This window comes from Rhinolophus sinicus, linkage group LG07 (assembly GCF_036562045.2).
Source record: "Rhinolophus sinicus isolate RSC01 linkage group LG07, ASM3656204v1, whole genome shotgun sequence".
Taxonomy (NCBI): Eukaryota; Metazoa; Chordata; class Mammalia; order Chiroptera; family Rhinolophidae; genus Rhinolophus; species Rhinolophus sinicus.
In genome coordinates, this window is record NC_133757.1 from 73,234,562 (window position 1) to 73,301,972 (window position 67,411).

Genomic DNA, 67,411 nt, shown 5'->3' on the forward strand with positions numbered 1-67,411 from the left:
TTCTGGCCCAACCACTTACTAGCTGCGTGGCCTTGAGCAAATGGCTAAGCACCTCTGGGCCTCAGTTTCCCCATCTGTAAAATGGGAGCGTTATTAATGACTACTTTGTAGGGTGAGGTTGAGTACTTCCCCCCCCCCCAGTTTTACTGAGATAGCATTGACACATAATGCAGTGTAGGTTTAAGGTGTACAACATGATGGTGTGATACATGTATATATTGTGAAATGATTACCACAAAAGATTAGTTAACACTTCTATCACCTCATATAATTACCTTTTTGTGTATGTGTGGTGAGAACATTTGAGACCTACTCTCTGAACAACTTTCAAGTATACAGTACAGTATTATTAACTATAATCACCGTGCTGTACATTACATCCTCAGAACTTACCCATCTTCTAACCGGAAGTTTGCTCCCTTTGACCAACATCTCCCCATTCTGCTGGTTGCCAGGGGCTGGGTGGTGGGAAATGGGTGAGGGTGGTGAAAAGGTACAAACATCCAGTTATAAGATGAAAAAATGCTGGGAATCTAATGTACAGCATGGTGTTTATAGTTAATGATACTGTAGTGTGTGTTTAAAAGTTGCTCCAGAGTAGATTTTTAAAAGTTCTAATCACACACTAAAAAAACTGTAACTATGTGAGGGGATGGATGTGCTAACTAACCTTATTGTGATCATTTCACAATATATACATATATCAAATCACTATGCTGTACACCTTAAACTTACATAACGTTATATGTTAATTATTTACCAGTAAATGTTGGTCGGGGAGATAGATTCCACATATACGTGAGATCATACAGGATGTCTCTTTCTCCATCTTATTTCATTAAGCAAGTACTTTGTGTGAATCTATGCAGACAATATAGATGGGGCAAGGCACATAATAAATGCTTCATAAATGTCGCTTTTGTAAATCATTATTTTCCCAGAATTTCCCCAGCCAACAGCAGGGATTCAGACTCTGAGTGGTCTCAAAAGTGAACTATGGTCACCCAAGCTGGAGGGCCCCCCCTTCCTGTCCTGTCACCTGAATGCTCCAGCCCCAGGGACCCCGTCTCTGGCCCCACTGGAGCAGAACCTTCCCACTCACAGGGCAATTTCCTCACCCCAGACGCTTTTACGCAATGTTCTTGGCAGTAGCTGTTGGTTAACTTGTGTTTTAAGATTTTGAGCAACTTTACAAAAAGAAAAAAGGAAAGAAAAGGACGCTTGCCCTGCTTCCTCAATGTCTAGGTTCATCGGGGACACTGGCACCTCCTCCCTTCTTCACTTTTCTCACTTCCTTGAGCTTTCCTTTCCTCATCAAGTCACAGTCACTTCCTTTTCTGCCCTGGGGCCACGAAATTCCCCCTCCCCCAGACTCATGGCACTTCTTACTCTGCCCCCTTCCTCTGCCAGGGTCCCTCCCAGGTTACAGTTTTCGCTGTCCCCCCACCTGGCCCAGTGGGCAACTCCCATGTGCCCAGGACCCTCACATTTTTCAAGTCGAGCAAGTTCATGACCACAGACCTTACTATCCGTTACCCAGGTGAGATATTATTCTAGAAGAAGCCCCTTGCATAGCACGGGTGGAGAATTATGGCCCTGTAACACGTTCCCGACCTCAATAACATGGGTGCTCACTTCGTCCCAGGGGTCCCCCAGACTGTCCAAAGCACTGATGTTAGCCTGAAGAATCCCTTTTTTTCGTTTTGTGGGGTCCTCCTTCTTGGCACACACAGAACCACTGCTCAGCCCAGGGCTGGCCCCCATTCGAGTGTTAAATAATCATATTATTATGTCCATAATGTATTATTACAGTCTATCTTTACATTATATTAATCTATGATGATGATGATGATAGCTAGTGGTTCCTGGTTGCCCCCTAAGTGTTTATAATGTGACTACCAGTGACTCTGAGGTCTGTCCCTACCCCAGGCTTCCCTGATGAGCGCATGAGCTCAGTTGCCTCCTGGGTATCTTGAAGACAACACATAAGAAAATGTATCAGGTTACTGGCTGAGGGGCAGTTCTTTTGAGAAGGACCTCAGCTAATTCCAGCAGAAAGAATGGTAAGTTTGGAAACAAAATTCAAGAGAGAATGGATCCAAGTGGCGAGAACCAGTGGCTGCTAACACTTTTATGTGGAGAGTTGGTGGGGACCAGAGGACACCCTTTCATTGATCGGAATGGGGGGTTCCAAGTCAACCGGTAAAAGAATGCGTATAGTCAGGCAAGTTAAGAAAGATTTTATTGTAAGACAAAAGTTTATCGGGCTGAGCAAAAGATGGCTACAGCCCGGGCTGCACGTCTAAAGGAGACTTGCAGCCCCGAAGGAGGGGGTGAGGAGGGTTTTATAAGGGCTGTGCTGACAGGGGAGCATTGTTTGAACAGAAAACGCTGACTGCCTGCAAGCCAGTAGCTGTTTTGTGGCGTTTTCTGTTATCGCAAGTTTGGCTCTGTCTGCAGGTGCAGGCCAACCGACATTTTGTTTTCTTGCAGACATGGCTCTGTCTTTAAGTCAGGGTCTCTGAGACCTAACATTCAGAGACCTAACAGGGGGAATGTCGAGGAACAAGCTATATGAGGTTACAAAGAAGCAACCAGTCAAATCCAGAATAGGGGCCATTCCCAGGATGAGAAGAGGACCCCAAAGAAAACACACCAAGTAGTGATAAATGCCCCCAAGGAAGCAAAGCAGAGGCCTTTCCAAGGTGGTGACATTGCAGCTAAGATGGAAAGGAGGGAGGGATGCGAAACTTTTGGAGAACAGTCTTGCAAGATGAAAACAGCAGGTGCAAAGGCCCCATGGCAGGAACAGTCCAGTGTTGCTGGAGCAGCTGTGGCTGACTGATCCAGGATTGGAGTGGGGAGGGAGGGTCTCACAGGACACAGAGAGGAGGAGGTTGGATTTTATTCTCATAGGAGGGTTTTGAAGACTCTAGATCATGTGTGTGGAGGGCTTGGCATGATGCCTGGGACGCTGTCAGGGCCTGATACTGCCGTCTGCTGTGGCCCACAGGGGCCCATGCATATTTGTAGAATCAAAATGTCCTTAGGTTAGAAACATTACATCATCTGGGTATAAATAAGGGACACAAGTAGAGGTGGTTTAAGTAACAAAGTTTTGTTGTGGCTGAGTACTGAGTAACCCCTGACCTACTTTCTGGACGTTTCTAATTGGGGTCACCCAAGCTCCAGTTACAGACGCGAAAGATCAAAGAAAGCGGAAAATTGAGCCACAGCGCCCGCTGGTGCTCACAAGCGGGTCTGGCAGGAAAACAGCCAATGCCTAGGGAGGCGTTTCGTTTTACTCTAAAACCGTCTCCCTCCCAATTCCTCTGTCTCCCGCCAGATAAATCGCTTTCCTGCCGAAGCCCGTCGGGGAGACGTGCATGGAGGTTGGGCCTTCTCAGGAGTCCGCGCCGACCCACTTTCTCTCCCGTCCTCCGCCACCCACGCGACAACCTTGCTCGTCCATTTTTCTGCTCTGGTGGGAGTCTCAGACAGATCCTAGAATTGCTGAATCAGAGTTTTGTACTTCTCCAAGGCCCCACCCATAAACTGTGTGCACGATTTTTTCTAGGAAAGTCGTCCTTAGATTTCCCTGAATTCTCAAAAGAATAGGTGACCTCCGAATCAGGGTCAAGTCCCCAATGAGCAGGGAAGGAGGGCCCTGGATGTCCTGTCTCTGCCAACACCCTCCTGGTCCCAGCCTTGTATGGGCTCCATGCCCAGAGGTGACAGAATGGAAACAAACGTCATTCCACCGGGGGTGGGGGTGGGGAAGCACCATACCCAGCGTACCCCCCCTCCCCAGGCACCCGAATCTTCACCATGGCCTTCAACGCCCTGTGTGGCTCTCGTATCTTGTCCCTCAATACCCTTCCCCTCTGGCTTCATTCCACTTTCCTGCGTTTGCCTCCAAGGTCCCCTCCCCTCCTCATTTTCATTCCCAACTCAAACTTCACCTCCTAAGGAAAGCCTTCCCCGACAGGTGGATTAGGGTGTCCTCTGGGCTGCTAGTCTCCTCTGCCGTCAATCCGCCTGGCTGCGCGTTTGTGCCCCAGAGACAAGGATTCTCGTCTGTCTTATTAGTGCTATGGGATTCACATCTCATCTTAGCTGAGTGTTGTGGGCTGAACTGTGTCCCCCTAGAATTCTTATGTTGAAGCCCAAACCCCGAGTACCTCAGAATGTGACTGTATCTGGAGACAGCGCCTTTAAAAGAGACAATTAAGTCCAAATGAAGTCATTAGGGTGGGCCCTAATCCAATGACTGGTGTCCTTACAAGAGGGGATTAGGACAGACACACACAGAGGGCAGACCACGTGAGGACATGGGGAGAAGTCGGCCATCTGCAAGCCAGAGACAGAGGCTTCAGGAGAAACCAACCCTGCCAACACCTTGACCTTGTAATTCCACCCTCCAAAACTGTGAGAAAATAAATTTCTGTTGTTTAAGTCATCTAGAATATGGTACTTTGTTATGGCAGCCCTAGCAAATATACCCAGTAAAGGCTCTGGTAAGTCTTGCAGTTAGGAGCCCCTGGAAACACCCTGGGGGTGGGGAAGAGAAAGAGCGGTGGGAACCCGGCATGGTCTCTGTGTGCTGGTGCTCATATAAATGCAGTCTGATCCTGGGAGCTGGAGATCCCCAGCCTATGGGGCTGCAAGCTCCATCAGGACAGTTCCTGGGGGCTTACAGGACCTGTCCTACTTGTTAATACTACTAAGAATCCCATTGGAGCAGCCAAGGTAACTCTAGTGACAATGGAGGAATAGCAGCTGTCACCCATCAGCTTTCTGCCACCATCTCTTATTTCCTCTACTAATCAATCTTGGAGCCAGTATTCAAACCAGAGCCCAAGTTCTTAATCTCCACTTGGGCTTCAGATGCCCCCTGGCAGGGCAATAGGGTGTGGTGGAATGTGGGGGGAGTGATGTGGGCACTGGCCCCAGACAGAAAGGAGGAGTTTATTTTTCTGGAAAGGGAGCTGGGCAGGTCAGGGTGGGGGTGGGAGGGTCAAGGCAGGGAAACGTTCTCTAGCTTCTGGTCCAGCATCTTGAGGTCGTCCAGGAAGCGGGTTGGAGTGAGGATGTGTGAGGAGCCTGGGCAGGAGAGGAGGGTTGGGGAGATGAGGTCGCTGCCTCGGCTCCTGACATCCCATCCCCCAGCCAGGGTCCTCGGGAGACCAGGCCTTGACTCTGAGTACCTCTTAGAAACACAGGGGTCCAGGCCTCAGGTGACCCCTTCCCTGGGATCCAAAGCTCCAGCTACAATGAAACCCAGGTGTTCAGCTACCTCTCCTCACCCAGGGCTCTCAGACACTAGCCATGCAGAGGTTCCAGCCTTTGGGGACCGAGGAGTCTAGCTCCCAGCCCCACCCCAGCCCAGGGACCCCAGTCCTGGCTACTCACCGATGAGTACCTCCCACTTGCCGTCAGTGGCCCTGGTTACTTCATAGGCAGCCCTCATCTCTGACATGGCCACGCCGCCCACGACGTAGATGATGAGCCGGGGCCCTGCCCGGGCCTCCACACCAGCCTTGTTCTTGTGCCAGTGGCCGAAGCGGGCACTGTGTATGTTGGGGGGGGCGGACAGGTCAGTAAAGGTAGGAGATGCCCCTGCCACCACTCTCACCTAACATGGGCCTGGGCGCCAGTAGGGGGGTCCCTAGTGCCCTCACCTGACAGCAGCCTGGGAGCTGGGCATGGGGGCGGGATCAGACACGAAGGGCCATAGCTTGCGGTCCAGCCGGTCCTCCACGGCATCCTGAGGCGAGAGGGGAAGGCTAAGGAGAAAAGCTCCAGGCGGTGGGGCCCAGGCTCTGGAAGCCCCTCACTGGTGTTTCAGGAGCCGAGATCCTGGCAGACAAGAGCCACCATCTGCATCTCCAGACCCTGGGGGACCCAGGAGTCTGAGCCCATAGCCCCTCGGGGACCCAGGAGTCTGAGCCCCTAGTCCCTCGGGGACCCAGGAGTCTGAGCCCGTAGCCCCTCGGGGACCCAGGAGTCTGAGCCCCTAACCCCTCGGGAATCCAGGAGTCCAGGCATCCAGGGTCCATGGGGGTGAAGGAATCAAGGTCACTGGGCCCCTAAGTGGGTGGAAATGCCAGGACGCCACAGGGACACCAGGCAGGAAGCCAGAAGCCTGGCCCCTGGTCTAGTCTTTTTTGCTTTTGGGTCCCAGGGCCCGGCATGGGGAGGGAGAAGGGGAAAAATGGGGGCTTTCCCAGGGACAAGGGAAGAGAATAGAGGGGGATAGAGGGGACCAGTGGGTGGAGAGGAAATGAGGCTCCTCCACGAGGGGCCCCTCTGCTGCCTCAATTCCTCAGGTGTGGGTTTGGGGTGCCCCCCTGATAGAGCAGACCGGATGCCAGCAATGAGGGATTTTCCATTAAGCCCTGAGGCTTAGCACCGTGAGCATGAAGGGCGCTGAGTTGCTGCCTGGATCAGGGCAGGGCGTGGTGGTGGCAGGAGAGGTCAGGCCCCTGCCCCTCCCCTCCCCGTGTCCACCCCCACCCGTGGTACCTCCATCACATCCTTGATGACTGGGGTCCAGCGAGACAGTTGATAGGTGGGCTCCAAGCGCTCCCTCCGCTCTAGCCGGCTGGAGGTCCCAGGACCCTACAGGCAGGGCATGGTGGGCCGGTGGGGGAATTGGGGAGAAGGAGGTGGGTCATAGATGGGGTTGGGGGCTCATCTGGCTTGGGGAGAGGTTGTACAAAAAGATAGAGAAATGGAACAGAGAACTAGAGAGAGAGGAGAAAAGGAGAGAATGAGAGAAGGAAGAAACAGGCAATGAGACAAAGAGGGCAAAAAGAAAGACAAGGACAAAGAGAAAACAATGCGGACAGAGACTGGAGGACACAGAGAAATGGGGGAACCGAGAGGTGGGAGCCAGGGAGATAAACAGGACCAGGAGAGAGATGAGAGGCACCGCCCAGGGATGGAGACTGGGTCAGGGGAAGTGGGATATGTCAGGCCAGAGAGAGACAGGAATGGCTAAGCGGAAAGCTGAAACAGGAAGCTGCGTGTCCTGGGTGCACAGGGGGGTCCTCTGAGATGTCCAGGAGCCCAGGGTCAACTGTGTGCCCTGACCCCAATGCTGGCAACGCTGCTGTCCACCCCGGGACTCAGACCACATACCTCATGTTGCACCACCAGGACCTGGGCTCTGACTACACCTCACCCCCCTAGCTTATCATGTGACCGAGAGCTGGGGACAGCCCTGGTGCTCCCTGGTCCCCAGACCAATCACCACATAGCATTCTGTTCCCCCAAAACCACACCATACCCTGTGGATGCCAGCTCTGTGAGGTGACCTCCGCCTCCCAAGGCCCAGGCTGACTCCAGGCACCGCCCCTCCCCACACCGACACTGGCCCAGGCTCTGATCCCAGCATACCCCAGGGTTGGTGACAGTGGCCCCAAGCTGCTCCAGGTTCCGGATGAGGCTGCTGTGGGCCTGCACGTTGGCATGCTGGATCAGCTTGGCCAGGTTCTCCTCACTCACACCTGGCCAGGGTGGGCATGGGTGGGCTTATGTGGGTGGGATTCTCATGGGGGGGGGTCTGGGAGGGTGGGAGGCAGAAGGTGGCCATGTGGGTTCCTGGGTTAAGGGATGGTGTGTGAGGAGGTCCCAGGGCCTGCAGTGGGGAAGTCCTCAGGACCAGGAAAGGAAGTCACAGGAGGGAGTCCTGATGTTAGAATTCAGGATGGGAAGGGAACCCTGAGAATGTAGTCTGGGGGTCCTCTGGAATTATTTGAGGGACCAAGTTTGGATGAGTCACAGATTTGGGGGCTTCTCTTATGTCAATGGAGCCCTCATGTCAAAGAATCAATGAGGGGTCCCCAAGGTCAATGGCGGGGTATCTGTGAGGTCTGGCATGCCTGGTGAGCTGGGGCATCTCAAGGACAGGGGGACTGTGGGGTTGGGTAAGTCCCAGGATTACTGGAGACCTTGGTGACTCAGGATATGCTAAGGCTCCCACTGCCCCCCACCTACCATTCCGTAGAAGGATGTAGAGCAACAGGACCCGAATCTTGTCATAGGCGGGCACTGCTGCGTCCAGCAGCACAGGCACAATCAGCTTCATGGCATCCTTGATCTTCTCGCCCTCTGCGTCAGAGCCCATGGCCAAGTCCTACAGGGATTGGGGGTCAGCTGTCCTGTCAGCCACTGGCGGCAGGAGGAGGAACTGGGCAGGGACATCCCCAGGGTCCTCAGCAAGACATTTGTGGCCTGGCTTCATCCTAGTACCAGGTCTCTCTGAAGATTCCACCCGTCACTGACAAGCCCCACCCCTCACATTGGTCCACCCCACCACTGGCCCCACCTCTCACACGGGCCCCACCTCTCACACAGGCCCCACCTCACCAAGGCTCCGCCCCTCACCCCCTCCCAGCCTCTTCTCCAAAGTCCCTGCCCCTCACACAGGCCACACCCTGTCCTGGGCCTCTCCAGTACCTGCTCGACACTGCACAGCTTCTCCACGGAACCCTTGAAGTGCTTCATGCAGTCGTCAGCTAAATGCAGGTGTGTAGAATACTGTGGAGTAGGGGGTGGGAGTTGGGGGTAACAGAGACTGACTCAAGGAAAAGATAGGGTGGCAAGTGGGAGTGTGGGGGAGCAGGTTCTCCACCCCTGCTCACCTTGTTCAGCTCCTTCTGGTACTGCGGCATCTTTTTCAGGATGTGGGACAGGTCTTTGATGTTGGCCTGGGGACAGGGCAGGTGTGAGGTCCCCACTCCAGGCTTGGGATCCAGGTTGAGGCCTGGATGGGAGGCGTTTTCCTCCCAAGCTGCCCATCTGACGCAGGCCGGCCCCTACCTTATCCGTGGTCAGCCTCTTGCTCTCACAGAATGTCTTCAGAAGCTCCGTGACCTTCCTGGTGGTGAGGGTGGGTAGGGATGAGGTTGGCTGGGGGCTGCTGCCAAGACTATAGTTTGAGGGCAGTGTGGGGGTTGCAGGTTTGGGGGACAGAAGTTGGGGGGATGAATGTACGTGCACCAGGCTGTGTGCAAGCCTACACACAGAGGAGTAGGCCGAGGGGGCGTGGCTTGTAGAGGGGCACACTCATCGAGGGTGCAAGGCCCACATGGAGGGGTAATGGTGGTGGGAGTGATTCAGGTGGGGACCAGAGTGCAGAAGGGCCCACACCCCTGGCGCCCTGCCACATGCACATACTTGGACACGTCTGCAATGTGCATGTGCCGAAGTTCCACCCACAGGTCATCATCCTCGTCCAACAGCACGGCTTTCTCACGGGCCTCGCTCAGCCCAGTGGTCTCATACCTGCAGGAAGAAGAGACGTGAAGGTCAGGGGCACTAGCTGAGGCCCAGGGACCCAGATCTGTGTTGACTGGGGGAGGGAGGTTCTGGGGCCCACCTACCTGTACGTGTCCTGCTGGATATCCAGCAGGTCATAAGCCATGGCCTGAAATGTGAGCTCGTGCAGCAATGGGGACACGGGGTCAGCCGCCCGATCCATGATCAGCAGCTGTGAGCGGGTTTTCTCAGGGCCCTGGGGATGGTGGGGGTGGGCAAGGATGAGGACATTGACCCTGACCCCGGCTGGGGCCTCGTCCCACCTCCCCAGTTAGCCACTGACCTCGCCCAGACTGGGAGTGTCTGCCTTGAAGGCGTTCAGCTTGGCGAGGACTGCATGGGCCAGCTGGGCCGTGTCCTCTGGGCCCCTGGGGGGTAGGGGGTAGGCAGACACAGGGGCCTCAGGGCCTGGGGTTGGAGAGGGCCAAGCACAGACTGGGGGTCAAGGATGGGGTTAGGGACGGGAGTCAGGTAGCAGGTGAGGACTAGGGGTGGGGTCAGAAGAGGTTGAAGGTGGGATACAGGATGGGGCAGCATCAGGGTAGGGTCCCCACTTGCGGTAGCGGATGGCTGGGTACTCCTGCAGTGTGGCGCACAGTGTGGCAATCTGCTGGGCCAGCGCCTCAAGCTGCCGTGCCCGCTCGCCTGCCCGGAAGGGGCAGTAGAGGTTGTAGGTGCTATGGGGAGCATCGAGGGAGAACACCTAGAAGGACGCAAGTGCTGGAACCATGGCTGTAGGTGTGCACCTGCCAAACTCCAGATGCCAGCACCTGCCACTCCCTGGGGCCTCCCTTGGAGCCCGCTTTGCCATCCAGGAAGCAGGGTGGGGCATCCCCAACCCATGCCTAGGGAGGTGGAAATACCCAAGCCCCTTCCCCTTGGGTAGGACAACTCAGAGGTATGCTCTACACTGCCCCCTGAAGTTGCCCAATCGACCGAGCTGCAGGTGCCCACAGTGGTAAGAGCTCATTCTGCTCCGTGTTGGCTCCTTTCCTTTAGGATTCGCTATCCCCTTTACTTGTGTCAGAGCCTATTTCTGAGGGAACCTGGGTCATTTGGTCACAGACCCCCACTCCCTGCCCAGGACTAGGCTGGGCTGTACCTGCGCCTCGTAGGGGAGGAAGGCAAGGTGGATCTCTTTCAGCGTCTTGACCACCTTTGCCAGACGGGAGCGGCCCAGCTCACTGAACAGGGGCTCAGGGCAGGCTGGGGGGGACAAGAGGGGGCATCAGGCCAGAGCCAACCCCACTCCCCCTGGCCCAACCACCACGCCGCTAGCTCTTCTCACTCACTGTCGGTGAAGAAGATGTGTGCTGCTTTGTAGGTGAAGGTCGGGGTCCCCCGGAAGTCTGCAATCAGGGCCTGCACCGACTGGGGAATGGGGATCATTCTCCAGGCCTGGCCCGGCACCCCCTGGCCCGTCTGTCCTCTGCCCTGGCCTCCCAGCCGCTGCCTGTGACCCCACACACGTGCAGACATGCAAAGGCAGGCACACATGCATGCTCACACACGCGCTCACGTAGGCACCTTCTCTGTGGGGCTCAACAAATAAATGGCTTCCAGGCTGGGGATGGGTTCTCGCCGCTTGTTGATGTCCTCGACAACTAGTAAGAACAGAGGAAGGACATGTGAAGGTGGCATTGGGACCAGGGCACATGGCAAGTCTCAGACATGGCAGGATTCTGAACATTCAGGGTCACACAGTCACAACCCTGGGGGCCTCCCATAGAAAGCTATGCATTCTGGGGGCCCACAATGAGTTCACCCTGAGGGTTCTATACAGGGTTCCACACACAGGGGTTGCAAGCTGGGGAGGCTGACCCCTTAGGGGGCTGCAGCCAGGAGTCCTGTGTGGGAGATCTGCCCATCACGGTCTCCCACACTCAGGTTGCCCATTTGGGGAACATATTTGGGAGGGTGACACGCTCCAAGCTGTCTATGCAAAGAGCTGCATACTTGGGATTTCTGGACAATTTGAGGAGATGCCATACGCAGGGGCTGCACCCCAGGGGTCCCACGTTCAGGAGATCCCACCCTCAGGTTCCATCTGGGGAGCACGAGGTGGGGGTGTCCACTCACTGGTGATGCCCTCAGCCAGGATGTCGGACATCTTGCAGCAGGACGACAAAATGCGCATGCTTGGGTGGTCCATGATGAGCACCTGTCCACATGGACAGACAGATGGACCAATAGACAAGTGGGTAGGAGAGGCCATAGCTGTCCCGGGGTTGAGGCTGGTGTGGTGGGCAGGACCGACGACTTCAAGAGCTGGCTGGATGGGAGGTAGGACCCAGGACTCTACCCCCACCCGATCCCACCCCTGTGGACAGAAGCCTCCTGGGGGAGTTTGAGGGGGTTCCACATTCAGGGCCCTCCACATGGGTTTGGACAAAGCATTCTGCTTCCCCCCTACCTTCCACTCCCCATCCTTTTTAACACTCCGAATAACTCCGCTCAGAATTTCTGTATGGAAGGAAGGGGTAGGCTCAGGACGCTGGGTCCCCTGGCCCCACCACACCCCAAATCTTCTGGATCCCTGGCTAGACATACATCTTACATAAATCTTCTGGATCCCTGGCTAGACATACATGCTGTTTACTCCTCCCCCTCCCCATTCTGTGACATAGCTCCTGGTATCACCCCCAATTCATAGATAGGGAAACTGAGGCTCAGAGAGGGCAAGTGACTAGACCAAGGACCCTAAGTGCCCAAGTGAACAAGTGCCTGGGGTATAAGTAGCCGCTGGATAAATATGCTTAAAATGAACAATAACTGTAAAGCCAGGGCTCCATACTGGTCTTTTTGCCTCCGAGACTTGGCTTTCCCCTGGTTCCCTGCTCTGAAACATGCCTGGCTGTGGTCATTCCATCACCCAACCTCCAACCTCAATTTCCTCATCTTAAAAACGGAATCAGTCTCCCCATTAACCTCTATGTAGGTGGCTCCTTTTTAGTTGGGGTTCTGGGAGTTTGAGCCACACTCTGTCCTGCCCTGCCCCGCAGAGGGGAGTTGGGAGAACGGACGAGGTGGCCACGCCCTGCCAGTGTCATGTCCACTGTTATCAGGACCGCCAGGGCGGAAGGAGCAGCTGAGGCCGGAACTACCCGAGGTGCCGGAGGGGGCGATCTCCACCCATCCCCCAAGAACCCAGCCCGTGCGGCCTGGACGTCTGGGTCTCATGCTGCATGGGACTCTTACAGGCCGAGCAGAGGAAAGCGTCACCCACTCCTGGACCTGAACAGAGGCTTGGACACGCCCCCTGAGCATTCACACCACCTGGGGTCGCTGATCAGCGTACCCAGCCCGGCCCGTCCGCAGCATGGGGCCCCAAAAATCCAGCTCCCCGCGGCTCTCTGAGCCGGGGTCTGGGCGTCCAGCTGTGCCCTCCCCACGTCCCGCCGGCACCTTAGCGGACCCAGGAATCGGGCCTCGGCACCTGCCGACGCCACACGTAGCCTGATACCCTTGGGTCCCTGGAGTCCAGTCTACCAACTTTGTTCCGCTCCGGCACGGGAGAGCCGGGACGTCCAGCTGGAACCAAGTCCCCCGTCCGCCCCCTCGAGGGTCAGGTGCTCGACGCCCAGGTCGGTCCCCAACTCCCCGCCGCCAGGGCCCCCGAGTCCTTGTGTCCCTGGCCCCCGCCCCCCAGGGGACGCAGAAGCCGAGCCCGGCCTGGGGCGACACTCACTTTCCCCCACCACCGCCTTCAGCCCCGAGGGCGCCATCTTCCCCAAGGGGCGCCGCCGCCGCTTCCGGGTCTGTCCCAAGGTGGGGGCGTGGCCCCGCGCGTCATCCACGTGGACCCCGCCCCGTGGGACCTGGCCCCGCCTTCTGCTCACCTGGCCCTGCTCCGCTGTCGGTTCTCGGAGAGGAAGGTGGGTCCCTCGTAGAGTGGACAGGCGGATGTGTCCAAGCAAAAGGCTTGGAATCGCTGAAGGGGCCCACCCCGACGACACGCTCACAGACGAGAGCTCAGACACTTCCCCTGCTTGTGTGCAGCGAGAAAGTGGGATCGCAGAGCAGTAATAACCCCTTAATCTTTCTCCGTGGCTGAGGGATGCTCCGTGCCCACACAGGGCCGCGGGGCCACAAACCCATGACCCATTTACCTTTTGTACCCCATAGTTTAGCAGCAACAACAGCAGCAAGCTCTGGCCACATTTGATAAGCTCAGGTGTTGGTCTGGAGATAGAAATGGAGCCAAGCCATCCCTCACTCAAACCTCCCAGACACCCTGACGGAGTGCGGTATAGACTATGAAACGGCGGCTCAGCGGGACCCCTGTCCGAGGCCGCATGATGAGTAGGCCTATTGGGATTTGAACCAGGGTCTGCCACAGGGGAACGCTGCTCACAGCCTGGTGCTCACGGGCTGCACACACACCCTCGCAGGTGACAGTCATGTTTATAGGCTGGTACACACGTGGGTTGAGTGGTATGCTCAACCGCTGGCACACTCATACACACCTCGATTCACACTGAACTTGAAATTTTAGGGCCTGCTCCTGCTGTGTGCCAGCAAAGGGCTGACACTGTCACAGGCAGGGCACCCATACAATGGGTGCCAGCAGCACGCATACAAATGAGGTCCCGAATTTAAAGCGTGATGCACGTGTGCAAAGGCAGAGTCCTGAACTGGTTCCTTCATTTAGTGTTTATTAAGAATTGGCCAGGTGCCATGCCCTTTGCCGCTTACATGGGACAGGCATGAAACAGACAACAGAAGGTCTGCCACCTGGCACTTACAGTTGACTTCAGGAGGGAGGGGATAGAAAATATTCAATTCTGCCCTAAAGGGAATAAACAGTGATACCGGTATGATAGCAAATGTCCCGTTGGCGGTGCTTTGTTGGGGTGGCACCAGAGGAACTCTCTGAGGGGGGTGGCCTTTGGACTTGACCCTGAATGACATGAAGGAGCAGCCATGCAGCAACCCAGGCAGAGAAGAGCAGGAGATGAGGCTGGAGTTAGCGGTGGGAGTGAAGTGATGCTGGAGAAAGGGGCCAGGCAGGAGGCCGGACTTCTGTGGGACAAGGTAGGATTAACCCAGCCCGATCTGCATGCAATTGAAGGGTTTCTGGAATGCGAAACACTATGTGATAAAATTAGGACAGTCCCAGGCAAACCAGGAGGGCTGGACACCCTAGATGACAGTTTGGGTTTTTCTTTCTTCCTTTCTCTTTTTTCTCTTTCCTTCTTCCTTCCTTCTTTTTCTTTCACAGCTTTATTGCGATATAATTCGCCCACTGAGTGTACAATTCGATGGCTTTTGGCATATTCAGAGTTAAGTATCCATCACCAGTCCATTCTAGAACATTTCCATTACCCCCAAGGTGTTTAGGTTTTCTCCTGAGGACAATGAGGACCAAAGGAGAGTTCTGAGCAGTGAAAGGAGGGGACTCCTGCAACTAAGGAGGGAGCTAGGAAACTATGAGGAAGCTGGGACACCTTTGGCTTCTCGACCGGTCCCCTGGGCGTCTCTTTGTAGGGCCTGACACCCTCCATTATACTGAGTGAGGGTGATCAGGCTTTTGCTCTCTTATGGCTGAATGGTGTCCTGCCTACCCCTTGAAAAAAAAGCATGCTGAAGTCCTAACCCCCAGGACCTCAGAATTTGGATATAGGGTCGTTGTAGACATAGTACTGCAGTAGCATAGGTCCCTAAGGCAATATGACTAGTGTCCATGTCTCATGACTGACATGTGAAGATAACGGCACCAGGGGAATGTCATGTGATGACAGAGGCAGAGATTAGAGTACTGTAGCTAGAAGTCAAGGAACACTAAGGTTTGCCAGCAACCATTAGAAGCTGGGAGAGGCATGGAAGAATCCACCCCTCCACCCCACAGTTTTCAGGAGCACAGCCCTGCCAACACCTGGATTTCAGACTTCTGGCCTCCAGAACTGTGTGATAGTAAGTGTGTGTTGCTCTAAGCCACCCAGTTTGTTAAGGCAGCCGCAGGAAACTAATACATCCCTGGCAGAGGAGGACATCACATAGGCATTGAGGACTTGGGGCCATGGAGAGGGTGTGAACACGGGTCCTGGATTGAGGAGGGCTGCCCAGGAAGAGGACCAAGCTTTGCACTCAGGCAGTGTGGCCCATTTATTCCGAGAAGGATCTTTAACTGGTTTCCAGAAAGACATCTTGGGGGAGGGGATGGGGTGTCAGTGGGTTCCTCCCAGTGGCATCCTTTCCCAGGGCACTGAGGGAAAGCCATAGCTGCGCAGGGGCGGGGTGGGGCTTTCCTCCTTGCCTCCCTCCCCAGGAGTCAGCCTCTAGTCCCCAGGTGAAGCTGAGGGGACAGATCGGAGGAGACCGCTCAACTTGGTATTGGCGGTGGGGAGATAGATCCCAGCCCTTGCCTTGGGGCCTATGGGGGGCAGCCAGACCCAGGGACAGTGAGTAGGGGGATGGCCAGGAGATAGAGATGGCACTAGGCTGGCTAGTGGTGCCTCAGGGGTCTTGGGGTCCAGCTTCCCCTTCCCCTACCATCTGCAGAAGGCAACTGCACTGCCTTCCGGTATGGTGAGACAGTCCTGTATTTCTTCCTGCTGGTGGGCTTGCAGACCCCACCAGAGCTGCCCTGTTGGCTTCTCCTCTCCCAATCGGGACCAGCCAGCCTCTGCTCCCCACTGTGGGACACTGCTCCGACCTGCTGCTGCACCCCACCTGAGAGTTCTTGGGGGCCAGTGAGTCCTGCAGGATCAGCAAGGTCCCCACCCAGATCACCATGGGGACTCTATCCCCATGGCAACCCCAGCATCACACGGGCAAAAACAATTATCTGGATCATCTTTATGGGGCTTAAGCTTCGGTGGGAGCAGATGGGGTGTGAGCCGGGGATTTGGGGCTGGGTATCCACTCTCCCCACATCCCCGTCTTTTAAAAAGCCTTCTCTGGCACAGGTCTGGGCCAGAGGCCAGCAGAGAAGTGGACAGCGCCAGGGAACAGGGACAAGAATGGACCGGGAAGAGAAGGTAGATGGGAGTTTAACCCCCCGTGTCAAGGTAAGCAGGCCCCACCCCTACTCACCCCCAACTCCTCAAGAGCTGTGAATGACAAAACTAGTTTGTAGGGCACCTAATTAGTGATTGAGTCTCCCGGGACCCCTGACCTAGTTTGCTGCTCAAGGAGGTGCTGGTGGGAATGAGGGTCTGAGTGCCTATCCAGGCCCCGGGGCAGAGGTCAACGCTTTCAGATGGTCTGGGTGAGCTGGGGGGACGTTGGGGCTTGGGGGCAGCCTCTGGTGTGTTTCCGTAGCTGGTGTCCCAGCCCCCAGGCTACCCTGCAGGCAGGCCCCAATCTAGGACTGCGGGACACCAGCAGCCTCTCCCTTGAGGTGGCACCACGTGAAGTGGCTCTGCTGGCTGAGCCCCGGGGGCAGGGGCTGGGAAGGAGACTTGTGTCTCATTTAGAGCAGCTCTGCAGAGCAGCACATCAGCGGGGACTATGGTGAGAGCCGAGGTGGAGGGGAGGGCAGGGTGGTAGTTGGTGAGGGGTCCCCCAACTGAGGGGCCAGCTGGACCGGGTATGTCTGTCCCTCAGGCGGGCTCCCCAGACCAAGAGGGCTTCTTCAACCTGCTGAGCCATGTGCAGGGCGACCGGATGGAGGAGCAGCGCTGCTCACTGCAGGCAGGGCCAGGAACAACCTCCGAGAGCCGTGAGTGGGCAGTAAGGGGAGTGGGGGGAGCTGTGCTTTCTGGGGGTTGCGACAGGGCAGAGTGTAGGGGTACAGGGCAAGTGACCATCTGGGGGGCCTGTGGGCAAGAGTCTGTCTGAGAGAGTAAGCCAGCAACTGGGGACACAGAGGCCTGTGGGTCTGGGGGCAAGGGGTGTGGGGGAAAGAAGAGCATGCTTCCTGGAGAATGTGAATGGAGGGAAGGGGTGGGCCGCGAGCTTCAGCTGGGCTGTGTTCCCTGGACTCTGTGTGTGTTCATCCCCACCTGTCTCTACTCCACACAGAGAGTGGCCCTGCGCCGGAGATGGACAGTCTCATGGACATGCTGGCCAGCACCCAGGGCCGCCGCATGGATGACCAGCGTGTGACAGTCAGTGCCCTGCCTGGCTTCCAGCCTGTGGGTCCCAAGGTAGATGATGTTCTGCGGGGGCTGAGGAGACACCAAGCAGGCTGAGCCCCCTAACCCTGCCTCCCACCCCCAGACCAGAGTGAATGGCCCCCCCACCTCTGTCCATCATGTGTCCCCTTGTGATGAATGCCTGGGAGAGCCACCCTGTGTCCCTGTCAGTCACAAGGCCCTGGCCAATCCAATACCTGACTTCAGACAGAAGGATGAAGGCCCACACAGAGCCAAGAGGTGCCCAAGGTCATGCAGGGGCCATGTTAATGTCAGAGCCATGGTTGGAACTCATGGCTCCTGCCCCCATGTATGACGGTTTCAGGGAGGCCAGAGAGAATAGAACACCCCTCCTGGGAAGATACCCCCAGGGCGAAGGGCCCATGAACTCATGCACAGGACACATGCATCCATACACTCATGTGTATCTATGTCACATGTAATCATGCAGATTGGGTTCTGATCAAACCCCAGTGTGATCCCCAGGACCCCACCTCACACCCAAATACCACTCTAAGTGTCGAGTAACTAAGGTATGTAGAAGCTTGGGGGGGGTGGGGGCAGATGGTGGGAGCTGGGACACTGGTTCCAAACTGCACCCTCCTCCATTGTTTGTGTCACCTCTGGCCTGGAGGTGTAATTAGCACAGGGCTTCCAGTGTAATTGTGCTCCTCCGCTCTCAGTTCCCTTCTGCCCTTGGTCCCTACCTCTGGCTGACCTCTCTTCATCCACAGGATGGAATGCAGAAACGAGCCGGGACCCTCAGCCCCCAACCCCTCCTCACCCCTCAGGACCCGACTGCTCTCAGCTTCCGTCGGAACAGCAGCCCCCAACCCCAGACACAAGCCCCCTGAGAGCCTGAGCTGTCCTGGGCCCCACTCGGCCCCCTGAAAGCAGACAATAAAACACTTTCACGAGCAACAAAAACTGAGTGTGTGTTATTTTATGGATGGAGGGCCTGGGACTTGGAGGCTTCAGGAGCTTTGCTGGGCACTGCGAAGGAGTTTCTCCTCCCGCTGCTTCCGTATCCTCTCTTTAAATTCTTCTAGCTCTTGGCGCTGAGGGTGAGGAAGGGGTGGGATGGGAAGGAAGGAGGGGGGCACATACCTCAGGGCCTGGTTCCTTCCCCCACCACTCTGCCCCTACTCCCCAGGCCACAGCTTCACAGTTCAGTGTCTACACTGGAAGCCCTGTGCCAATTACAAGGGTCCAAGTGGGATCAGCTTCATCCTTCAGGGAGAGGACAATAAGGAAACCACGTGCTCCTCCGCTCTCAGCTCCCTTTTTATGACCCAGAGGTAACATTTTCATTTGAATCCATCATGGCCAAAGGGACCCAGGCCCCTCCGTCCCTCTGGTGGAAGGAGGAGTATGTCACTTACCTGGTCCTCCTTCTCAGGTGGCCACAGCTCCCTCTGTGGGGACAAAGTCACAGATGAGCCAAGAGCCTCCAGAGCCCCACACCCGGCAGTTCAGCTCATAGGAGGCAGATATTGGTTCCCAGCAGGTTAGTACCCCATACCCTCCCCCATCCCCTGCAATGAACCCTTGAACACTCTCCCTGCGCCCACCTTGCGCTGTATGACGGCGTCCTCAAACCACTCGGCCTGATTGGCAATCCAGAACATAGCCACAGGGAAGGTGAGATAGAGTGTCATCTGGAAGGTGGGGAAATGGGAGAGCAGAGCCAGCGATAACCACCCCCCTCCGAAGTGCTGAAGTTGCTCAGAGCCTGGAGGACCATCCTCTGGCAGAGCCCAGAGGCATCTCCTCAGGGACCCCAAGAAGCCTGGGATTATGGGAGTCTCGCCCCCATAATCCAAGAGACCTTATTTTTGAAAGCTCCCTCCAAGTAAGGGAGACTCCCTCTCAAAGAAAGACACACACTCCTGGCCCCAGCAGTACAGGAGCTCCTACCACAACCACAGGCATCTCTTTGAGACTTCGTTACCCAGCTCCCCCAGGTCAGGTCCAGGGGGCACTCCAAAGCCCTCATTCTTCAGAATCTACTCCCCTAGTCTAGGAGTCTCCCTATCGGACACACACACACACACACACACCCTGAGTCCAAGAACTCCCCCAGAGTCTGGAGCCTTCCGTCTTACAGCCCTCACCCTCGATCTCCCCTCTTAGAGGCCCTTCCTCACACCAGCCTTCCCGGAGCCCCCCGAACCGGGCGCCCCCTCCTCTGAGTTTCCAACCCTGAAGGGCCTTCTCAAATCGCAACATCTTTCTCCCCAGAGCTCTATCTCTTGGAATCCCCTTTTTTTAGAGCCTCCTTCTCAGATCCAGGAAAACGCCCCCGCCCACCCGCTCGATTGCCCACTGACCCGAAACACCTCCAGCTTCACCCCCATTTCGCTTCGGCGAGGCTACAAAGCAGCTTCCGCCCAAAGCCACCCCCTCCAGCAAAACAGCAGCAGCTCATTGGGAATTCGCGGGATCCACCGCTGAAGCTGATTGGCCGACGAGCCCCGGATGACGTCATCTCCGGGCTCCTACTCTCTGCTTCTGATCGCCAGCGACGTCTAAGTGAAAGTCAACAGCTTGTGTGGCAGTCTCGGGATGGGGTCAGCCAATAGAAAGTGAGTCTGGAGGGGGAGGGCGGGGTTGGCCTGCAGAGCGAGACGTCATTCGCACGCGACTCCTTCCTGTAGCTGGAGAGCCAGCATAATGGTGGTGATGGCTCGACTCTCGCGGCCGGAGCGGCCGGACCCTGTGTTCGTGAGTTTGTTGCGGGGCAAGGGGTGGCTCGTGTGGGGACATAGGGGCTTCGATGCCGCAGGCGGTCAGGGTCTGGCCCCCCGGGGATCTAGGCCACAGCTGTGTCGGCCTGAGGGCGGGAGGACCCTAATGGGCCAGAGGCCGTATGGTGATGTCCCGGTCAGGCTGGCCAGGAGTAAAGGTCTCGTGCCGGAGCCCAGGGGGCCTGAGCAAAGAACTGCTGTCGAGGTTAAAGCTCTGGCGTCCCGGGCCAGGAGCGGAAATGGGAGCGGAAGAGGAGGGAAATTCGAATAACTGAATAATTGAGAGGCCTGGTGTCAGAAGTAAAAGCATGGTGACCAGGCCAGGGCTCTGGGTTTCTGTGGTAAAGGCTTGGTGTCTTGGGTAATAGCCTAGATCTGGTCCTCAGCGTCATAGTTTCTGGGATAAAGGCCTGGTGTCTGGCTAAGGAGAACCCTGGGGTCAGAAGTAAAGACCTGCTGATGTGAAGCTGGTCAGGCAATGGCCAGTGGAATCCTGAAGAGTCAAAGACTTGGTGTCTGGAGTAGAGGCCTGGTATCTTCACTAGATTCTTGGTGTTGCCCTGCGAACTCAAAGGCAGTCTGGAGGGTTTAGCTGGAAATAAATAGTAAAGATTTATTCAAGGGTCTTAGAGTGTGCAAACTGGAAACATGGCTAGGCAGAAACCCAGAAGTGTTCTAAACAGGAAGGAAAAGTTGAATTCTTATGGTGAAAAGTGCATTCCTGAGAGTAATCAGTTCTGCATTCTTAACCTGGAGGGTCTCGGAGGGTTATCAGTCAGATGTCAGATGGTCTGGATGCTGGACATCAGATGGTCTGGATGCTGGACATCAGGTGGCCTGGATACTGCCGTCAAGGGTATAAGGGGGTTTTCTGGAGGTCTGGTGTATATCCACATATTGACACACAGTGAACTGATGGATATATCCAGGCAGTGACAGAAGACTGGAAAGTTCAAAAGGTCAAGTTCCCATGATAGTTAAAACGAGTATATTCATTTCCTTGTTTCTCAGTCTACTTGACTTTTTGGTAATTTAGCAGCTTTACTATAGTGACACTATTTTCTTTCTTTTCTTGTGTTGAGGATATCTTTTTTTACCCATCCCCCCCCCTTTGCAACCATCAGATGGTTGTCCATACCGATGGATCTTTTTCTGTTTTGTTTTCTTCGATTCCACATATAAGTGAGATCATATGGTATTTGTCTTTTTCTGTCTGACTTATTTCACTTAGCATAATACCCTCTAGGTCCATTTGTGTTGTCACAAATGTCAAGATTTCATTCTTTTTTATTGATGAGTAATATTCCACTATATGTCCCATTCTTCCATTGATGGACACCTAGGTTGCTTCCATATCTTGCTGTTGTAAGAAATGCTACAGTGAACATAGGGGTGCATTTATCTTTTTGAATTAGTGTTTTTGTCTTGTGATAAATACCCACATGTGGAATTGCTGGGTCATAGGTAGTTCTATTTTTAATTTTTGAGGAATATCCATATTGTTTTCCATAGTGGCTGCACCAATTTATAATCCCACCAAGAGTGTTTGAGGGTTTTCTTTTCTCCATTTCCGCACTAGCACATGTTATTTGTTGACTTATTGATGACAGCCATTCTGACAGGAGTGAGGTGCTATCTCATTGTGGTTTTGATTTTAAATGCTCTGATGATTATTGACGTTGAGCATCTTCATATATCTGTTGGCCATCTGTATGTCCTCTTTGAAGAAACGTCTATTCAGGTCTTCTGCACATTTTTTATTGGATTGTTTGTTTTTTTGGTGTTAAGTTGTATGAGTTCCTTATATATTTCGGATATTACCGGCTTATTGAATGTATCACTGACGACTATCTTCTCCTATTCAGTAGTTTGTCTTTTCATTTTGTTGATCGTTTCCCTCACTGTGCAAAAACTTTTCAGTTTGATGTAGTCCCATTTGTTTATATTTTTTGTTGTTGTTGCCCTTGTTCAAGGAGATATATCCAAAAAATACTGCTAACATGGATGTCAAAGGTTTTACTGCCTATGTTTTCTTCTAGGAGTTTTATGGTTTCATGTCTTACATTTGTCTTTAATCCATTTTGAGTTTATTCTTGTATAACGTGTAAGAAAGTGATCCGGGGGGCCTGCCTGGTGGTGCAGGCAGTTGGAGCTTCGTGCTCCTAACGCCGAAAAGCTGCCGGTTCGATTCCCACATGGTTCAACCACAAGGTTGCCAGTTCGACTCCTCGACTCCCACAAGGGACGGTGGGCTGCGCCCCCTGCAACTAAGATTGAACACGGCAACTGGACCTGGAGCTGAACGGCACCCTCCACAACTAAGGTTGAAAGGACAACAACTTGACTTGGAAAAAGTCCTGGAAGTACACACTGTTCTCCAATAAAAGTCCTGTTCCCCTTCCCCAATAAAATCTTAAAAAAAAAAAAAAAAAGTGATCCAGTTTCACTTTTTTGCATGTATTTGTCCAATATTCCCAGCACCACTTATTGAAGAGACTGTCTTTACTCAATTGTATATCCTTGCTTCATTTGTCATAGATTAATTGACCGTATAAATGAGGATTTACTTCTGGGCTCTCTGTTTTATTCCTTTGATCCACATATATGCTTTTATGCCAGTACCATATTGTTTTGATTATTGTAGATTTGTTTGAAATCAGGGAGCATGATATCTCCCACTTTGTTCTTTCTCAAGGTTTATTTGGATATTTGGGGTCTTTTGTAGTTCCATATAAATTTTAGGATTAGTTCTAGTTTTGAGAAGAGTGCCATTGATATTTTAACAGGTATTGCTTTGAATCTGTATATTGTTTTAGGTATAAGGACATTTTAACAATATTAATCCTTTCAATCCATGAGTATGGTATATCCTTTCTATTATTTGTATCGTCTTCAGTTTCTTTAGTATCTTATAGTTTTCAGAGTACAGGTCTTTAATCTCTCTGGTTAAATTTATTCCAAGGTATTTTATTCTTTTTGATGCAGTTGTAAATAGGATTGTTTTATTAATTTCTCTTTCTGATCATTTGTTATTGGTGTATAGAAACACAGATTTCTGTATATTGATTTTGTATCATGCAATTTTTCTGAATTTATTAGTTCTTTGGTGGAGTCTTTAGGTTTTTTTGTTTTTTGTTTTAATAAATTTTATTGGGGAATATTGGGGAACAGTGTGTTTCTCCAGGGCCCATCAGCTCCAAGTTGTTGTCCTTCAATCTAGTTGTGGAGGGTGTAGCTCAGCTCTAAGTCCAGTTGCCGTTTTCAATCTTTAGTTGCAGGGGGTGCAGCCTACCATCCCATGTGGGAATCGAACCGGCAACCCTGTTATTCAGAGCTCGCGCTCTAACCAACTGAGCCATCCGGTCGCCCAGGATTTTTTATATATAGCATCATGTCATCTGAAAATAGTAACAGTTTTACTTTTTCCTTTCTAATTTGGATGACTTTTATTTATTTCTCTTGTCTGATTACTGTGGCGAGGACTTCCAATACTACGAATAGAAGTGATGAAAGCGGGCACCCTTGTCTTGTTCCTGACCTTAGAGGAAAAGCTTTGTTTTTCACCGTTGAGTGCAATATTAGCTGTGGGTTTGTCATGTATGCCTTTATTATATTGAGGTATGCTCCTTCTATACCCACGTGTTGACAGCTTTTATCATAAAGAGATGTTGAATTTTGTCATATGCTTTTTGTGCATCTATTGAGATGATCATACGATTTTTATCCTTCATTTTGTTAACGTGATGTATCCCATTGATTGATTATGGACGTTGTACCATTCTGGCATCCCTGGGATAAATCACATTTGATCATGGTGTATAATCGTTTTAATGTATTGATGAATTTGGTTTGCTAATATTTGTTGAGAATTTTTGCATCTATGTTTATCAAGGATATCGGCTTGTGATTTTTCTTTTGTTGTAATGTTTTTGTGTGGTTTTGATATCAGGGTAATGTTGGCTTTGTAGAATAAGTTTGGAAGTGTTCCTTCCTCTTCAATGTTTTGAAGTAGTTTAAGAAGGACAGGAATTAATTCTTCTGTAAGTGTTTGGTAGCATTCATCTGTAAAGCCATGTGGTTCCTGAGCTTTATATGTTGGGAGTGTTTTGATTACTGCTTCAATTTCATTGCTAGTAGTGGTCTGTTCAGATTTTCCCTCTTCCTGGATCAGTCTTGGAAGGTTATATGCTTCTAGAAATTTATCCATTTCTTCTAGATTGTCGAATTTGTTGGCATTTGTTTGTAGTACTCTTGAATGATTCTTTGTATTTCTGTGGTGTTGGTTGTAAATTCTCTTTTATTTATGATTTTATTTGGGCTCTCTCCCTTTTAGTTTAATTGCTCTTTCCTGCTATTTTTTTTTTAAAATCTCTGTTTCATTTATTTCTGTTCTTAATTATTTTCTTCTTTCTGTTTTCTTTGGGTTTTGTTCTTCTTTTTCTAGTTTCTTTAGGTGTAAATATAGATTTATTTGAGATTTTTCTTGTTTCTTGAAATAGGCCTGTATAGCTTTTAACTTTCTTCTTAGAACTGCTTTTGCTGCATCCCATAAATTTGGAAAAGTTGTGTTTTCATTTTCGTTTGTCTCAAGGTCGATTTTGATTTCCTGTTTGATTTCCTCTGATCCATTTTGTTGTTCAGTAGCATGTTGTTTAGTCCATATATTTGTGTGCTTCCCAGTTTTCTTCCTGGAGTTGATTGATAGTTTCTTGCCATTGTGGTTGGAAAAGATGCTTGATACAATTTCAGTCTTTTTGAACTTACTGAGGCTTGTTTTGTGACCTAATATGTGACTTATTTTATTTTTTCACTCTATTCCTCAGTGTCCAGGGCTAAAGGTGTGGTGTGTGGTCCATACCTGCTCTTCTGAAATAAAGGTCTAGCTTTCAAGTTCTGGGGCACAGTTGAACTAGGCTCTGGCTAGTGGGAGCCTGAGGTGCCAAAGACGTGGTGTCTAGGAAAAGGCTTGTTGTGAGGAGGTAAGGCCTACTGTCCAGGGCAGAGGCCTGGAGTTGGACCAGGGAGCCTAAGGAGTCTGGTGATCTGGCCCAGAGAGTGGGTAGCTTGATTTGGAAGGCCGAAAGAAAGATGTCTGGGAGACAGTCTTATGTCTGGCCTAGCACCCTAGGACTGAGGAGTCTGGTGAGCTGGGTCAGGCTGTGGGCAGTAGAATTCTGAGAGCTAAGTCTGGATTAGGGTCCTGGTATCTGGGCATCGGGTGACCTGGCTGTGAGGGTGGGCACTGGGATCTGGGAGGGGCCTGGAGTTCGGAGTGGAGTGATGCCCAGGCACTGAGGCAGGTCTCGCTCTGCCCCATGACGCGGCACCGGCAGGATGAAGAGGACCTGCCCTACGAGGAGGAAATCATGCGGAACCAGTTCTCAGTCAAATGCTGGCTCCGCTACATCGAGTTCAAACAGGGGGCCCCGAAGCCCAGGCTTAATCAGCTATACGAGCGGGCGCTGAAGCTGCTGCCCTGCAGGTGAGAATGGCTCCAGCTGCCCTGCCCGCTCCAGCCCCCACCCCACCCTGTCCAGTCATAACGGAACTAGCCAGTAGGTCCTGGGGTTGCTGTGTGTTGCATAGCTGAGTATATATCCTCTGAAGGGTCAGTACACCACCCTCCCTGATGCCCTTGCCTATTCCCTCATTGCTGAGACCTCTCACCTCTCCCTAGGCCCCTTCCCCCAGCAGTTGCTCGTGGGGATGGAGCGAAGGATTCTGGGACTCCATAAAGCTGACCAATTCCTGTCTGCCTCCTCCCTGCATCCCCCAGCTACAAACTCTGGTACCGGTACCTGAAAGCACGCCGGGCACAGGTGAAGCATCGCTGCGTGACTGACCCTGCCTATGAAGATGTCAACAACTGCCACGAGAGGGCCTTTGTGTTCATGCACAAGGTTGGGGGGCAAGCTGGGACTGGGGATCAGTGGGGAGGTGGGGCTCAGAGTCCATGCAGGTAGATGAAGCAGGCGGGTTGGAGTCATGCTACTTCTGTGCACTTGAGGTTGAGCTAGATATACTAGTCACAGAGGGAAATGGTGCTGCATTCTTTGCTTAGCCGTAGGACATCTGGTGTCTTTGTGGCCGGGCCATGGTGCTGGCAGTTTAGAGACCCTGCCTCTCCTCATGCCTCCAGATGCCACGTCTGTGGCTAGATTATTGCCAATTCCTGATGGACCAGGGCCGCGTCACTCACACCCGTCGCACTTTCGACCGTGCCCTCCGGGCGCTGCCCATCACACAGCACTCTCGTATTTGGCCCCTGTACCTGCGCTTCCTGCGCTCACACCCACTGCCTGAGACGGCCGTGCGGGGCTACCGGCGCTTCCTTAAGGTAAGCCCACGGGGAGGGAGGCAGGGCCAGACTCAGGCAGGTGGGCTAGTTCCACAGGTCCAGTGTTCCCAAAACTGACTCGCTGGGACACTAGCCCCATGCAGGATGTCACCTAACAGACAAGATATGGGGAAAAGGCTTTTTGAGACAGGCAGGCTTTTAATGCCATTTATTTGTTTATTCTCCAAATAGTTGCTAGGGCCAGTTCCACATCGGGCATTGAGATACGTGCTGGGACAGTGTGACTAAGACAGTCCCTGCCTGCAGGGAGCTTTCAGTCTGACTGGGTAGACAGATGCACATGAGTGAGGACGTCGTAAACCAGAGTAAAACTACAACCCTAGGAGGGCAAAGAATGGGACACGAACAGGCAGGGTGGAGAGTCGGGTGCAAACGGTGGGGAGAGGGAGGTTGTTGTGTGGTTTTCTCAACTTACAGTGTCTGTTATACATTGTGAAACCCTTAGTATAGTATACTGTTCGGGTAGTGGGCTTGTGATGAAATCAGGGCCTGGCTTGTGAGGCTGGACCATTGGTTTAAGCCAGACCAGTCAGGGCTGAGATTGGACCAGTGTGGCAGGTGTGGTGGCCGGGTGGATGTGTGGCCTGCAGCCACCGAGCAGGGAGGAGGGCGCAGCAGGGTGGCCCCACTGACTGCTAGCATGGTGGGTTGGTGCCCAGCTGAGCCCCGAGAGTGCAGAGGAGTACATCGAGTACCTCAAGTCGAGCGACCGGCTGGATGAGGCTGCACAGCGCCTGGCCACCGTGGTGAATGATGAGCGCTTCGTGTCCAAGGCCGGCAAGTCCAACTACCAGGTGGGCGTGTGGGGAGGCGGGCCGGAGGGGAGGGCCCATCCCCTCGGGGACCGAGGCTCAGACCCCTTCCTGCGCCCTGCAGCTGTGGCATGAGCTCTGCGACCTCATCTCCCAGAACCCAGACAAGGTGCAGTCACTCAACGTGGACGCCATCATCCGTGGGGGCCTCACCCGCTTCACCGACCAGCTGGGCAAGCTCTGGTGCTCGCTGGCCGATTACTACATCCGCAGTGGCCACTTTGAGAAGGTACGCGGGCTCGCTGGGCGCAGGGCACTGGGGGCATGCACGTGGCCACGTGTGAGCAGGAACGCCTGCATATGCCGGTGTGCGTACACGTGCACACGTCCGCCCTCTGAAGGTCTGAAGGCCTGCTGGCCAGTGCACCGCCCGGGGTTAGCTGGGCCCAGGTTCTCCATGGCTGTGTGGCCTGGGTGTCCACATTTGAAATATTACAAGACTGACAGTCTCTCCTGTGAGGAATCAGGTGCCAAGTAGGTGCGTGACGTGAGGACGACTTCCGAGATGTTAACCTAAAGGTAAAAGAGGCAATAAGCATTTGAGATCCAGAAGAACAGCTGTTCAGGAAGCACTGATTTGGCAAAAACCCCAATAGTGTTCCAGTTAGGAGGTGAAGGCAAGGAGTATTTATGAGAAAGGGAAGGGGGGCAATGACACGAATAGAAGGAATTCCTACAGGTGCAGATAAGCTAAGAGTGACGTTAATTCTAAACAGTGTTGTTAGTTTTCAGTCCAATAGTCATAATAATCTGCTGTTCTGTCTTTGCAAACGTGGTTTAGGACACAAAGTTGCTTGAAACCCAGTCCAAAGGTTGTTTTGCCCAGTTTTAATATTCCAAAACTTTGAGGAGTCAGATAGGCAAGGCAGTTCCCCTAGGATGGCAACTCTGACTCCATTTATGTCAATTTTTACAGTGTTACTGTCAGTGTCCGTGTTATTTTGCTGCCAGTGGAGTGGCACGCTTGGGATGAGGGGTGTATATTGCTCTGAGAGGTCCCCAGGGGTGGGGGGGCTGGCTTGGGCTTTGGGGACCTGGGGGAAGGTGGGAGCAAGTGGAGCGGCGCTGAGTGGAAAGGGGGGGTGGCGAAGGGCTGGGGAAGCGGGGGGCCTTGCAGGCTGACTGGGTCCAGCTGGTGGAGGCGCCAGCCAGACGAGGCATGGCCAGGTGTCCATTTTACAATGACCGTTTAGGCCTCCACTTCACATAGAATGCGCAGGCCAAGGCTGCTGGCAGGAGACAAGCTGGCAGCCAAGTGGAGGCAGAGAAGCAAGACCAGCCAGGGGCAGGCAGGCTGGAAAGACGGGGTCCAAGCTGGGGGGAGCAGGTAGAAGGGGGCGTAAAGGGTACTTCGTAGCAATGACTGAGCCCTCTGTGACCGAGCTGAGTTTAGGTCCCTGCAGTGTAGATATGGGTGTCAGGCATTGGACACGTCTCCCTCAAGCCCTGTGGTGACGCTCCGTGAGGGGCTGTCACTCTCAGTTCACTGGGGAGGGGCTGAGGTGCCCACATCCCTCTAGCAGGTCAGGGCCGCTCCAGCTGTGGCTGTGCTGTGTCTGCTCCCAGCCTGATGGAGCCGTGCAGGCCCTGTGGGGTCTCCCACCTCAGCACTGGTGCCATGGACGGTGCTGCCGCATTCCCTGTGTCCGTGTGGGCCCCACGTGCCGCCTCTTCCCTGGCAGCACTTCCTGGCAGCCCCCCTACCCCCACAGGCTCGGGACGTGTATGAGGAGGCCATCCGGACCGTGATGACCGTGCGGGACTTCACCCAGGTGTTCGACAGCTATGCCCAGTTCGAGGAGAGCATGATTGCAGCTAAGATGGAGACCGCCTCAGAGCTGGGGCGGGAGGAGGAGGGTGAGCTGCTGGGGAGAGTGGGCTGGGGGACTTCTGAGTGTCTGTGGGGGAGAGCGAGGCGAGCATCTCCCATCAGTGGGGCCAGCAGGGAGGGAGGCTGGGTGGACACTGGGGGAGTATCTTGGAGACCAGCCAAGACGGGGCACATCTCGGGCTTGGGCTTGGGCTGGGTGGGGAGGGAGGGCTGGGTCCACAGTGGGGTGAGTCTGGAAGGCCCAGAGCATTTGGCTGAGGGCTGGAGGGACAGTGGGCTGGGAGATGGGAGTGGCTGTGTACTGAGGCCCTCCCCCCACTGCCCTGGCCGTTCCCGGGGGTCCCAGATGACGTGGACCTAGAGCTGCGCCTGGCCCGCTTCGAGCAGCTCATTAGCCGGCGGCCCCTGCTCCTCAACAGCGTCCTCCTGCGCCAGAACCCGCACCACGTGCACGAGTGGCACAAGCGCGTGGCCCTGCACCAGGGCCGCCCCCGGGAGGTACGTGACTGCCCCCCCAGCCCCCCCACTAACCTCGGCCCAGCCAGCACCTGACCCAGCTGCTCCCGCCCAGATCATCAACACGTACACGGAGGCCGTGCAGACGGTGGACCCCTTCAAGGCTACCGGCAAGCCCCACACGCTGTGGGTCGCGTTTGCCAAGTTCTATGAGGACAACGGGCAGCTGGATGACGTGAGTGCATTTGTGTGTGCGTGTTGCGTTGTGAGCGTACAGAGGCGTCCTTGTTCAGAGGACCCAGGGGCGGTGGGTGGGTGGGTCTCGCCTGACCTCTGCCTGCCCTGACAGGCCCGCATCATCCTGGAGAAGGCCACCAAGGTGAGCTTCAAGCAGGTGGACGACCTGGCGAGCGTGTGGTGTGAGTGTGGCGAGCTAGAGCTCCGGCACGAGAATTACGACCAGGCCTTGCGGCTGCTGCGGGTAAGCACTGCTCGGCTTGTGGGCGGGGGCTGCGGGCGTGCAGCTAGCCTGGGGTTCCCCACCCGAGCTCCCCTGCTCTGCTGTCTCCCTGCAGAAGGCAACAGCGCTGCCTGCCCGCCGGGCCGAGTACTTCGATGGCTCGGAGCCCGTGCAGAACCGCGTGTACAAGTCACTGAAGGTGTGGTCCATGCTCGCCGACTTAGAGGAGAGCCTTGGCACCTTTCAGGTGAGCTGCCCGAACCCAGGGGTTGGGGGAGGGGGCGGGGCCGCGGCCGCAGCGCCCCAACCTGCCCCGCCCCGCAGTCCACCAAGGCTGTGTATGACCGCATCCTGGACCTGCGCATTGCCACGCCTCAGATCGTCATCAACTATGCCATGTTCCTGGAAGAGCACAAGTATTTCGAGGAGAGCTTCAAGGTTAGGAGGGCCCGTCAGGAAGTCCCAGGCAGCGGTGTTCCCACCCACTGCCTTAGGCACTGTATTGGTCTGCTGGGCTACTGGGCGGCTTATACAAATCTATTTTCTCCCAGTTCTGGAGGCCGCAAGTCCGAGATCCGCGGGGGTGGTTCCTTCCGAGGCCTCTCCTTGGCTTGTAGAGTCGTCTTCTTGTGTCCTCACACGGTTATCTGTGTCTGCATGTTTCTGGGGTTTCTCCGTGTGTCCAGACTTCAGCTTCTTATAAGGACACCATCATATTAGGTTAGGGTCCACCCTGACGACCTCCTGTTAACTTCTTTACTTCTGTGAATACCTTATCTCCAAATGCAGTCACATTCTAAGATGCTGGGGTTAGGACTTCAGTGTGAGTTTCGGGGGACACAGTTCAGCCCATCCCAGGCATGGAGCCCTGCCTGTGTGTGTGTCTGGGGGAGGGGGAGGTTGTTGGCGTGGGTGTGTGCAGGCTGTGTCTGCCCTACTGCTCAGGCGACAGGTGGTAGGTATGTGGGGTGTTCTGTGTGAGCATGTGTGCGCGTGGATACTGTGCATATACCTGGATGGGAGGGGTGCACGTGTGCCGCCCCTGCCTGAGTGATAAGCCCTGCCCTTCGGCCGGGGCGCGAGTGTCTGCAGAGCTGAGGATCCACGCCCCTCTTCGCCGGTTATGTCACCCAGTGGTGGGACCTAGTGAGTCTTGGTCCGGCCCTGTCTTTAGAGTCCGATGGTCTGTGGAGGGAGACAGGCAGCACACAGACCCACCTGACTGCGCCACGATTGTAGGGAGAGGTGCCCGGGGAGGGGCCCACTCACTGAGCAGGAAGGGGCCACGGGCAGTGTCCTGGCAGACTGGGTGCCAGGTGATCTTGCCCTGCAGACTCACACGATTCCCCCTCTCCGGGCAGGCATACGAGCGCGGCATCTCGCTGTTCAAGTGGCCCAATGTGTCTGACATCTGGAGCACCTACCTGACCAAATTCATCGCCCGCTATGGGGGCCGCAAGCTGGAGCGGGCGCGGGACCTCTTTGAGCAGGCGCTGGATGGCTGCCCCCCTAAATATGCAAAGAGTGAGGGCCAGGAGGCTCGGGGCAGGGTGGTGGGGCGGGGTGGGGTGTCATGGGGCAGGCTGCTGACCTCGGACCCTCTTTTGTCCTGCCGAAGCCCTGTACCTGCTGTATGCACAGCTGGAGGAGGAATGGGGCCTGGCCCGGCACGCCATGGCCGTGTACGAGCGGGCCACCCGCGCTGTGGAGCCTGCCCAGCAGTATGACATGTTCAACATCTACATCAAGCGGGCAGCCGAGATCTACGGGGTCACCCACACCCGGGGCATCTACCAGAAGGCCATTGAGGTGCCCACCGCGGGAGGGGCGGACGGGGTCCTGCTGGCTGAGCTGAGCGTGCCTGCACCTGGGGGGTGCCAGCACGCATTCTGGACGCTCAAGGAGCAGCCTGGTTTGTGGGGCACCCCCGAGGTGGCTCTCCTCTCGCCTCACGCCCTTTCCGCCATGACACCGTCATCACCCAGGTGCTGTCTGACGAGCACGCCCGAGAGATGTGCCTGCGGTTTGCGGACATGGAGTGCAAGCTCGGGGAGATAGACCGCGCCCGGGCCATCTACAGCTTCTGCTCCCAGATCTGCGACCCCCGGGTAGTGTAGGGGGGCGTTGGGCTGGTGGGCGGGCGGGGAGGCTGCCGCCGAGGGCCTGCGCGTACAAACGCCTGCACCCTCCGCAGACGACCGGGGCCTTCTGGCAAACGTGGAAGGACTTCGAGGTCCGGCACGGCAACGAGGACACCATCCGCGAGATGCTGCGCATCCGCCGCAGCGTGCAGGCCACCTACAACACGCAGGTCAACTTTATGGCCTCGCAGATGCTCAAGGTGTCGGGCAGCGCCACGGGCACCGGTGAGCCAGGGGCCACGCCTCACCCGCCAGTCCCCCGGGGTGACACGGGTCCTGGGCTCGGGGCGGTGGGTCCTGCCTCAGCCTCGGCCCAGACTTGATGTCCTGGGTCCAGGAGCATCAGGGTCCAACTCTGCCTCCCCTGTCTGAGGGCTGGAGCCTCAGGAACAGTAGGGGGCCCCCAGCAGCTGCTGTGGCTGTGGAGAGGGCCTGCCCACGGTGTCTGACCCCCACTCTCCCCCCAGTGTCCGACCTCGCCCCCGGGCAGAGTGGCATGGACGACATGAAGCTGCTGGAGCAGCGGGCAGAGCAGCTAGCGGCTGAGGCCGAGCGTGACCAGCCCTCGAGGGCCCAGAACAAGATCTTGTTTGTGAGGTGAGGACTAGGCTGGGGGCTGGGAGCGAGCCAGCCCTTCCTCCGGACGGACCTTCCCTGGGAGGCTGCAGAGGTGGTGGGGCCCAGCTGAAGAGTGTGGCCCCCCTACCCCAGGAGCGACGCGTCCCGGGAGGAGCTGGCTGAGCTGGCGCAGCAGGCCAACCCGGAGGAGATCGAGCTGGGTGAGGACGAGGATGAGGACGAGATGGACCTGGAGCCCAATGGTGAGGGGCCGGCCAGCCCGGTGGGGGAGGGCAGGGGCAGGACCCCCTTCTGGAGAGCTAGAGAGTGACCATGTTCCCCCCCCCCCCAACAGAGGTGCGGCTGGAGCAGCAGAGCGTGCCGGCTGCCGTGTTCGGGAGCCTGAAGGAAGATTGACACCCCACCCCACCCCACCCCCACCCCCACCCCCGTCCCACCCTGCAATGAAACCTGTTTGTAGGATATGGTCTGAGCCTCCTTCCTACTCACCCTTCTTGCTGCCAGGTGCTTAAAGGGACTGCCAGCTCATTCTCGCTCTGGTCCTGAGCCCGGCACCCCACCCCCCACAGATTGGCTGGTGTGGGAGGTAGGTAGCCGGGCTCCGGGCCAAGGCACACACCCGTCCTCACCCCACAGAGCCAGTTCTGGACTCGGAGACCAGTATCTCTGCCGCCCGAGGCCTCCTTGATCCCTGAGCCTATGGGGCCTTGCCCACAACTGCCCGGGTCTCACCCTCTTGCTCTATCCGACCTTCCCCACCACCCTACTCAGCAGGTAGGGACTCCCAGCCACCCTCAGGAGAACTGGTCAGCGAGCTTGGGAGGCAGGCACTCCCTGGTCCCAGGACTTAGCAAAGGCGATTCTCTCTCGGACAGCGGCCAGGAGTCAGGCCTCGGCCGTGGGCCACATCAGGGTGTGGCCCTCAGTCCTAAGCTCTGGGAAGCCATTAGCAGGCTCGAAGCTATTAAGGGATTTAAGGATTCAGGGATATAATCCGATTTGTGCCCTGAATGGGCCATGCAGGCTGCTGTGGGGGGTTGGCTCCTGACAGGAGGCAGCTGGTCATGTGGCAGGCCTGGGCTGTTGGCTTGGGCTGGGGGTGGTCATGGGGACAGAGAACAGAGGGCTCCAGGAGGCGAACTGTGCAGCACTGGATGGCGTCGGGGAAGCCGGTCCCTCACCTGGCCTGCCAGCGCCGCAGGGAGGTGAGCTCAGCCTGGCTTGAGCTTACAGTGTAGGGCCTACATCTGAGACATCCAGTGCCCATGCCAGGAGGCAACTGGACCCTCAGATGTGGAGCTCAGAGGAGAGAACACGGGAATCCCTGGCCCAGGTGCTGTAACTGAGCCTAGAAAGGTAGGCAGGCCGCTGGAGAAGACGATCGAGTTTAGCAGTTGGCCGCCGACCAAGTGCCAGGCGAGGCCAATAACAGCCACACGGAGGAAAATGAAGTGAGTGGGGGTGGGGGAGGCGGGCTGCTCAGAAGCCTCCTGTGCCCAAGACGTCAGTAAAAACGCTAAGAAATGGCCACAAGGGGAGCTGGCAGGGAAGTCGTGACCTTGGCAGGAACTGTGTCAGGGCCAGCAAGGGAGCTGAAGAGACTGGAGCAGGTTCAAGAGTGAACAAGACACAGGAAAACCCTCTCAGCCAGCCTCGGGGACAGGCCAGCACCAAGTCTCTTTAAATTATTTTATTCAAGAAGGTAGGGAGGACAGACAGGGGACTGAGCTGAGCCCTGAGTCCCTGAACCTCCCAGCTCAGCCCCCACAGCAGGACGAGACAAAAGTTAGGGGGTGGGAACTCCAGCCCCACCCAGACAAGGCTGGGACAGGCAGGACCCAGGAACACCCACGGCATGTCCTCCAGCTGTCCTCCCAGAGGGCAGTGACCTGGTGCAGGGCTATTTGGGGGTGCTGCCCCCCTTCTTGGGGGTGGTGGGCTTCTTGCTCTGCCAGAGGTGTCCCTGGATGGTGAAGGCGTCCACACTCATGGACATGGTCTTGGCGGGGATCTGGGTGAAGCGCTTGCGGTCCGAGTTGTACTTGTAGATGCCCTCGACCATGGCGGGTGTGACAGTGCGGGGGCCATAGCCTGCCAACCTGGACAGCTCCTCCGTCTCCCCCGACAGTGTGTAGAGGGCCCGGAACTGGCAGCTCGAGTCCCGGAAGAGGATCAGGAAGTGGTTGGCCTTGCTCTTCTCAATTTCCTGGTGGGCAGGGGAGGTGGTCAGCCAGCCCAGCAGGGCCCCGGACCCACCCGCCGCACCCCCATGCCCCACCCCGGCACAGGCTCACCTCTAGAATTCGGTTCTTCTGCGGCTCGTTCACCCTGCCCGCCAGGCAGCAATGTGACAGGGCATTGTGGATAATGAACTTGTTGGACTTGGCGCTGGGCTCCTTGTACAGCCGAGGACCTAGGGGGCAGGGTGGTCAGGGATGGCTGGGGACAGGTAGGGCCCAGCATTCACCACCGTAAGTCCCACTCACCTGTGTACTCAGGCACTGATGCTGGGGAGGAGGCGTTGCTGCCGTTCTCCCAGTCGCGGTCACGGTTACCAGGCAGGCGGCTTGGGGACATGAGACCAGATGGGGAAGGGGCCCTGCAGAGGAGGAGGGGTGGGACGGGGATGTGGTCATTGGTGGGCAAAGCCACCCAGTATGTGGTGGGACCAGGGAATGGACAGCCCAGAATTCCCCCTCCCCCACAGAGTGGGAGACGTACACGTGTGTTGTATGCCCTCCCAAGTCCACGCTATGCCCTCTTGCGCTCTCAGCCTCAGTCACACTGCACAACCACTCAGGTGCAGGGAGGCACATTCTTAGGTTCTGTCCATCAGGTACAGACAATCCCCCTTGCACACATTCATGTCCTTTCAGCCCTTTAGTGGCAGATACACATGCCACATACTTGTAGGCTCACACACTTGCATACACACAGACTCAGGCCACTCGCCCAGGCCAAACTCACCGAGATGGCCTCTTCACCCCCAGGTTATTGGCCTCGTTGGCCACGGTTGACAGTGATAGAGTGGACTGGGAGTAGACCTTGCTGAGCCGAGAACCTGGGTGGGGTGGGTAGAGGGCATTAGTTCAGGCCCTACCTGAAGCCCTCTTGTCTCCAGAAATGCCCAGTGGGGCCTAGCCTGGCAGACTATGAGGGAATGTGGGGTCAACCCTGCCCAAGACCCTCACCCTGTGCAGTCCCCAGCAGAAATCTCATCCCCAAATGGACCCGAGGGGGCCTCCTCTACTCAGCCACAGAGAGAACTCGGGGCTGGATCTGCCCAGCAGCCCTTACCTTACTGTAGGCCCCACATCCCTCTGGAAGTCTTCACCCAGCAGGAAGGGCACCCCACCTGAGGCCTTTATCACCCACATACAGCACCCCCTGCCGTATCCTTCCCCTCCCCAAGGGGTGTTGGGCAAGCCACACCCCACAGAGTCCTCACCCAGCAGGCCACGGGCAGGACTTCGTGCCAGGGCTGAGTCATCGCAGCAACCAGAGCGTGGCCGGGGGGCCCTCCGTCCACCTCGGCCTGGCCCCCCGGTCCCCCGTGGCCGTAGCACCTTATCCAGGTCATCCATCAGCTTCAGCTGGGCCCGGCGTTCATACTCGAGCCGTGTGAACTCCCCCCGCCGGGTGCCCACCTCCTCTTCAGCTGGGGCCCGGGCAGCAGGGGCTGGAGTTGCTGTGGGGGCCGAGGGGCTGGGGACCACCTCCTCCTGGGCCAGTCTGCAGATGGAGAGAACGAAGCAGTCAGGTCATGGGGTCACCGGTGGCAGGGGTCCCCAGGGACGGGCCCAGCCTTACCGCACAGCCTCCTCTCTCCGCTGCTCCTTCTCAGCCTCCTGCCACTGTTTGCGTCGCCGTGCCTCCTCCACCCGCCGTTGTTGCCGCTCCAGCAGGCTGGCCCGCTTTTGGGCCATCTCGTCCTCGGGCTTGTCTTCATCCTGGGGGCAGGCCCTGAGTCCAGCTGGCCATCCCTCCCCTGGCACAGCTACAGGCTGATCTGTCAGCCCAGCCCGCCAGCCATTCACCTGTCCTTTCGATTTTTTAATTGTTCTAAAGGCATTTAGTTGGTACCCACTTTATGCACAGCCCCATGTGCCTTGGGTACAACAGGGGCGGTGCAACCGGGGTGCTGCTCCCACAAAGCACTTAACCCAGTGGGTTAACCTGATACCACACAGTAGGGAAGACGCTCACCCCATTTGTCCATCTGTCTATCACCCAGCCATCTATCCATCTGCACACCCCCATCTATCTACCCACCCACACACCCTGTCTGCCCACTCCCACCCACCCATCCACCAGCTCCATCTATTCTTCCACCCACTGGAATGCCACATCCACCCGACCGTGTCCACCTGCCCACCCACCTCCCCACTCCCTGACCATCCATCCAAACCCCCCACCTGCTAAGGTGACTCACCTTATAGAAGAAGCCCAGGCCACCGCGGGGCTCTCCCTCTGAAGATGCCTCTTCCTCTAAGGAATCTTCAGCACCAGGGGGGCTCCCGTCTCCCTCATCCTCAGCCGAGGGCTCTTCCAGGCTGCCCAGTGGGATCTCGATGAGGCCTGGCCTGGCTGAGGGCTCCTCAGGAGGCGGCCCCTCAGACAAGAGGATGGAGGAGCGAGTTTGCACAGGCACCTGGCTCGGTGAGAACTTTCGCAGGTGGGGGAGGCTGTCAACATCATGGGGAGGTGTGAGCACCCTCGTCAGAGGCGCCAGCCGGAGATCCGCTGGCCGCGTGTGCTTGGGGCTGCGGGGCGTTGGGCTGGGACCGGGCCCTGGGCTACGCCGGGCAGCTGAGGCGCGCCGTACAGGGCTGGGGGATGCAGCTTTGGGGCCCATTGTGGGGCCAGGGATGACCCATGCAGCAGGAGACGGGGCAGCGGGAGGTGGGGCAGGCCCAGGGGCCTCAGGTGGGCCCAGGAGCCGCTGCTGCTGGTCTGTGAGCCTCTGCATGTCTCGTTGCAATGAGTTCAGTGCAGCACTCAGTTTGTTGACTGCCCGGTTATAATCCCCCAGTCCCTCGGGGGGCACCGGGCCCAGTTCTGGTGAGAAAGTCACTGCCTTGGGCCGTGGAGATGGCTCACCCTGGCCCTCACCTGCCGGCCGCTCCCCACCGGGAGCTGGGCCTGGCTCAGCCTCGGCCTCGGCCTCGGCCTCGGCCTCCCCACCAGCCTCCCGAGGCTGCACCTGCAGGAAAGCACTCTTGCCCAGTCGTTGGCGGTGTTTGGCAAAGATGGCCTCAATCCGTCGTTTCTGAGCCTCTATGGCCCGCCGTTTCTCCTCCAGCCGGGCTCCAAGCTCACTCATCTCTGAGCTCAGGGCCTCCGGTGCTGCTGGGGTGGCCACCGGGGACCCAGCTCCGGCCTCCACCTCGGCCTTCACCAGCTGCTTCTTGCGTTCAGCAAAGCTGGTCATCTTCACTTCAGAGTTGCTGGCAGCTGGGGACGAAGCCATCGCCTTTGGCGAGCCCTCAGACAGGGCCTGGGGTTTCAGTACTTCCCCCGCCTGGCAGGGAGAAGGTTTCGAAGGGCCTTCGGGGTGGGGCAAGTAGGCAGGTACCTTGTCGGGTGGGTAGGAGGAGGCCAGCGTGGGTTTGGAGGGCCCTTCAGGGGAGTGGAGGTAGAAGCTGCCATCAGCAGCCCCATCTGGGAGCAGCCGGGGCTCAGCACTGTGGATGATCTGCAGGGCCTCCTCGATGGTGGGCAGGTCACCAGGCTCTGCGGGTGGTTGGGTGGGGGTCCGGGCTGGCACGGGGCGTGGGGGGCCCAGGCTGTCTGAGCTGACGGAGCGGAGTAGGACGGGGTCTCCCATGACGACATCCACGTCGCTGTCCAGGCCAAAGGGGGTGCTGAACGACACAGCCTGGGAAAGGGGACGGCTGGGCGGCCAAAGGGAGGGGTTAGCCCCTGGCCCCGCCCCAGTCCCGCCCCCTCCACTGTTGGGGGAGGGAGGGAACCCGTGAGAAGCGCTCACCTGAGCTGTCGGTTCCAGGCCTTGCCGAGGACCTCCATGTGGGACATGGAAGGGGAGGACTTCAGCGAGCCTGGGGAGGGGTGATCAGTGGTCACTGTGGGGTCACTGGAGACCCTGGGTGGGGTCAGTCAGGGCGTGTCACTGGGTGAGTCATTATGTGGATGGCTAGCTGGGGGCCATTTGATGTCACTAGGGAGACTTGTTGATCCACTGGGAAGGTCACTGTGAGGATCAATGTGTGTCACCATGGGCTCTTTCAGGTGTCAGAGTTACCCAATGTAGGGGTCACAAGGAGACATGAAGTCAGCAGGGGTGGTCCTTTTGGATGGGGGTCTCCAGGGACAAGCCACCCCCTGCCCTCACCTGTGGATCCGCGGAGTGGAGACTGGGGGCCGCCGGGTGACAGAAGTGGATGGCGGAAGTTGAAGACAGGAGAACTGCCAAGAAATGCATGTCAGCCGTGGGACCACCTCCCTCACCTCCCCTGGGGTGGAGACCAGAGCATGCCCCAGCCCTGTCCCATGACCAGCCAGGAGGAGGAGCCTGTCATGGCCATGGACACTCATCCAGCGGGAACCGTACCTGCCGCCGCTGCTGTTCTGAGGGGTGGAGGTGTCTGTGGCCCGGGGGGAGGCAGCTGCAGCACAGAGAGGAGGGTCAGGCAGGGCTTGGCCTCCCCATCCCCACCTGGACCCGGGGCCAGGCCTCACCATGACCGTCAGGCAGCTCCTTGGCCTGCACGAAGTCAGGTTTCAGCACCTCGAAGCACATGAACATCTCCGCCAGCAGCACCACCAGGTTGACCTGGAGGCGAAAGGCAGGGTCAGCCCACGGGACCCATGGCCTTGGACGCCCGCCCCAGCCCCCTAGGCCCCAAGATGGCCTTACCTTGAGGGGCGGTGGTACATAAAGCAGGTCCTCGAGGGACAGCGGGCAGCCACGAGGAAGGCGGGAGGCGCAGAAATCCTGCACCAGCTGGAGGTTGTACAGGCTGTCCGCCACAGACATGGGGTCCTTGAGGCACACCTCTGTAGGGACAGGATGCCCGGGTCTATGGGCAGGAGGAGGGAGCCCGGGGGGAGGGAGGGCCCAGAAGCCAGCAGACACGGAGGACCTCCTACAGGCCTGGTGCCAGGCCTCCCTCACGAGGTGGGCACTGTGCTAGGCTGTTCCTCAGGTCTCTACACCTGCTACTTCCACTGCCTAGGCCACTCACTAGTCTCCCAAGAACTCAACAAGCTTTTCCTGATCACCCGGCACCCTTCAGGGCACCTAACATCTGGAATGTTCTTCTAGATCAACTTACTGTCTTTCTCTCTCAACGAGGACAGAAACCACCTGAGGTCTGTATTGTTCTAGCTGGATCCCTGCAGTTTAAAATGGGGTCTGGCTCACAGTACACACTCTAGAAATCTTTGCTGCAGGAATGAGTCATATGAAGTGCAGAGAGGTTTAGACACTTATGTGAGGTCACACAGCTAAATAGGGGAAGAGAGAGGTTCAAAGCCAGGTCTGCCAATTCTGGAAGCTGCACTTAAAATGACTGCACCACTCTAGGGACAGACACCTGGGTCTTAGGACACCAGGCTCCTAAAGGCAGGGTCTGGTCCAGGCCCACTCACCCTCAAGTCGTAATAGCTGAGGACAATAGCAGTGGATTGTAGCAGCCAGCGCAGCCCCACTCGCCAGGTCCTGGAGGCTGGTCACGGTGGGAAAGCAGGGGGCACGTCGGGCCAGGGCACGGTCCTTGCGGTATCGGATCTGTAGGTAGGAGCCGGGTCAGGTCAGAGGTCATGCTTTTCCCCATGTCAGTGGTCATGCAAGCTGGGCAGGGAAGCCTGGGGTTTCCGCCATGAGGGGGAGTGAAGCCAGGGGTCCCAGAGCCAGTGTGATGGGCCAGCCTGGAGCGGGGGAAGGGCAGCAGCAAGAGGCAGAAGAGGTGTCTGAGAGCAGCCAGGCCAGCAGCGGGGGCTGGGGGCAGGGACTCCTGAGGTCCTGGGGTGGGGGATACGTTACCATGGGGGGTTTGCTCCCCGACTCTTTCAAACAGAAGGCAATTGCGTGCTGGGGGGAGAGGAGCAGCCGTCAGCGGGGCAGGAGGGGTGCTGACTTGCTGGGCCCCCAAGCACACCTCCGGGATGGGGGAGAAGGAAGCCCTGAGCCCTGTCCTGAGCCCTGGCCGTCCAGCTCCCTGACTGCACTCTGGCTGGCTTTGGGGACCCCAGCTCCTCCCAGCCCAGAGGGATCCCACAGAGTAGCCTCCCATGTAGGGAACCCTCCTCCCACAAAAGACCCAGGCCTCTGCTTGGGGAGGGGATGCAGAGGAAGCAGGTAGGCAGAAGGAGAGGAACCCCCAATCCAGGCCCCAGGGGAGGGGGAAAGAGGCCCTGGAATGAGCAAAGGTGGGGACCTCATCCAGCCGTCACTTTCCCCTTGTGCTTCAGGGATGGGCAACTCTCCCCTCCCCAACCCCCCAAAGCTGGGATCTATCCTTAGGGAAGCTGGAGCCTCAGGAAAGATCTGACATCCTCTTCTGGGTTTGAGGGTCTTCCTCTTGGCTGAGGGGGGTGTCTTCTCCATGCACCCTTCCCATTGGGGTCAGGATCATGTGTCTGATTGGCTGGGGTCCTCCCTTCAGAAGCGCCAGCTGGCTCCCCACCTCAGTCAGGGGGATGAGCTAAGGGAGTTCTATCCTCTTAATTGATGGGAGAAGTTCATCAATTAACCAGTCAGGTTCATGGGGAGGGGTCTGCCCTCTCTGAACAGTGAAGATTTCCCCCTTCTCTTGGTTCACAAAGGGGTCCTCTCTGTTCCCCAGGGTTGAGGTCCCACCTCCTTTGCTCACAGCCTGGGGGAGGGAGGAGGAGGTGCAGACAGGCAGGCAGAAACAGACACACAGACAGAGTGACAAGCGGGACAGGCAGGCAGGTCAGAGAGACAGCCCCACTTACAGGAACCAGCTTCCAGTACCAGCGTGTGGGGCACTGATGCCAGAGAGGCAGAGAGGAGAGCAGCAGGAGTAGGCAGGGGGAGAGGGCAAAGAGAAAGAGCATCACCTCCAGCCCCTCAGTGCACGGATGGCCGCGCGGGCACAGCCCCACCCTGCCCCCAGCCCTCTGGTCGTCCGTCCTTCCATCTACATCGCCTGAGCCTCACCGAGGGCTGCGTGGGGGCCACCCCATCCGCAGAGGCTGATGGAGATGCTCTCTGGGCTGCTTCCTGCTCCGTCTTCTCTTGCAGACGCCGGATGGTCTGAGGGGCCAGGAGAGGTCAGTGGTGAGGTCACTGGGTGATCCTGGCCCCCAGCCCATCCTGGCCCAACACCACCTACCGTGTCCACCCAGAAAAGGAGCTTGTGCTCTAAGCTGGCCAGGGCCAAGGGACCGGGCAGAGTCTTCGTCCACTCGAAGGCAAAGGCAACCATGAGAGCGTCAATGACAGCTAGGTGGGCTCCCTGTGGGGACAAGGACTGAAGGGTCAGCCCAACGCGGGACGGAGGGTACCCTCTGTGTGCCAAAAATAGAGGGGAAGAACCTAGAGGTCAGAGGGGCTTGAGCGTCTGAGCCAGGGTTGGTGGGTGGGATCTCAGGAAAGAAACTAAGATAGGGGGTCCTGGAAGAGCCACTGCTGGTGGGCTGGGCTTTGAGGTCCATACTAGATCTGAGGATCCGGTGGGCCAGGTAGGCAAATCCTCAAGGGCCAAAGTAGTATCTTTTGGGAGAAGCCAGGTATGGTGGGCCGAGCTTAGCGGACAGGAGGGGGCGGGGTGCCTACCATGAGGATAGGCTGGTGTCGCAGGTCGGCCTCCTGCACTGGGCGCTCGGGCAGCGCGGGCACAGTGCCCCTCCGGGCCAGCAGGGCCAGCAGCGCTGAGGGGCTCGGGGGTGTCTCGAGCTGCGGCAGCGCCTGGCGCCAGGCCCGGCAGTACAGCTCCGCTGAGAGCAGCAACCGCGTCACCGGGGGCTTCACGTGCTCCTGCGCATACTGGTCAGTGTAGAAGGGTTCCCACAGCTCCGAGGGTACATGCTCTGTGCGGGGGAGGGAGGGTGTGGGCAGGTCAGGGCCACCAGGCACACACACCCCCTATAATCACAGGGCCCCAACTAAGGGCGGGGCGGGGGGGGTCAGGGTCTGGGCCGGAGGAAACACCTGGGAGAGTTGGGACCTGGGCTTAGATGCAGCTGTGGAAGAGTTTGCCAGAGGAAGGGGTAATGCTGTTCCAGGCGGAAGGGGGCACAATATCACTTAATTGCTTGCCCTGGGTGCCCTACACCCAAGCAACCCTAGGAAGCAGCAGCCAAGGAACAGCTGGTAACCCCAAAACCCAAGCACAGAGAAGGAGTAACCTGCCCAAGGCCACGCAAACGGGCAATACTGGGACTGGCATTCAAACCCAGCCTCAAGCAGACTGCACTCTCTCGCTTGGAGGCTGGGGTGGGACGAGCTGTGGATGGGGGGCTGGCTGGCAGGGTACCAGATGGGGGAGTAGAGAGACTACAGACACTTTGGGGGGTGAGGAGTCGGAACTTGGTAACTAAAGGAGGAGGTGAAAGAGGGAGGCCGCAGGGCCCCATCAGGTGTTGAGGGGCAGAGGGGGAAAGAGGGTGTTGCTGAGAGGGAGAACAGGAGGCTGAGTCTGAGGGGCTGGGGTTTCGCAGATGGCGAAGTCATGTCACAGAAGCAACCACCAAAACCCTGAGTGAGACGAGCAGAGTAGGAAGAAGCTTGAAGAAGCCCCATGTGGATGGGGGTGGCAGGGCCTCAAGTAGGACCCAAGGGTTGGGAGGAGAAAGATCAGAATAAGACCCCAGGAAGGCTGAGGCCAACATGGGTTCTTCCAGGGAGGCCCCAACTCTCATTCCAGTCAGAGCAGCTTTTTTGTATATTGGGGTTCTGTGTGTGTGAGAGAGTATGGGGGCAGGGTTCTATTGCTTAGAAACACTTGAGTGTGACCAGACCTTCCTCAGGTGCCCGTCTTCACAGCCACGCTCCCCAGAGACTTCCTGGCCTCGTCCACAAGGACCCAGGCATCCTTGCCTTCAGTCCCTCCCTGTCCCGGCTCTTTCCCCACCCCCTATAGTCACACTTGACCTTCCCACTTAAAGCCCCACCCCTGTGGAGAGTTGTGTTCACTCTGCCTCTCTCAACTCAGCTCCTTGAAAGAAGAGTTCTCCAGGCTTCACTTCCTTCCAGCCTATCCCGGCCCCAACCTCCCTGATCCAGCTCCCGCCCTCCCAGCTCCCAGCCTCCTCAAGGCCAGCAGTGGCCAACCAACTCACAATTGTGGGCCCATATCTCGCCTGGGCTCTCTGCCCAGCACCTCCTTCTTCTAGAAGCCTTCCTCCCCCAGCTTCCCATCTTTTTCTCTCTCCCACCACTCAAACTAATATCCCTCCCCACATGCCCCTTCCATGCAGATCTCCTGACTCAGTAGCCTTGTAAATGGACCTGGCCCCACCACACACACTATGATGGGTTCCATGGCCATCTGAGCACCTGCTGCAGCCTTGGCTGTGAATCCCACTGACCTCTGGGCATCTCCCACAATCCTTAGCTTCTTGCTCCAAACCTGCTCCTTCTCTCCATACCCACAGCAGTGAGAAATCACCATCCCTCTCTCACTCTCCCCCTCCAACATCCAATGTCTTCTTGTTTCAACTTCCTGGCATCTTCCAAAGCAAAACCCTCCTCCTTATCTCTCCAGCTCCTGATCATTTCCTGCTCCCATAGGCAACAATTAAGCAAGTTTCTTTCCTGAGGGGCTTGTCAGGGCCTTCAAAATGAAAACGTGAGCTAGTGCTACTGATAGCTAATGTTTATCAAGCACTTCCTCTACACCAGCGTGTCTGCACCTCTGCACTGTTGGCATTTGGGGCTGGATAATTCTCTGTGTTGGGAGTGGGGTAAGCTGCCCTGTGTACTGTAAGATGGTTAGCAGAATCCTTGGATGCCAGTAGCAACTTCCTGCCAAGTAGTGACAACCAGAAATGTCTCCAGACAGTGCCAAATACCTCCTGAGAGCCAAAACTGCCCCCCACCCTGTCCCTGATTGAGGACCACCACTCTATACTATAAAATGTTTATTAAACATTTACTGTAGAGCACTGCTGTCTGATACAAATATAGTATGAGCCACAAAAGTGGTTTCAAATTTTCTAGTAGCCACATTTAAAAAGTAGAAACAAGAAACATTGATTTAGCAACATAGTTAACCCAATATACACTTCACCCGTGAACAACGTGGGTTTGAACTGCATAGGTCCACTTATATGTGGAGGTTTTTCAATAAATACAGTAAATATATTTTCTCTCTCTTATGGTTTTCTTAATAACATCTTCTTTTCTCTTGGCTTGCTCTTATATACTTTAAGAATACAGTATATAATACATATGCAAAACTGTGTTCATCAACCATTTATATTATCGATAAGGCTTCCGGTCAACAGTAGGTTTTTAGGAGCTAAGTTTTTGGGGGGTCAAAAGTTATACGAGGATTTTTGACTGCTTGGAGGGGGGTAAGGTGGGTGGCGTCAGTGTCCCTAACCCCCATGTTGTTCAAGGGTAAACTGTATATGCAAAATACCATTTCAACATGTAATCAATATAGAAATATTATTAATGAGCCTCTTCATATTCCTGTGTTTTTTGGTACCAAATCTTTACTGTGTATTTTACATTTACAGCACATCTCGATTCAGACCAGCCACACGTGCTTTGTGGCTATCATGTGGGACAGCAGCTCTAAGTACAGGTAGCATTTCCCTACACCACGACCCCTTTGCGTGCATTTGGTCATTTAATCCTTACAGCACTTACATTCTTTTCCCCATTATGCAGATGAGAAAACCGAGGTCCAGAGAGCTAACTTGCCCAAGCTCACACAAGCTAGTACACAGCTGAGCCAAAATGAATCCAGTTTCCCTATGCATCGCATTGGTATTCCGAAGGTATAAGAGGGTGCATGTGGTGTTTCCCAAAGTTGCTTAAAGGAGGCACCCTTTCTAGCTTATCTCTGAGCTAGAGTTCTGCTGAGCCCACCTGCCTGCATTCCTGCCCAGCCTCCTCAGACCTGCGCCTTGGGGCCACCAGAACTCCCCCTTCCCCAGACACAATTCCCTGTGGGCACCTGCAAGGGTGCTCTTATTTGGCGAGTCCCCGAACACCTTCCATGGTTCCCCAGTGCCCTCAGATCCTCACCCTCGGCCTGACAGGCGCTGCTAAGTCTCATTAGTCTCCCTCATCCCCTGCCTCCCTCGGCCACCACCAGGCCACCAGGCCACCACCAGGCCCCGCATGTTCTTCCTGGAGAACTCCCTGTTGGCCCATACGCCGTTCCTTTGCCCCCTGCGTAATCTCCCCCTGGCAAACTCCTACGCATCCTTCAAGGTTCAAACCCTCCCTCCTCTGGGGAGCCTTCCCTTCTCCTCCCCTCCCTGGAAGATTTCAGGGATTTCCTCCCCCTGGGCTCGGCTGCATGCCTCTAGCACTCTAAGACCTTATCACTCTAAGCAGCAATGATCTGGTTTCATGTCCAGTACCCCACTCTCCTGCGTCCATCCCCAACCAATCCATCCTGAGCACCCAGCCCTGGCCTGGCACCCAACAGACATCCATAAACAGTCCCAGAGTTCATGAACCAAGCAGAGCTCTGCTCCTCACTTCCCTCTAAGGGCCGGGTGTCCCACCTTCTCAGGCTTTCTGTTTAGAGAAGGTGGGTGGGGAACAGATTGAACTTGACCCTCAGGGAGGGTGTTACACAGGGCAGGGAGCTGGGTCAGTGAGTCAGTACATCTCCTTTCCGTGAAATGGGACAGTAATTGCTACTCTGTCCCCTGGCCAGGAGACGGTGAATAATATTAATAAAAACATCACACGGATGCCAGCAGCAGTAATAGCAAGCACCCGTGTGGTGTGTACTGTGTGCCAGACCCAGTGCAAAGAATTCTGTAGTCAGGCTCTCTCCTCTGCCTCCCAGCAACCTTGTGAAGAAGATATTGGGATCCCACTCACCCTTGCACTGCCCTGGCACACAGTGGGTGCCCCCACAGACATTTGCAAAATGAGTAAGTGAACGAATGCCTTTTTTTTTTTTTTACAGAAGGGGAAATGAAAGCTTAGAGAATTGGGATAATTTTTCCAGTCGGGTGGAGCTAGGACTCAAACTCAACTCTGATTTCCAAAGGTGAGCCCTTTATGGCCTCATAACCCAAGAGGTGAGGGGCTCAGGCTACCAGAGTCTCTTCCTACCAACTGCCTTTCTTTCTCAGGCAGATCCTTGGGGACAGGCAGGCCCCAGAGTGGGCTGGAGGAAAGACAGGCTCAGGCAGAACCAGGACAGGGACAGCTATCACGGAGACCCACACCCAGAACTGGTTGATCTGGGAAGGCCACTGAGGGAGCATGGGCTGTGCCCAGCTGGTGCCAAGAGCAGTGGGCAGGACCAGTGGGAGGGCAGGGCGTCCCCCCCCTCAAGGCCCAGACCTTAATTAACTCCGTGTTCCCCATGTCCAGGCCCTGGCTCCCATTTCTGGCATACGGCTCTGACTGAGCCCGCTCACAGCCTCTAATCCTGGGAACCCACCCACCCGTATCCTACCCTAGGAGTGACCCTACTTCTTCACACAAGTGGGACTGGTTAAGGCACTGGGAGAAGGGCTTGCACCTGGGCCCCGGCCGCAGGCGATCTTGGACAAGCCATTTCTCTTCTGCTGGGCTCGCCTGCATCCCAGGCAAAAAAAGGGCAATAAGTCACAGCTGGCAGCGCAGGCTGGAGCCGTGGAGGTGAAACAGAGGGTTCCCCGAGCTCCCCGCGCCACCCGCAGCGCAGGCAGGGCCGATGCGGGGTGTATGTCGGGCTGGGGGGATGTCCTCGCGGGCGCGTGATGTGAGTAAAGGGGAGGAGGGCGTGCAACGCAAGGCCCGTGCTGGAGACCCCAGCCGGCCCGCAGACATCCACCCGCTCACCTGGGGCCCGGACGCCGGGGTCCCGGCGCGGAGCTGGGCCGCCGGCCCCACCCCCACCGCGCTCCGGCAGCCGGGCGGCCAAAGTCCACGGCCCGAGCCGAGCAGGAGGCCTGGAGGCCCGGGGACCCCGGCAGCCGGCGCTATTGTTCCCACGGCCCCGGCCTCTCCGGCCCGCCCCCCGCACCTGCCGCCCCCCGGCCGGTACCTGCGCCCCCGAATGCGGCCCGCAGCACCCACGCCAGGCTGGCCGCCGCCTTGGCCCGCGAGAAATCGTACTGGTCCAGTGACTTAATCTCGGGCACCAGGAAGGTCCTCCGCAGCGGCCCGGGCCCGGGGGGCGCCGCCTCCACCATGGCGCCGCCGGGGCTGCGGGCGCCCGCTCCGCGCTCGCTCAGACTGGGTTGCGCCGCGCTCGCACCCGGGCCGCCGCCGCCGCCGCCGAGCCAGGTGCGGCCGCTCGCGCTCGCGACGCTGCGTCGGTCCCGCCCCGGGGCGGAGCGCAGGTGCACCCCGCCCCCGACCCGGTGCCCGCGCCTCGCCTCGGCCCTCGCTGCAGGGTGGGGCGGGGAGGCTGCAGAGCCGCGTGTATGTGTATGTGTGCGTGTGTGCGTGTGCGTGTGCGCGCACTGGAGAGGATGAGGGACCCCTGTTTGTGCATGTGTGTGCTGGTCCAAGCCTGTATCCTTAGATGTGTGAGCATCTATGCCGGCTTGTCTTCCTGGCCAGAAGGCAGCTGTGCGTGGGTGCACCTGTTTCTGATTGTGTATCGTGAGTGTACAAAGAATGTGTGTATTGGCATCTGTGTGTGCGTTCCTGAATGTATTTGAGTGGTGAATGAATGTATTTGAGGGTGTCTGCCGATGCGTATCTAGGTGTGAGTGTAACAGCGCGCTTATGTGCGTGTGCGGGTATCCGTGTTTTTCATGTGTGTTGTGTGTACAAGGATCTGTGTTGTGTGAGTGTCTGTGTCCTGAGGATACAGGAGTGCTTACTGTGTATGCATCTGGGTTTTGTCAGTGGCTTTGTGAGTGTATTTGTGACACCTCTAGGCACTTGTGTTTTGTACAAGGGTGTGATCAATGTTGATGGAGGATGGAGAACTATGTGAGAGAAATTGAGAGTGTTTGTGCAGGAGCGAGACTACTTGTATCTATGCGTGTGGTTGAATGGCTGTTACTGGGTTGTAATTGCAAATGTCTGCATGTGTATTTGTGGTATCAGCAGAATTTGTTGGGGGGCTCCTATTGTGTGTAGGTGGGGATGTATTTGTGTCCAGTGCATTTGTATATGAGTATTTGAGTGTGGTTGTGTGCACATGTGTATGTATGTGGGGAACAGTTTCGGATGTATTTTTGTGCATATATGTGTGTTTACACATGAGTGTATTTGTAGATGACTGCGTTTGAGTATATGGCGTCAGCCTAGTGTGACAGGGTGTGAACACAGTGGAAGTGGGTATAACGGTATAAGAATGTCCTGAGAGTGTGAGTAGGCATATTTGCATGAGTAAATGGGTTTGTGTGTGGTATGAGTTTGATTGTGTATGTCAGTGTGGAGGGGTGTTTGTGAATATACTTGTGTACATGAGTGCGATTATGTGGGTGTTACCTGGGAATATTCGTAAATGTCTGAATGCCTCTTTGTGGGTATTTGTTTAATATTTACTTTTGTTTTCCTTTGTGTTTTTTGTCAAAACCTTGACTGTGTACCTCTTAGCTGTGTGTAATTATGAATGCACAAGTGTTCATGTGTTAGGTCTCTGAGGGCCTGTATGTGTAGATATGTATCTACAGGTGTAGTTGTTTGTGTAGAAGTGTGGAAGGAGTGGCTGGTTAGCTCAGTTGGTTAGAGCGTGGTTCTGATAACACCAAGGTTGCCGGTTCGATCCCCACATGGGCCACTGTGAGCTGCGCCCTCCTTAAAAAAAAAAAAAAGTGGGGGGAGGGGGGTTCACACAGTGTGAGGGGTATAAATGATAAACGTCTAAGTTTTGCTTTGTTTTGTGCACCTGAAACTAATATAAAAAAAAGAAGTGTGCGTACGTGATCTGTTTATGAGTGTCGACATGTATCACTGTCTGAGTGTATTTGTGTGTGTGAAATTTGCTTTTACATCTGTGTGAATTTGCAAATATTTGCAAGGGTCTGGGTGAGCATGAGTGCAACAAGGTGTGTTACCTGTTTTCTGAATGTAAAATGAGTATCTGAACATATCTCTATATGTGAGTGCATTTGTGGGTGTCTGGGTGTGCCTGTTTATGACTATATAACTGTGGTTGTGTGTGTAGGTGTGTGTGTGTGTGTTTTGAATGGTTTTGTGGGTATTTGTGTGCATCCAGATGCATTTCTGCGTCATATGTAAGTGAGACTGGGTGGGTGAATTCCGTGTAAGGAGATGTAAAGTGTGAGTTCTTGCACTCACAACTACGGAGGGGTTTCAACCAACACACACAGAACAGTGTTTTCGTGACTATATAAAATATAGCACTATAGTAATGTATTTCCTGAGACCCCACCTACCCCCACCCCAGATGGGGGTCCCTGAGCCCACCCTTTGTAGAACTTCCTGGGTCCCTTTAACATACACAGGTGTGTTTGAGACTGGGTCTCTTGGTCCAGAGAATGTGACTGGGCAGGGGGTGGGTGTGCCCAAGGGAGGGGAGCTGGGGCGTGGGCCCTCCTGTCTGGATGTGCCTGTGCGGGAGTGGGTGTGGGTACACAAAGGCGCCAGTGTGTATGTGTTTGAACACACATGTGGATGTGTATGATGCACGTGCCCTGGCTTTGTCCCAGTCCCCATCCCCCTGAAGGACCTGGACAAAGTCTTTCCCCACTGAGCCTCAGTTTCCCCATCTGTGGTACTGTTGGGGATTCGGGGCTCCTGCCATGGGGCGGCACCCTGGCATGGACGGCGTGCTGTCATGCCCTGCCCCTCCTGTGAGCATGGCATGTCCGGCCAGCTCACACAAGTGTTTGCTTTTCCTGGGAAGGTTCTCATGACCTCTGTGGACCAAAAGGACAAACACAAGTGAAGGCATTGCCTGTCGCTCGCTAGCTGGCATATACTCCCGGGGGACGCACCAGTGAACATGCAAGCAAAGGTTTCCAGCCTCAGGAGGAGGCCCACATGCCCTCACCAGTCCAGGGCCCTGAGGGCCTGAGGGCATCCGCAGCAGGAGCTGGGCCAGTACCCTCCCCGCAGGTGCCTGGGGCCTCCTAGTGCCCAGCCCCCACACTGGGCCAACTGGAACGCCTGGCTGGGCCAGACTGCCCCACCCACACTGAGGCTGGAATCAGGTCCCACCTGCCCCTGGGGGCCTGTTCCTTGGGCCCAGGCAGCTGCAGACATACTGGCTCCTCTGTGTGCACAGGCGGCCCCCTCCTCGCTGCCCCCTTCAGGCCCACCCCAAGTCCCTGCCTCCCGCCCCCTCCCTACCTGGGGATTCCTTCAGCTCTCATGCCTCCCAACTTTTTAGGCCCTACTGATTTAGCTGGGGGTGGGATAACTTATACAGTTTGTAGGTCAAGGCTTCAGGACTAGATTTGGGGGAGTGTATGTACCCCCCAAAAATCATCTGCATGGGGCGGCCAGATGACTCAGTTGGTTAGAGCGGAAACTCTCAACAATAAGGTTGCTGGTTCAATTCCTGCATGGGATGGTGGGCTGTGCCCCCTGCAACTAAAGATTGAAAACAGCTGAGCTGTGCCCTCCACAACTAGATTGAAGGACAACGACTTGGAGCTGACGGACCCTGGAGAAACACACTGTTCCCCAATATTCCCCGGTTAAATTTATTTTTTAAAAAATCATCTGCACAATTCTGCGGGGTGTGTGCATTTTTGGAATCACATTAACAGGTAACAATTTTTGAGGGCATCATATGCCCAGTGCAATCTCATATGATTGAATCTCATATGAATCTCAATCTCCTTACAACAGCCCTAGTATAATGAGTATTATACCCATTTTACAGATGGGAAAATTGAAGCCAGGAGCCCCCACGTCACACGGCAAGAGAATGGAAGGCGGCTTTGAGCCAAGATCACCAGGATCAAGGGTCCACCACTGAACTACTACCCTTTCCTTCCATTCTGAACATGACATCCATGACCCTCAGATGGGGCTCGGTGAGGCCTATAGTTGTGGGGCTCTCAAAGCAGAGGAGGTTGGGGTCCCCTCTCTGAAACTCCAGCCCACAGCGAGCTGTAGTGATGGGATTTGGATATGACCTCTGTTTTTGCCCCCCCCCCGCCCTCCCCACACACAGTGTCCCATGGTGGCCCCTCTGAAGTTTGGCCAAGGAGGAAGATTATTATCAGACCCCCAGGGACCTCTGGGAGACATTCCCAAAATATTTCAAAATAATTAAACAAATAATATTGTGCATGCCAATGGCTGTCCCTGTCCTCATGCATTTAGAAGCAATGAACAAATACACCAAAAGAGATCATTTCAGCGAGGGACAAAGTATTGGGAAATAATAAAACAAAGCAAGAGTGCTAGAGACAGCTGGAGTGGCAGCCGCTTGGTTTTGGGAGGGGAGGTTTTTGGGGGAAGGATGGGATGGGGCAGAGACAGGAATGATGAAAAGGAGCAGTAGAAGGAAAAGCATTCCAGGCAGAGGGAACTGCAAGAGCAAAGGTCCCGAGGCAGGCATGAGCTTGGCGGGCTCAGGAAAGGTCACTATAGCTGGAGGTTCATGGAAGAAGATGCTGGGAGGTTTCAGAGTGTTTCTCCAATTCTCTCCAGTGAAGGGGCAACTTTCTTTTCTTTTTCAATCTATTAAATGCAATAAACATGAATTTCTAGGAACATAAAACTGAACAAGACGTTCACAGTGACAGAAAGTAAGGAACAACTGACCATGATGGGGGCATGTCAGAGGTCCATGGGAGCCAACTGAAAGGGCTCCCAATGGCCAAAGCTGGAGCAACTGGAGCAACAAAATTAATATAGTATTGGATTATAACCCCAAGAACAAAATACATATCCATGAGTCTAGACTGATATAAATAAATAATCAAATTATGTTAACAAATGAAGGGCAAGAGACAAACCTGATGTACAGAAGAATTCCAAATATTTTATGTAAATGCTCCACCCTCAAGGAGGGGTGGAACTGAACTGTGTTTAGTAATTCCTCCCAAAAGGTACAATTTGGAAAAGGGGGACAAAAGAGTAACGTTTCAGTGGAGAAACCCGAAAAACATGCTAAGTCACCTGGCGAGGTGATCAAGGTCAACATCAACAGTCATAATTAGACGATAGTATATACTCTTGATATGACGTGATGAAATAGCCACTGTGATCTTCCTCTCCCCAAACCCATAACCCTAATCTAATCATGACAGAAAACCAGAAAAATTCCAATAAGGAGGTATCCTTCAGAGTACCTGACCAATACGCCTCAGAACTGTGAAGGTCATCAAAGACAAGGAAAGCTCAAGAAACTGCCCCAGCCAAGAGGAGCCTAAGCGGACATGACAACTAAACGTCATGTGGGATCCTGGATCGGTAAAAAAGACTTCAGGAGGAATCTGAATAAAGCATGCGTGGGTTACTTAATACTAACGTATCAATATTGATTCATTAATTGTAACAAATGTTCCATACTAGCTTAAGATGTTACAAATAGGGGAAATTGTGTGTGTGTGTGTGTGTGTGTGTGTGTGTGTGTGTGTGTGTGTGTGTTGGGGAAGGAGTATATGGAAACTATCTACTATCTGCTCAATTCCTCTGTAAATTTAAAACTGTTCTAAAAAAATTTATTCATAAAAAAAGAATGCAAAACATGAGACTGACAGTCATCAAATTGCTGTCAAGATACTGTAGTTTCTAAACACTTATTACTTTCTGCACACTCTCATCTGGATGGGTAATCAGTGGGTTGGGCCCAGCACGCGTCTGTGGTTCTAATGGGGTTCTCACCCTCAGCTCTATTGATGTTAGGAAACAGATCACTCTTTGTTTTGGGGGCGCCCTGTGCATTATAGGGTGTTGAGCAGCAGCCCTGACTTCCACCCACTAGATACCAGTAGCCCCCCTTCAATTGTGACAACCACAAATGTCTCCAGACCTCACTACCCATCTCCTGGCTGACTGAATCACTCTCCAGCTGAAAACCACGCAGGCATACAGGTGACAAAGTAAAACCTGGAAACTTGGCCCAGAAGGAAACGTACACATCTGTGAGCTTCAGGCCTGTCCTGAGGGGCCTGGGATTTCCAAGACAATCCTGCTAGTGCCAGGTGGACCGTGGAAGTTTTGCTCAGGAGGCTAAGCCTGGGGCCTGGCTTTGGGGATAGAGAGGACGCAAGTATGCAGAATGCCTTTGGGAGAGAGAACTGACAGGACTTGCTGATTGATGGGGGCGGGAGGCCCTTGAGGACAAGAAGGGAGGAGGTTTGGGAAGATGCCCAGATCTCAACCTTTCGCAACTGGGTAGGTGGTGGTGTCATGTGCTGAGATGGGGACATGAGATGAGGGGCCAGGTAGGGTGAGGGAGGGGAGGATGATGAGTTTCGTCTCGGACAGGTTGAGTTTCACATCCCGGAGGGCCCTGGAGAGCAGAAGTTCATAATCTTTCACACATCACACTGAGTGTCGCCCCGTGTGCCTCTGTGAACGTACAATGTCCTCAAAGGGGCAACTTGGCCCTTTCCTCTCTCATATACACAAACACAATTGGACTTGGAAGCCAGCAAGATGTCCTTCCGTAAGTGAATGGAAACATAAACTGTGGGACGCCCAGGCAATGGAATATAATTCAGTGCAAAAAAAAAAAAAAAAAGAAGCACTATCACGCCATGAAAAGACATGCAGGAAACTTCAATGGGTATCACTGAGGGAAAGAAGTCAGTTTGAAAAGGCTACCTACTGTATGATTCCAACTCTATGACATTCTGGAAATGGCAAAACTATGGAGATGGTGAAAGAATCAGTGGCTGCCCGGGGCTGGGAGTGGGGTGGGGGAGGGATAAATAGGTGGGGCACAGAGGACTTTTAGGGCCATGAAAATACCCTGTGTGATACTGTAATGATTAATACCTATCAAGACACATTCGTCCAAACCCACAGAATGTAGAACACCAGGATGAACCGTAATGTAAACTCTGGGCGCTGGGTGACGGTGACACATCAATGCAGGGTCCTCAGTTGTAACCAATGTCCCATCTGGTGCAGGACGTTGATAAAGGGGGAGGCTGTGCCTGTGTGGGGGCAGAAGGGATATGGGAAACCCCTGTATTTTTCTGCTCATTTGTGCTGTGGACCCAAACCTGCTCTAAAACAATAGTCTATTATAAACACCCACATACCTATGTGTGTACTTCCTCTTGGTGTAGGTCAAGGGCGAGATTATCTCAGCTGTGCTTCTGTCCTTTGCATGTCCTTGACGGGAAGACATTTTCTGTCCACTTCACCCTTTCTTCCTCCTCCTCCCTCTGGTAGGAGGAGGCCTTTGGGCAGACAGAAGTGAAGCAGTGACTTTGCAAGTGGAAAACACAGCAGGAAAAACCCAGACCAAGATGATTGTAGGGGGAGGAGGGTGGAAGAAGAACTGCAGAGAGAAGGGGGCTCTGGCCGCTCTTCGGGTGTCAGGGATGGGGGGAAGTAAGTGAGATGACAGGGAATAGACATGTTGCCTAAAATCTCCCCTCTGAAACTTCTATGCCTCTCTAGCCACCCTCCATGGTTTTCTTCTGCTTCTCTCCAAAGCTGTTCTCTCCCTCCCCCTTATCCCACCCTTCCACCGACTGGGGTCTTCCCTTTGTGTTCCTTTTCTACTTCCTATCTTTCCTCAAACCTCAATCCCTGCTGGAGAATTGCAGAATATTAGAGATGAAGGGAACTGTAAACATTGGCTGGTCCAAACTGTCACCCAGAGCTCAAACGAGCCCCCTCGTCCAGCCCATCCTTGATTCTTTCCACAAGAGAGCTCATTACTGAGAGAAGCAGCCCTTCCTAGCTCTGCTGGCCAGTTATTCCTTTAGCAGAATCACGCATACAGTAGGTGCTCGATTCATGTTTGTGGAATTTGTTTCACTGCCTCCCCCCGCCCCCATCTATCAACTTTTTTATTAAATTATGTATGAGTATGCTAGACATAAAGATAACTGTCAGGGTGTAGCAATGTAGGCTTTCATTTAGAATGCATTAATTAATAGAACATCTACTAAGCGGAGGAGCTGGGGATACAACCTGGACAAAGACACAGTCCCCATCCTCATGGAGCTTCTGTTCTAGTGGGAACACAAATGTTGAACCGCTAAAGACAATTATTTAATTACAGTTGTGGTCAGTGCGCTAGGAGGAAGAAGTGTAGGGTAAAGGGCAGGCAGAGAAACCATACAACAAGGTGGTGTTGATGTATGTTCAATACTCTTGTTACACCTACATAAATAAAACTGGTCACACAAAATCACTAATCAGCTAATGTGAACAGTTCTGTTCCTTAGGGACAGAAACTTACCACTGAGAGGGACCGTGTGTGGTAAATTGTTGAAGTAATGGTTTCCAATTTGTTCACATCTGCCTGTCTCCACCCAGTCAGGGGTCACCTCCCACACTGATTCAGAGCTTAGGCATGTGACTTGTTTGTGTCAACGGGGTAATAGGAAACGTGACAGAAACAGAGGCTTGAAAAGCATTTACACACTGGAATAAAAGAGGTGAGATCATTATAGGCCGTTCAGACACTAAAAGGATGAGGGAATTTTACGAATATGTACATTGATAAATTTGACAATTTACATGGCATACACAAATTCCTTGAAATGAAAACTACCAAATTTTACTTAAGAAGAAATAAATAACCCAAAGAGTTCTACGTCTATTTTAAAACGGAATTTGTGATTAAAAATCTCTCCATAAAGAAATTCCATGCCCAGATGACTTCACTGGTGAATCCTAAAAAATGGAGGAATGAAATAATACAAATTCTACACAAATGCTTTCACAAAAATAGAAGAAGAGGGCATACTTCCCAATTCGTTCTATGAGGGTAGCATTATCCTGATACCATAACCAGAGAAGGACATTACACACAAATAAAACCACAAACCCATATCTTTCTTGAATACAGATACAAAAATCCTTAACAAAATATTAGCACATAGAGTCCAACAACATGTAAAAAGAAAAACACATCATGATCAGGTGGGTTTTATCCCAGGAATGCAAGGTTGGTTCGGCATTTGAAAATCAATCCATCTAATTTGTCATATCACAAAATTAGAAAAGAAAAATCAGTTGAGAATCATCATTTCAATAGAAAAATCATTTGACACAAACAGTCACGCATTCATGATGTGGAAAAAAACTTTCAGCAAACTAGGAATAAAATGGAATTTTCTCTACCAAATAAAAAGTTATCTATGAACAACTTACAGCTAACATTATACTTAATAGCAAAAGATTGAATGCTTTACTCTGAAATTGGGAACAAGATAAGGATGACTGTTTTAACTGCTTCTATTCAACATTGTATCAGAGGTCCTAGCCAGTGCAATAAGCAAAGAAATAAAGGGGCAGCCTGATGGCTCAGTTGGTTAGAGCGCAAGCTCTTAACAACAGGGTTGCCAGTTCGATTCCCACATGGGCCAGTGAGCTGCGCCCTCCACAACTAGACTGAGGACAGCGAGCTGCTGGTGGGTCAGCTAGTTAGCTCAGTTGGTTAGAGCGTGAGCTCTTAACAAAGTTGCTGGTTCAATTCCCACATGGGATGATGGGCTGTGCCCCCTGCAACTAAGACTGAAAACGGCGACTGGACTTGGAGCTGAGCTGTGACCTCCACAACTAGATTGAAGGACAATGACTGATGGGTCCTGGAAAACTACACTGTTCCCCAATATCCCCCAATAAAAAAAATGTTTAAAAGAAAAGAAATAAAAAGCACACAATTGGGAAAAAATTAAACATGATAACCTACATAAATGAAAAGAAAGAAAAGACGTAAGATGTGATCATCTACTGTAAAAAATGTAGGGGCGGCCCGGTGGCTCAGGGGGTTAGAGCTCCATGCTCCTAACTCCGAAGGCTGCCGGTTCGATTCCTGCATGGGACGGTGGGCTCTGGACAACAAGGTTGCCAGTTCAATTCCTCGACTCCCGCAAGGGATGGTGAGCAGCTCCCCCTGCAACTAAAATTGAACACGGGCACCTTGAGCTGAGCTGCCTCTGAGCTCCCAGATGGCTCAGTTGGTTGGAGCGCGTCCTCTCAACCACAAGGTTGCAGGTTTGACTCCTGCAGGGGATGGTGGGCTGTGCCCCCTGCAACTAGAAAATGACAACTGGACCTGGAGCTGAGCTGCGCCCTCCACAACTAAGACTGAAAGGACAACTTGAAGCTGAATGGCACCCTCCACAACTAAGATTGAAAGGACAACAACTTGAAGCTGAATGGCACCCTCCACAACTAAGATTGAAAGGACAACAACTTGACTTGGAAAAAAGGCCTGGAAGTACACACTGTTCCCCAATAAAAAGTCCTGTTAAATATTTAAAAAAAAAAAGCTATAAAAAAAAATGTACAAGAAGGCTCCTAGACTTAATGCGAAATTTAGCAAAGTTGTAGGACACAACGTTGATATATAAAAATGAATTCTATCTTTACATACAAACAACAGACAATTGGAAATTTAAAAATATCAATACCATTTTCAATAGTGTCAAAACCACAAAATACTTAGAGATAAATTTTTTAAAATGTGCAAGACTTCTACATATAAAACTGGAAAACACTGTTGAGAGAAATCAAATAAGGCCAAAACAAACATAGAGGCACACATGTTCATGGATTAGAAGGATTCAATATTTTTAATATGTCAAGTCTCCCTAAAAATGATCTATAGATTAAATGCAATCCCAATCAAAATTCCAGTAGGTTTCATTTTTAGAGATTGATGAGCTGATTCTAAAAGTTATACAGAAATACAAAGGACCTAGAATAGCTTGGAAAAATAGGAATGAAGTTAGAGGACTTAAACTACCTGACCTCAAAACATATTATAAAGTTTGAGTAAGCAAAACAATATTATGTTGGTATAAGGACAGATATATATCAACGGAATAGAGTCCATAAATATAGACCCACGCGTGTATATAATCAGTTGATCTTTTTGTGTCCTTGGCGCATACTGATTCATGATCAGTTGATCTTGACAAAAGTGTCAAAGTAACTCAATGAGAAAAGGATCGTCTTTTTGACAAATAGTAAGGAAACAATTATGTATCCATATGCAAAAAATTATGTATCGACTCTTACCTTACATCATATATAAAAAATAACTCAAAATAGATCATAGACCAAACCTACAAGTAAAAACCATAAAATTTCTAAATAAAAACATAAAAGAAAATGTCCATGACATACGTTTAGGCCAATATTTCTTAGGTAAGACACAAAAAAACCAAATCATTCAAAAAGGACAAAGTGAGCTTAATCAAAATGCAAAATTTTTGGTCTTTTAATGATACTGTTAGAAAAATGAAAATACAAGACACAGACTGGGAGAAAATAGTCTCAAAAATATTCTCTGATAAAAGGCTTTTATCCAGAATATATTAAAAACTCTTACAAATTAATAATGACAACAACCCATTTCTCCTCATGGGTAAAAGATTTAAACAAGCCCTTTACCAAAGAAGTTATATGAATGGCAAATAAGTATATGAAAATATATGTTCAGCATCATTACTCAGCAGAGGAATTCAAATTAAATATACAATCAGATACCACTACATGCCCACTAGAATGGCCAAAAAAACAACAACAAAAAGATAAAATATGACAATACCAAAAGTTGGCAAGTATATGAAACAATTACTCATGTATTGCTATTGGGAATGTGGAATGTTTTGGCCACTTTTGAAAACAGTTTGGCATCTTATAAAGTTAAATATATACTTATCATACGACGCAGCAAGTTCACTTTCCCACAGGAATGTAAGGGCAGGGACTTTTTTTTTCTTTCTTATCACTGTAGCCACAGATTACAACATGAGGCTTGCATATAGTTGGTGCAAACATTTGTTGAATGAATAAAGAAAGCCTGTTTAGCTCTCTTTTTTTTTTTTTTTTTTTTAAGATTTTATTGGGGAAGAGGAACAGGACTTTATTGGGGACACAGTGTGTACTTCCAGGCCTTCTTTCCAAGTCAAGTTGTTGTCCTTTCAATCTTAGTTGTGGAGGGTGCCGTTCAGCTTCAAGTTGTTGTCCTTTCAGTCTTAGTTGTGGAGGGCACAGCTCAGCTCCAGGTCCAGTTGCCATTGCTAGTTGCAGTGGGCATAGCCCACCATCCCTTGCAGGAGTCGAGGAATTGAACTGGCAACCTTGTGGTTGAGAACCCACTGGCCCATGTGGAAATCGAACCGGCAGCCTTCGGAGTTAGGAGCACGGAGCTCTAACTGCCTGAGACACTGGGCTGGCCCAAGCCTGTTTAACTCTTTGATTAAGCTCCAGTATTATACACTTACTGGTCCACAGGCCCTCTTTACCTAACTCCTAGAAAAAAACTTAGGGAATTCAGTTTGGGAAATGATGGTCTAAGTCCATTCAGTGATACAATCCAAAATTGGTCACAGAGATGTGGGGTCTCTGTCAGAATCCATGAGAGGTGAGAGAGGACCCCTGGATAGTAGAGACCACCTTCAAATGGCCCACCTCACCTGCCATCCTTGTCTATACACATTAAAGAAGGTCAGTCAATTTAACACTCTTTCCTGATTAAAAAAACAACAACAACTCTTAAATGACAGCCAACATTATGCTTAAGGTGAATTCCCACAAAAATTAAAAAGAAATGAGAATGGTCAATATCATCTGTAGTGTTCAGCTTTGTTTCTAGAAGTGCGAGCCAATGCAATAAGGCAGGAATCAGAAGTGACCTGCAATTATTGGGAAACAGAGATGATTTATCATTAACATGAGTCTACTTAGAAAACCAACTGCAAATTATTAGAACTAGTAAGTGTGGCCAGTTACAAAATAAAAATAGAACATTCAATAGGTTTTCTAAATGCCAGAGATGAATTATTTTGTATTGGCTAATTCACAATAATAACAAAATTTAACAAGAAGAGGGCAGGACAAAATATTATGAGAAAAATAAAAGAAGGCTTCAGTTAAATGTAGAACTAAAACCATTACTGAATGGGTGACTTTATATTATAAGGTTACTGATATTCTCTGAATTCATTTACAGGTTTAAAATATTTTGGGAGGAAGCTACTTGGGGAAGGTCCTGAAAGACTGACCTAGACTATATCTGGAAGAAAAAACAGGCAAGGATACCACAATAAAATTTTTTTGGGAAAAAATGAAACTATCATTAAAATGACAATAATATAAATAGTGTGGTACTATTACATGAATAAATAAACATTAATAGAAAAGAACAGATTCTAGTTTTAATCTAGCTATATCTCATTCTTCTTACCTATAAAATGTAGCATAATACATTTTAATAACATTTAATAATAATTCATAATAAAGATGGCATTTCAAATTTGTGGGGAAAGAATAGAATATTCAATAAGTGTGGCTTGAACAACTGTTTGACCATTCGGGAAAAGAATTCAAACTCTACTACACATCACATTAAAAAAAAAAATTCAGTATCGATAAAAGATCTAAAAGTAAAAAATGAAGCCATAAAATAGGTCAGTATAAAAATGTTTGCCACATAAATTACAATGAGTTAATATCTTTGATGTATAGTGGACAACTAAAACAGAGACAGGTAAACTATGGCTCATGGACCAAAACTGGCCCACCACTTGTTTTTTGTGTGACCTGCAAGCTAAGAATGAGTTTGACATTTTTACATGATTTTTAAAAATCAAAAGAGGCTATTATTTGACAGTACCTGAAAATTATATGAAATTCAAATTTCACACATAAAGTTCTGTTGGAGCACAGCCATACTCACTCATTTACAAATTGTCTGGCTGCCTTCGAGTTACAATGGCAGAGTTGAGTGGTCGTGACACAAACTGTATGGTCCGCAAAGCCAAAACTATTTACTAACTGATGCTTTTCAGAAAAAGTTGAGAATACATTACTGTCAGAGAGGTCAGGAGCTCAGAGCCTCAAGCCATTCTGCCAAGAGGTTCAACTCTAGGCTTCTTATTTAAAAATTCAGGCTATTGACTGGGCCTCAGTTTACCTATAAAGAGCAAATTAAGATTGTTGCAAGGAATAAATGAAAAAGTAAGTGTGAAACACTTAGACTGAAGCCTGGCATATGCACCCCTGTACGGATGGGAGCTAGTCTGTTTTCAATTGCATCAGCAGGTATTTTAGAGATGTGATCCTGGCTGGTGCTTTCAAGTGTTCTATGAAGCGAGACTTTGGGTGTGTGTACCCCTTTTTCCAGGGCAACTTGGCAAAATGTATCAAGAATGATAACAAAACCACTTGTTTTTGATCCAGCATTTCCACGTCTGAGATTTTTTTCTAAGAACATAAGCAGAGGAACAACAAATATGTGTTTTTCCATTTATTTCTTCAATAATGAATTGGGGGTGACATAATGAAATCATCAGAAAGGCCCACAAAGATTAACGTGCCAGGATGTTCATCCCAACTTCATTTTTAATGGTGAACAGTTGCAAACGACCTACATACCCGGCAGAGAAGAGCTGCCTAAAGAATCATGCAGCCGTGGGAGTGGGAGAGAGGGAGGAGTTATGCTTTAAAGGAATATTTAACGAGAGTTTCTGGGGCTTTTAAAAATATCAATATAATACAATCTCAATGTAAAAGGCTCACATAATAGAAAAGTGAAAATACAGAAGTTCCCCTGAAACTCTCACCCTTCCACTTCCACCCAAGAGGGAACGGCTGTTGACTGTTTGGAACAGACTTGCAGGGCGCCTTATGCATGTACACACTTGTGTAGCCTTCGTGTTCTTGAGCGTAACTGCGATCATACGGAACACCATGTTCCCTGGCTTTTTGTCTCATGGAGCAACATAACTAGGGATTTGTTTCCATGTCAGGAAATGCAGGTCTGTCTCACTTTGTAAATGGCTGCAGTGTTCCCAAAGCATGCCGTGCCCTAATTTGTCTCACTATGCCCCTATTGTCAAGGCCTTGAGACTGTTTTCCACGTTTGTTTTACGAGCAATGGCATCATTACAAGCCAGGCTGCGATGAACACACATCTTTAGGCGCCTGTATTCATGGAATCAATTGTTGGATGTGGAATGGTCCTGTCAAAGGTGATGGGCTGTATTTTATTTTATTTGGAGAGGGGTGGATGGGCGGGAATCCCTTCTTTTAATGACAGAGACAGCACACCAAACTATAACAGAAGCCCATCAGGAGCTGCCACTGTACAAGTCAATGCCCAGAAGCCCTGAACTAGCATCAGACATTCACAGGAAGTCAGTTATGGTTAAGGGAACATCCATGCAGCATTTCTGAGGACACTGAGCAGACAGGAGACAGCGATGAGTCACACACGTGCTGTGTAACTTGGACTCCTCTGCAGGTTTTTCTCCCCTTCTCATTTGATGGTAGGGCCTGGGGAGGTTTGCAAATGACCAAGTGGAACAGAGGCCTTGTGTAGCAGCATCACAGAAGAGCCAATATGTAAACAGATGTGGCCCCAGTTCTCCATGGCTCACACCAATGAAACAGGCATATGAATATCTGTCCTCTGAACATTGACTCAGGGAGCAAGTATGATGGATGAAGTCTAGGGTCTGTACACAACTTCCCAAAGGCATACTAGGAAATAGGTTTATCAACAAAAACTTTGCCATCCCAAAGGGTAAAAGTCATTCTCCTAGTTTTTACTGCATGTATCTAGGTTTCAAATTAAAGGACAAGAAAAAAGGCAGCAACTCAAAAATTATTTGGAATATTGTGGCACTTCACCAATCTCTTTTGCTTATAATATAGGGCAGAGCAAATAAAAAAGATGATGTGCTTTAAATATTTGTTCAACCATAGTCAAATTCCCTTCCAAAAACGCTTCAATAATTTATACCTCCCCCACTCAAGAGTGTGGCAATGTTTACCATTCATCCCATTCTTTGTTAAGACTTGAGGTTCTCAATATTTTTAATGTTTGCCAAACTAAAGAATGAAAACTATAGGGTTAGGGTTAGGGAATAAAAAGAGAAAAAAAGAAGAAAGAAAAGCATTTTTAAAAAGGAAAAGACTGGGCGGCTGGATGGCTCAGTTGGTTAGAGTGGGAGCTCTCAACAACATTGCCGGTTCGATTCCCACATGGGCCAGTGAGCTGCACCCTCCACAACTAGATTGAAGACGATGAGCTGCAGGGCAGCTGGCTGGCTCAGCTGGTTAGAGCGCAAGAGCTCAGCAGCAAGGTTGCCAGTTCGATTCCCATACGGGTCAGTGAACTGTGCCCTCCACAACTAGATTGAAAACAAACACTTGGAGCTGAGCTGCACCCCGACTTGACATCCTGGAAAAATGTACTGTTCCCTAATAATTCCCCAATAAAAAAAAAGAAAGAAAAAAACTAAAATTTGGCTGATGACTAGGAAGGTTCAACATGTGGTCATTATTTATTTTTTGCTGTTTATATTTCTACTATTATATATTCTTTATATTTCTACTGTTTACATACTCTCAGTGTCAACCTAGACTATAAAGAGGAGTAATGATGTAGGATTAGGAGTATGGACGCTGGGGCCAAGTAGCTTTGATTCAAGATCTGATTTTTACTGGCTGTGTGATCTTGGGCAAGTTGCTTAACCTCTCCGTGTCTGTTTCTAATCTGTAAAATGGCAATAATAATAGTATCTATCTCATAGGATTGAAGGTTAAATTACTTTGTATATATAAAGCACCTAGAACAGTGCCTAGTATGCAGTAAGTATTCAATAAACATTAGCAATTCTAGACCTTTTGCCTACAGTTTGTTGCAAATATTTCCTTCCAGACTGTTGCTTTGCTAATCTTTTGTCTTTGTCACGTCATCAATCTATTCGTCTTTTCTTTCATGGCTTTGAGTTTCCATAAAAGCAAAATCAGGCATTTAAACTGAACATAGAGTAAGAAACTGGGAACAAAGAAGAAAATATTAGCAGTGTTTGTGTCGGGCAGTGAAATTTGCATGACTTGTTTTCCTTTCCTAGTCTCTGTGTTTTCCAAATGTTCTAATGAACATATATCATGAATATATATTTCCAAATGAACACATATTACCTTTATTGTTATACTTTGTTTTAAAATTTTATTTTAAGCACACTAGGAATCAATCCATAGAGAAAAAGCACTCTCCACTCCCCAGTAAATGTTGTTTGCCCCAAAGAACAAAAAGAGCAAGGAGCTAGCCAACTGCTCTGCACAATGCTGCCACAGCCCACAGAGGAAAGCTCCCCTTGAATCTCCACTCCCGGGGACAGACACCCAAACATCACAGCAGGGCTGCCACCTTGTGGCAGAGAAATAAGAAGCTGATCCAGGAAGGGGAGTGTATGTGTGTGCCTGTTCGCACATGTCGTCTCCTTAAGGAGCTCTGTTTCATTTTATTTAAATCACAAAGCAACCTTTGAGCTGAGAATTAAAATTACATGAAAAACATGGGTGAGAAATCTGAGTCACCCAGCTAACAAGGGGCAGAGTCCCCAGGCTCTGAGAAAAGTCCTTGTTCTTTTTTTAATCACCGAGTCCTCTGCTCTCAAAGGTTCCCTGCCCTGTCTGTGGATCTAATTCACATACCATATAATTCATCCATTGAACGTGTACAATTCAGTGGGTTTTAGTGTATTTACAGCGTTGTCCATCCATCACCATTGTCAATTTGAGAACATTTCCATCACAGGATTTGGAGGAAAGGGAACCCTTGTACACTGTTGGTAGGAATGTAAATTGGTGCAGTATGTAGGTTCCTCAAAAAATTAAACATAGTGCCAGCCCGGTGGCTCAGGTGGTTACAGCTCCATGCTCCTAACTCCGAAGGCTGCCGGTTCGATTCCCACATGGACCAGTGGGCTCTCAATCACAAGGTTGTCAGTTCAATTCCTCGAGTTCCGCAAGGGATGGTGGGCTCTGCCCCCTGCAACTAAGATTGAACACGGCACCTTGAACTGAGCTGCCGCTGAGCTCCTGGATGGCTCAGTTGGTTGGAGCGCGTCCTCTCAACCACAAGGTTGCTGGTTTGAGTCCCACAAGGGAGGGTGGGCTGTGCCCCCTGCAACTACTAATGGCAACTGGACCTGGAGCTGAGCCACGCCCTCCACAACTAAGACTGAAAGGACAACAACTTGAAGCTGAATGGCACCCTCCACAACTAAGATGGAAAGGACAACAACTCGACTTGAAAAAAAAAAAAAAGTCCTGAAAGTACATACTGTTCCCCAATAAAGTCCTGTTCCCCTTCCCCAATAATAAAAAAAAGAAATTAAACATAGAACTACCGTATGACACAGCAATCCCACTTCTGGGTATTTATCCAAAGGAAACGAAATCTTTATCTCAAAGAGATATCTGCACCCCCATGTTCATTGAAGCATTATTCACAATAGCCAAGACAACCTAAGCGGAGAAAACCTAAGTGGCTGTTGACAGATGAATGGACAAAGAAGCTGTGGTATATATGCACAATGGAATATTATTCAGCCTTTAAAAAGAAGGTAATCTGTCATTTGCAACAATATGGATCAACCTGACGTTATGCTAAGTGAAATAAGCCAGACAAAGACAAGTAGTTGCCAGGGGAAAATAGGGAGAAGCTAGTAAAAGGGTAGAGACTTTAAGTTATAAGACGAATAAGGACTGACGGACGATCTGATGTAAAACAGGGTGACTATTCCCACATGGGATGGTGGGCTGCACCCCCTGCAACTAAGATTGAAAATGGTGACCGGACTTGGAGCTGAGCTGCGCCTTCCACAACTGGATTGAAGGACAACGACTGATGGGTCCTGGAAAAACACACTGTTTCCCAATATTTCCCAGTAAAAAAAAATTAAAATAAACAAAAAACATGGTGACTATAATTACTAACACTGTATTGTGTAATTGAAATTTACTGAGAGTAGACTTTAAATACACTCACACACACACACACACACACACACACACAAAAGGTAAACGTGAGGTGGATGTGTTCATTAACTTGCTGGAGGCGGGAAATCCTTTCACAATGTATATGTATATCAAGTCATCACGCTGTGCACTTAAAATATTGTATAATTTTGTCAATTAGACTTCAATAAAGCTGAAAAATAACATTTCCCATCACCCCAAAAATAAACCCTGTGCTCATTAGCAGTCATTCCACATCTCCCCCTGCCCCAGCCCCTGACACTCACTCATCTACTGTCTATCTCTGGGATTTCCTATTCTAGGTATTTCATACAAATGGAATCATATAACATGTGGCCTTTGTATCTGTCTTCTTTCATTTTGCATAACGTTTTCAAGTTTCATCCACATCGTGGCATGTATCTGGACTTCCTTCCTTTTTATGGCTGAATAGTATTCCCTTGTATGGCTATGACACAATCTGTTTATCAGTTCATCAGTTGATGGGCATTTGATTGGCTGTTATGAATGAGGCTGCTGGGAACTTTCATGCACAAGACTTCGATGGTCATGTGTTCTCATTTCTTTTGGGTAGATACCTAGGAGTGGTTTGATGGGTCATATGGTAACACTACGTATGAGAGGCCTTTAAGCTCATCTTCCCAGA

The 67,411-nt window shown here is 52.5% G+C and overlaps 5 protein-coding genes across 15 annotated transcripts; 2 read left to right on the plus strand and 3 right to left on the minus strand.

Annotated features, from left to right (window-relative positions):
• Window positions 1-4,948: 4,948 nt before the first annotated feature.
• STXBP2 (syntaxin binding protein 2) lies at window positions 4,949-13,091 on the minus strand. Its single transcript, XM_019757611.2, has 19 exons — window positions 13,013-13,091; window positions 11,738-11,787; window positions 11,404-11,485; window positions 10,852-10,928; window positions 10,617-10,695; window positions 10,427-10,530; window positions 9,879-10,027; window positions 9,608-9,692; window positions 9,390-9,520; window positions 9,184-9,291; window positions 8,827-8,884; window positions 8,649-8,714; window positions 8,464-8,544; window positions 8,002-8,140; window positions 7,402-7,511; window positions 6,526-6,621; window positions 5,682-5,767; window positions 5,413-5,570; window positions 4,949-5,103 (listed from the first exon to the last, which is right to left on the minus strand). Exons 1-19 carry the CDS (start codon window positions 13,047-13,049, stop codon window positions 5,018-5,020), a joined length of 1,782 nt encoding a protein of 593 aa, XP_019613170.1. The 5' UTR covers window positions 13,050-13,091; the 3' UTR covers window positions 4,949-5,017.
• Window positions 13,092-14,232: 1,141 nt separating this feature from the next.
• On the plus strand, window positions 14,233-18,329 carry PCP2 (Purkinje cell protein 2). Of its 4 annotated transcripts, none has more exons than XM_019757612.2 (5): window positions 14,233-14,358; window positions 16,233-16,334; window positions 16,873-16,987; window positions 17,290-17,414; window positions 18,137-18,329. In XM_019757612.2, the coding sequence occupies exons 1-5, from the start codon at window positions 14,248-14,250 to the stop codon at window positions 18,254-18,256; spliced, it is 573 nt and encodes a 190-aa protein (XP_019613171.1). In that variant the 5' UTR covers window positions 14,233-14,247; the 3' UTR covers window positions 18,257-18,329. The 4 variants fall into 4 exon arrangements, with proteins under 4 accessions (XP_019613171.1, XP_074193845.1, XP_019613172.1 ...); XM_074337744.1 differs by lacking the exon at window positions 14,233-14,358 and adding an exon at window positions 15,120-15,237; XM_019757613.2 differs by lacking the exons at window positions 14,233-14,358; window positions 16,233-16,334 and adding an exon at window positions 16,445-16,534.
• Window position 18,330: 1 nt separating this feature from the next.
• Window positions 18,331-19,870, minus strand: PET100 (PET100 cytochrome c oxidase chaperone). Of its 2 annotated transcripts, none has more exons than XM_019757615.2 (4): window positions 19,733-19,870; window positions 18,974-19,060; window positions 18,785-18,817; window positions 18,331-18,460 (listed from the first exon to the last, which is right to left on the minus strand). In XM_019757615.2, the coding sequence occupies exons 1-4, from the start codon at window positions 19,757-19,759 to the stop codon at window positions 18,377-18,379; spliced, it is 231 nt and encodes a 76-aa protein (XP_019613174.1). In that variant the 5' UTR covers window positions 19,760-19,870; the 3' UTR covers window positions 18,331-18,376. The 2 variants fall into 2 exon arrangements, with proteins under 2 accessions (XP_019613174.1, XP_019613175.1); XM_019757616.2 differs by lacking the exon at window positions 18,331-18,460 and adding an exon at window positions 18,467-18,632.
• Window positions 19,871-20,012: 142 nt separating this feature from the next.
• On the plus strand, window positions 20,013-33,248 carry XAB2 (XPA binding protein 2). Its single transcript, XM_074337752.1, has 19 exons — window positions 20,013-20,126; window positions 25,483-25,631; window positions 25,926-26,049; window positions 26,289-26,486; window positions 27,167-27,301; window positions 27,384-27,548; window positions 29,032-29,176; window positions 29,497-29,648; window positions 29,722-29,841; window positions 29,956-30,087; window positions 30,182-30,313; window positions 30,391-30,504; window positions 31,428-31,590; window positions 31,685-31,875; window positions 32,052-32,174; window positions 32,261-32,432; window positions 32,675-32,804; window positions 32,919-33,028; window positions 33,121-33,248. The coding sequence occupies exons 1-19, from the start codon at window positions 20,076-20,078 to the stop codon at window positions 33,180-33,182; spliced, it is 2,568 nt and encodes an 855-aa protein (XP_074193853.1). The 5' UTR covers window positions 20,013-20,075; the 3' UTR covers window positions 33,183-33,248.
• Window positions 33,249-34,461: 1,213 nt separating this feature from the next.
• Window positions 34,462-48,184, minus strand: CAMSAP3 (calmodulin regulated spectrin associated protein family member 3). 7 transcript variants are annotated; one of them, XM_074337746.1, is made up of 20 exons: window positions 47,945-48,172; window positions 42,550-42,803; window positions 42,107-42,229; window positions 41,932-42,027; window positions 41,727-41,759; window positions 40,792-40,839; window positions 40,398-40,536; window positions 39,664-39,803; window positions 39,486-39,579; window positions 39,358-39,412; window positions 39,139-39,212; window positions 38,776-38,845; window positions 37,219-38,680; window positions 36,597-36,736; window positions 36,342-36,518; window positions 36,235-36,299; window positions 35,754-35,847; window positions 35,273-35,385; window positions 35,081-35,199; window positions 34,462-34,992 (listed from the first exon to the last, which is right to left on the minus strand). In XM_074337746.1, the coding sequence occupies exons 1-20, from the start codon at window positions 48,090-48,092 to the stop codon at window positions 34,687-34,689; spliced, it is 3,750 nt and encodes a 1,249-aa protein (XP_074193847.1). In that variant the 5' UTR covers window positions 48,093-48,172; the 3' UTR covers window positions 34,462-34,686. The 7 variants fall into 7 exon arrangements, with proteins under 7 accessions (XP_074193847.1, XP_074193849.1, XP_074193852.1 ...); XM_074337748.1 differs by having other exon boundaries at window positions 36,235-36,290; window positions 36,339-36,518; XM_074337751.1 differs by having other exon boundaries at window positions 36,235-36,518; window positions 47,945-48,184.
• Window positions 48,185-67,411: the final 19,227 nt, after the last annotated feature.

Coding starts and splice junctions, on each gene's coding strand:
- STXBP2 (XM_019757611.2), bottom strand. CDS start 13,049: ATGGCGCCCTCGGGGCTGAAGGCGGTGGTGGGGGAAA. Junction 9,292..9,389: donor ATCCAGCAGGACACGTACAG/GTAGGTGGGCCC, acceptor TTCTTCCTGCAG/GTATGAGACCACTGGGCTGA. Junction 8,141..8,463: donor AGCTGTGCAGTGTCGAGCAG/GTACTGGAGAGG, acceptor CAATCCCTGTAG/GACTTGGCCATGGGCTCTGA.
- XAB2 (XM_074337752.1), top strand. CDS start 20,076: ATGGTGGTGATGGCTCGACTCTCGCGGCCGGAGCGGCCGGACCCTGTG. Junction 26,487..27,166: donor GCTACCGGCGCTTCCTTAAG/GTAAGCCCACGG, acceptor GTTGGTGCCCAG/CTGAGCCCCGAGAGTGCAGA. Junction 30,088..30,181: donor AGGCCTTGCGGCTGCTGCGG/GTAAGCACTGCT, acceptor GTCTCCCTGCAG/AAGGCAACAGCGCTGCCTGC.
- PET100 (XM_019757615.2), bottom strand. CDS start 19,759: ATGGGGGTGAAGCTGGAGGTGTTTCGG. Junction 19,061..19,732: donor TGAAGCTGGAGGTGTTTCGG/GTCAGTGGGCAA, acceptor CCCACCTTCCAG/ATGACACTCTATCTCACCTT. Junction 18,461..18,784: donor CACCTGAGAAGGAGGACCAG/GTAAGTGACATA, acceptor CCTCACCCTCAG/CGCCAAGAGCTAGAAGAATT.
- CAMSAP3 (XM_074337751.1), bottom strand. CDS start 48,092: ATGGTGGAGGCGGCGCCCCCCGGGCCCGGGCCGCTGCGGAGGACCTTC. Junction 41,760..41,931: donor TGGCCCCCACGCAGCCCTCG/GTGAGGCTCAGG, acceptor CTCTGGCATCAG/TGCCCCACACGCTGGTACTG. Junction 38,681..38,775: donor GCCTGGAACCGACAGCTCAG/GTGAGCGCTTCT, acceptor TTGGCCGCCCAG/CCGTCCCCTTTCCCAGGCTG.
- PCP2 (XM_019757612.2), top strand. CDS start 14,248: ATGCAGCAACCCAGGCAGAGAAGAGCAGGAGATGAGGCTGGAGTTAGC. Junction 14,359..16,232: donor CCGGACTTCTGTGGGACAAG/GTAGGATTAACC, acceptor TCTCTGGCACAG/GTCTGGGCCAGAGGCCAGCA. Junction 16,988..17,289: donor AGGAACAACCTCCGAGAGCC/GTGAGTGGGCAG, acceptor TACTCCACACAG/AGAGTGGCCCTGCGCCGGAG.